Here is a 67952-nt window from a genome sequence, read left to right on the forward strand (position 1 = left end):
ACACACACTACACACAACCACACACACTACACATAACCACACACACTACACACAACCACACACTACACACACTACACACAACCACATACACACTACACACAACCACACACGCTACATACACACCACACACACTACACACACAACCACACACACATACACACACTACACACAACCACACACACTACACATAACCACACACACAGTACACACAACCACACACACTACACACACTACACACGACCACATACACACAACCACACACGCTACACACAACCACACACACACACTACACACAACCACACACACACCACACACAACCACACACACCACACACACATACCACACCTCTCCCTCTCTCTCTCTCTCTCTCTCTCTCTCTCTCTCTCTCTCTCTCCTCTCTGCTCACTCACTACCACCAGGGGGCCCCCGAGGGCTCCTGGAACCGTGGCTGAGAGAACCCTGTTGAAAACCGCCCTCTCCCCGTAGGACTCGCGCTCCCAGGCGGGGAGGGCCGTGGGGAGCCAGGGCGCTGGACAGGGCGGAGGGCCTGCTTCCAGCTGCGCCTGACGGGCTGTTTCTAGCTGTTTCTAGGCCGGGTCTGAGGGGGAGGCGGGTGCCACAGCCTCGGGCAGCGCTCAGGGGGCTCCCTGCCTGCCTGCCTGTCTCTCCCCTTCCCCCAAGGCAGAGCTGCAGAGGCTGCGTGTCCCGGCCCCAGGAGGCCTCGGGGGACCCCTCTCCATGGGGCCAGCCCGCAGACACCCCCCTTCCGCTGCTGGGACCTCTGTCAGTTACCCGGCCCCTCGCCAGTGTCCGTGGTTTCTCGGGGTCACCGACACCCCACTCCTTTCAGGGTGTTGGCAGGGCCGGGGATGAGGGTGACTGCCCGCAGCCTGAAATGAGAAGCAACAGGCGGCGGCAGAAACATCCTGCAGGGCCGCCCTCTGTCCCCGCCGCCGCTGGCTGGGCCCCGGGGGGGGGGGGGGGGGGCGGGCCGGGGGCTCATGCGGTGAAAGCGGTAGTGCCCAGGGTGGCCGGCAGGTCCTGGCACTGAGGCCCTGCTGGGGCCGGGCTCGGCCCACCAGCAGGGATGGTGGCCCTGGCACCCTGCCGTCCTGCGGGGCAGGGGGCGGCCCGGGTGCTCAGCCCCCCACCCCCTCCAGGTACTTCTATTCGCGGCGGGTCACCGTGTCCCTGTCCACCGTGAAGTGCTTCCACCAGCTGGCCTCTGCCTTCGGGGCCCAGCAGCTGCAGGCCTACTGTGCGGGCCTCTTCGCCTTCCTGCTGCCCCAGGACCTGTCCTTCCAGACGACCCTGGACCTCCACGCCTACGCCCTGGCCACGCGGGACCCCGCGCTGGAGGAGCTGTGCGTGCAGTTCCTGGCCTGGAACTTCGAGGCCCTGACGGCGGCCGAGGCCTGGCCGCGCGTCCCCACCGCCCTGCTCCGCGCCCTGCTCTCCCGGAGCGAGCTGGCCGTGCCCAGCGAGCTGGCCCTGCTGACGGCCCTGGACGCCTGGAGCCGGGAGAAGGGGGCCGCCCCCGGGGACGTGGAGGGCCTGGTGCGGGAGGTCCGCTTCCCCATGATCCCGCCCGAGGACCTCTTCCAGCTGCAGAGCAGCCTGAGCCTGTACCGGAGCCACCGGGCCCTGTTCCAGGAGCGGACCCTGCAGGCCCTGGAGTTCCACACGGTGCCCCTGCCGCTGCTGGCCCAGCTCCGCGGCCTGAACCTCAGCCAGGACGCCTACCAGCCCCGGCTCTACACCTCGCCCACCTGGAGCGGGGCCGTGGCCAAGAGCTCCCGAGCCTCCTCCCGCCGCCCTTATGACTCGTACCGCTACGGCTATGACCCTTACGGCCGCTACCCCACGTCTGCGCCCACCGGGTCCTTCCAGACGCCGCCACACCCCAGCTTCCTCTTCTGGACCAGCCGCGTCTCCTGGACCCTCGCCTACCTGCCCACGGTCCAGTCCTGCTGGAACTACGGGTTCTCGTGCTCCTCCGACGAGGTGCCCCTCCTGGGCCTCTCCAAGTCCGGCTTCTCCGACCCCACCATCGGCTACGAGAACAAAGCCCTGATGCTCTGCGGGGGCCGCTTCGTGGCCGACGTCACGAGCTTCGAGGGCGGAAAGGCCGAGATCCCCAGCGCCCTGGACGCCAACAGCTCCAGAAGGGCCTCCTTCTTCCCCTGCCCCGCAGGGTCCTTCAGCAGCTTCCGGGGGGTCATCCGCCCCTTCTACCTGACCAACTCCTCGGGGGTGGACTAGCCAGGGGCTGCCCTCCCCCCAGGGGCGCCTCCCCCCCGCCCGGTGGGCGCTGAGCCCAGCTCTTCCTCTCTCCGCAAGCAGCCACCTCCCACCCCGGCCTCCAGATGTCCCCCTGCTCCCACTGATCTCTCTGAGCTGAAAGAAAGCGCCGGAAGGTTCCAGCGGGGGCTCACCCCAGCCGAGAATCCCTAGTCCCTGCTGCCCGCTGGTCGGGAAGCGGGGCGACGTGGGCCTCATGGCCACCGGGCCTGGCACGCCGCCTTCCCGCTCAGTCCCGTCTCGGATGATTAAAGTTGAAGGGTGGTGCGGGCCCTCGTTCACGCAGCAGAGGTGTGGAGTGCCTTCTGCCTCAGACGCCGGGTGTGCTGGCCCTGGGCTGGTGGGCGACTGGGTGGTCGCATGTAAACACACACCGACCGGGTGTTTAAAACCGGGGTCCTGGAGACCGTGGGGCCACGCTGGGGGCTCCGGTGGGGGCCACCTGGCTGGTTCCATGGAGAAAGGAAGCCTGGGGAGCAGGGCGTGTCCCCGGTGGGCGGGACAGCAGGTCCAGGAACCTTTCCCCGTTAACCCGTGTGCACGGGGATGAGGGACACAGACACGCCAGCATCGTGGGGAAGAGCGGAAACTCAGGACGAGGCAGCTACCCGTCGACCGGGACGGGGCTGGGGCTGGAGGGGGGGGAGAAGGGTCGGGGGACTGGGCCACAAATAAGAGACCCGCGATGGGGACGTCCGGGAGGAAGGGGGAGCAAGAAGGTACTGGGCAAAGGCAGGAGGGCCAGGCCTGGAGGTCCAGTTAGGATGGCGGCACTGGGTCCGAGAGCAGGGGCAGGGGCTCTAATCTCTGCCGCACCCCCCCCCCCCCCCGCCCGCGGTTCGGGATGCAGGCCCGGACACAGGGTCCAGGCGGGAGCATCTGGCTGGCGAGCCCAGGCCCCGGGCGGCCGCACTTGGCCGGGGCCTCAGGGAACAGCATCTGGACTGTTTTGGCCTCGGGAAGGGAGGCGGCTCAGGGCTCGCCCAATGGGAGGGAGGTTCAGGCACTGGCAGCCAGGACGGCAACCCTGCCCCCCCCCACACACTCCTTCCCCACGGCCTTGCAGAAACAAAAGCAGAGCCACAGTCCCTGCCCTGCCCCTGCCCCCCTCTCCCGTGCAGCTTCACCTGCCCCAGGGAGCCGCCCAGGCTGCAGCCCCTGCCCCCCCAGCTCTGGCCCCTTAGCCACCAGCATGGCCATTCCTTGGCTGTTTTCCTCGTCCTGGTGGTGGTTGTCCACCCTCACCCCAGGGTATGTTTCCATTGAGTTTTTGAGCGAGGGAACGGGAAAGCGGTGTGTGTCGGGGTGCGGGGGGACGGGAAAGAGGGGAGGCGGGGGAGAAACACCGATGTGAGAGAGGCACAGCGATTGGTTGCCTCCCACGCCTGCTCTGACCAGGCCGGGAATCGAACCCGAAACCCTTCAGTGAATGGGGTGACGCTCTAACCACTGAGCCACCAGCCAGGGCTGCTGTCACAAATGGCCACCGACGGGGGGGGGGGGGGGGGGGCGCTGGAAACAGCACGGACTGATCCTCTCCGGGGCCGGCAGTCAGAACCCGAGGTACCGCTGCCCGCCCGGCCACCACCGGTCCACGGGCCCCTGGGCCCCGTCCCGGCTCGGGCTCTGGCCAGGCTCCGTGGGGAAGCCTGCTGCGGGGAGTTTAGCAAAACAACACCCCGGTTTTACCAGTGAGGGAGCCCCCGGATGCTCTGGGGCAGTTAAAGGCAGGGTGACCCTCCAGCTGGCAAACTGCCGGTCGCTCCAGCTGTGGGCAGAGCGCAGCCAGTGTCCCGGGGAGCGAGCCTGCCACCCGGCCGGTGCCCTGACCAGGAATCGAACCGTGACCTCCCGGTTCACAGGGCAGCGCTCAAGCCCTGAGCCTTTTCTTATTACCGGTACATGGCGGTCTCCGAGCGCCCCCCCTTTCTGGGCGGGTCAGCTCTGTGCTGGCCTCCGGGCTGCGACTGCATCTGGGGTGAGAGAGCGGGCTGGGCAGGACTGCTCCCCAAGTGGGGAGGTTGTCTCAGGCGTGGAGATGAGGAGGGGCGGCCTCTCTCCCAGAACCTGGCCTGCGGGCAGGGAGCCTGGGCAGGGGGGCGGGCAGGCCATCCCGCCGGGGGTGCGTGTGGTGCAGGAGCCGCTGCACCGTTAGACCAGCCTCGCGCCTTCCTGGGAAGCCAGCGCAGGAGGCCCCGCGTCAGGCACGCAGACCCCGCCCCGTGTGGACGGGCAGCGCTGCCTTGGCAACACAAGGACTAGGGGCGGCGACGGCCACGGGGCTGCTGTGGCCTTCACACCGCTGGGGTGGGGACCCAGCTCCCAGCGGAAGCTCCGGGGGGCCCCTCCCTCCCACCCGCTCCCCCACCTTATCCCCTGCTCCCCGCTTGCCTGGAGCGACCTCCCGCCCCCGCTCCCCCGCCCCCCCGCCCCCCAGGCCTGAGACACACCAGGGGACCTCCGAGCTGTCTCTGGGCTCGACCCCTGTCTCTGCTGTGTGACCTCAGGCAGAAGGCTTCACCTCTCTGAGCCTCAGCCTGGCCTCTGTGAAGCGGGTGCTGATGACACTCCCTTGGCATGGCGTCCCCCCAGAAGTAGGTCTTGCCCTGAGCTTGCTCGGGGAAGGGGGTGAACGCCCCATCTGAGGGGGAAGAGGAGGCCAGCTCCCCCCCAACAGTCTGGGTGGCCCAGACGCCGGGGCCCCAGGGAGTCGTTGGCCTTGGCCCTGGCTGTCCTGATCCTGGCACCTGCTCCACACAAGGACCCCCGGGAAGAGTCCAGAGGGAGCGGGTCCCTGAGGCCCAGGCGGGGGGAAAACCGGCTGGGCCCCTTTAAGGCTGGGCGCTGGCCGAGGAGGGAAATGCAGAGCGAGCCTTTGTGAACCTCTGGGGGCGGCTAACAGCTACCAGCTGTGGGCGGGCGGGGGGGGGGGGGGTGGAGGCGGGGGGGGGGGGGCTCGCGAGGCTGGAGGCTGGAGCGGGCCAGGCGGGGACCAGCCCGCAACAACGGGCAGAAGCAGGGAGAGCCCTGGGTTCAAGGGCGGTGGGGCCGCCGTGCGGAGCCAGCACGCAGGCGGGAAGCCCCACTTCCCCAGGCCCTTTTCTGAATCCGGGGACCGTTACCCCTGGTCCCAGCCCACAGTGAGGACCAGGGAGGGGAAGGTTCCGTCCTGTCCTATCCGTCCCCTGGGAGCGGGGAGCGGGGAGCGGGGAGCGGCGGGGCGGGGAGTGAAAGTGACTCCCAATCACTGGCTCTCTCGCCGGCTCCGTCCAGCTGGGCTGGAGTCCGGCACCTCTTTTGGTCACGTGTCATACGTGCCAAGCACAGCGCCGGGCACTGTCCCCAGCAGGGCCCTCCTCAGACCCGCTACCTGGACCCCCACCTTCTCTTGCCTGGAGGTTCCGCTGCAACCCCTGTGGGCCCGTCCACCCTAGCCCCCTCCAGGCCGGGCCCCCGCAGCCGTGCAGCCGTCCCATAAAGTACCCGACCAGCCCAGGGGATGGAGCGTCAGCCTGGGGACTCCAGGGTCCCGGGTCAAGGGCACGTGCCTCGGCGGCAGGCTCGGACCCTTCAGTCTGCGGGCCGATGCTCTAACCCCACGGCCAGGGCCTGCCTTCAAAGCCCACACCACAGCCCGCACCACACGCTGCCCCCAGGGGTGGGGAGAAAGAAAGACGAGGAAGGCCCTCTTTCTGGGGGGGGGGGGGGTAGGGGGGAGCCCTTGGCAGGAACCCAGCAGGAGAGGGTCCGTGGGACTGTCGTGGGCAGCTGGCGGGGGGCGGGGGGCGCTGATGGAGGCGAGCCTGGGGGTTTCCACGCGACCAGCGTGTTCCGTGCAGTAACCCAGGCCCCTCCCGTGAAAGGCTCTGCGGCCTCTCGGCCTCTCCGGCTTCCTTTGTTCAAGGTTAACGTCTCTCAAGTCCAACGCCCCCCTCCCGCTCGCCCCGCCCCGGGGTTTGGCACACACAGCTTTGCTGAGCACGAGGAAAGGAAGCCTCAGGAAAATAAAGCGTGTGCCTTCTGAGGGTGCTCCCGGGAAGAGTGGGCCCCGCCTCTCTCGCCCTGAGCCTCCCCTCACCCAGGGCCGAGCCCCTGGCCCGTCCCTCAGAGCCAGGTGGCGGGAGCGCTGTCCGAGGCCGGGCCCAGGGCGGGGTCAGGCGCTCACCCGTCCTGAGAAACGCGTCCTGAGAAAAAGCAGCCGTCTCTCCTGAAAACTGGCTCGTGTTCTGGCATCGGGCCTCTGCTAGGTTTGCTTTTCGCTACAAATAAAACACCAGCCCCTCCCCGCTGTGGTTCGGGAGTTGAACATCGACCCATGAACCAGGAGGTCACGGTCCGATTCCTGGTCAGGGCACGTGACCAGGTTGCGGGCTCGATCCTCAGTGGGGGGGCGTGCAGGAGGCAGCCGATCCATGATTCTCTGTCATCATTGCTGTTTCTCCCTCTCCCTCTCCCTTCCTCTCTGAAATCAACAAACAACAACAATCAAACAAAAGAAACCACCAACTCGAGAGAATGGCTTAAACTTCTCACCCCAGGGACCCCAGGACCAGAGGCCCCCCCCCCCCCCCAGAGCATTTGCGTGGCGTCAGAAGGACTTTGGTTTCCGTACGCACTGACGCTGACGAGCGTGCTGTCTGGCACCTGCGCCCCGTCCTGGCGGCCGTAGAGCCTTCCTTTGAATTTTGCCTGTCCTTCGGTTCTGTTCCGGGTTCTGCTCCGGATTGCCTCCTCAGGAAGCAAAGGGGGTGGCTGGTCCCGATGCTCAGATGTTGAACAATCTCAACAGATAAGACTCCTGCTGCCTCGCCACCGTTCCCCTAAGATGGTCGCCCACTGCAGGTAAATGCAGACAAGCTGTCGGCAAGAAGTTCACAGCGTTATCCAACGAAGCAGTGACTGCGATGTCTATATCCTATCTAATAAAGCGGGAATATGCTGATTGATGCCCTGCACTCAAAGATGGCAGTGCCCACAGCCAATAAGGAGGGAATCTGCTAATTGACTGTCATGCCCTCAAAGATGGCAGCACCTACAGCCACAAGATGGTGGCTCTCAGTCCCCTTAGCCCCACCAGGGCGGCAGGTGCATGGCAAGGCGGGCCCAGCCGCTCTGTGCGCCGACCTCTGGGGTCCCCCAGTCTCCTCAGCCCCCCAGCCACCGAGGGCCGGCCCCAGGTGCAGGCAAGCCTCGGATGGTGGCTACCCAGCCGCCCAGGGCCGCCCGAGGCTCAGGTAACCAGGGCTGGCAGAGGCTTGTGCTGCCAGCACTGGCAGCAGCAGAGGTGTGATGGAGTGTCGCCTTCCCCTGATTGCCGGGTTGCCTACTGCCCCTGAGGGCTCCCGGACTGTGATGGGAGCAGGCTGGGCTGAGGGACAACCCCCTCCTGTGCATGAATTTTTATGCACCGGGCCTCTAGTATCTATATAAAAGGCCAATATGCTAAGTGTCCCTCCCACCGTCCGACCGGTCGCTATGACGCGCACTCACCACCAGGGGGCAGACGCTCAATGCAGGAGCTGCCGAGCTGCAGTGACTTGGCAGGGCGGTTCTCAGGTGACGCACCCCGAAACCAGAGAGGAGGGAGCCCGATTCCTTGTGGGGCCATGCGATTCCACCTTCGGCCATGGGTTATGTTGCTGGGGCACTGTCGGCCCCAAATCTGGTTTACTGCACATTTGCGTTTAGGGTTCCACACCCTGTACGACAGCAACTTTGCAGAGTGCCCTCTCACACTCTGGGACCCCTCAGGGGATGTCTGAGAGCCCGTTTTGGCCCGATCCCTGCAGGCCAGGCCGGGGGACCCTACCTGCCAGAGGGACCCCACTCACTCTGCAGACAACCAGGAGGTTTTCTCCAGGGCATGTCCGGCCATCTCGCCCAGTCCTGCCCCGCTGGCCACCTTCTAATGAATTTCCTTTCAATGTGCGCGAATCTGTGCACCGGGCCACTAGTATAAATATAATTGTCTTTGCAGAAGTGACCGGACAGGTTCTGTAAAGGCTGGGGTGTGTTTGGGATGGTCTGATCTAAAGTAGAAGCCAGACAAAGTGCAAGACTGAGATACAGTGGTGGGGGCCTGTGGGCGGGGAGGGGGGGGCCAGGAGGGGCACTGGGGAGGGGCTCCGGGTGCTGGTGATGTTTCTTGTCTCATCTGGATGGTGGTCATGCAGTGTGTGCCCTGTGCGGGGGTGTATCAAGCTGGACCCTTAAGATCTGTGTCCTTCTCTGTGTATATGTTGTGCTTGAATTTAAGAAAAAAAAAAGTCTTTCGGTATCTGCCTAGCAGGGGACCCATGATGCTCCTTTTTAAGAAAAAATAATAATTTTATTGATTTTAGAGAGGAAGGGAGAGGGAGAGATAGAAACATCAATGATGAGAATCATCGATCAGCTGCCTCCGGCACGCCCCCTACTGGGGATCAATCAAGCCCATATCCTGGGCATGTGCCCTGACTGGGAATCTAACCTCAACCTCCTGGTTCATGGGTCAACACCCAACTGCTGAGCCACCCTGGTCAGGGCCCATGGTGTTCCTTTTAAGGGGGCGGGTCGCAATAGGCACTCATCCCCGCAGCCGCATCCCTCCCCTCAGCCTCCTCCTGGCTACAGGATAGGCATGGGGTTCAGGCCTGGCCAATCAACGCCCTCAATCCTTCTGCCTGCAGTGATTGGCTCAAGGATGGGCTTAGGATCCAAGCGTGGCCAATCAGAGCCTTTCTCGAGTATTTTGCCATAGTAACGGCTGAGGACACCTGCTTCCTCTGTGGGGCTGGGAGCTCTAAGGACCATCGAGCCTGGAGCTGCCGTGGGCAACTGGGCCCTGCCTCCTGGGGGACAGCCCGCATCGGAATGGCCTGCAGATGTTCAAGCCGTGTGGCAGAGGAGTTAATGACACGCAAAGATGCTCGCGATGCCTTCTTGGCTTAAAACAACAGAAGCAGCTACACAACCGTGCATCTAGTATTTCGTGTGTGTGTGTGTGTGTGTGTGTGTGTGAGTGTGTGTGAGTGTGTGAGTGTGTGTGTGTGTGTGTGTGTGAGTGTGTGTGAGTGTGTGTGTGGTTGAAGAAATGGATGACAGATGCCCATATATTAACACGGTTCTCTCTGTCTGAGTATTGGTTACATTTCTCCCTTTTTGTTTACCTGAACTTTCAGAACTCCACCTGGGTTTCCGCCGTCTTACCGGTTTGGGTTGTTTTCTTGTCTGTGTGTTTTGAGCTGAGCTCATGCAGCCCCCGGAGAAGCCATTTCCAGCGCGTTCCCCCCGGGGTGTAGCCGTCTTGGCCCGAGGCGTCTCCTTTGCCTTTCCGGAGCGCAGCGTTTCCATCGACCCCACGACCTGCCCCGGTCTCCGGCCAGTCCACCCTTGACCGCTCTGCTCACTGGGTCCCCTCTCGGCCGCCGCCGGGACCTGCCGTCCCCGCTGAGCCCGGTGATGTCATCCCGACTGTCTTCCAGGCGCCTGGAGAAAGGGGGGCTCCCTCCCCCGCTCATCCTGCTGGGCCTCGTGCTTTCCTGCTCAGCTCGCAAGAAACCTGCAAAAAATATTTTCTCTGGCAGCCGATGAGAGAGTCGCAGCCCCAGACATGCCTTCCAGGCGACGTCCGAGCCTGGAGTGGCCACCGCCGCCCGCCGCTGCCAGGAGACGCGGTCACGGACAAGGCGAGGGTTCGGACCACATCGTCTTGAATAGGGTTCTTTCTCCCATTGGGGTTGGAGGGATCACAGGCCTGGGAGATGGGGTCCCACGGGGCACCCTCCTGGCGGACCAAATCTCTCCGAAGCCGCTGGCATGTGGCCACCGTGCCGAGGGGCGTGGCAGGCCCTCCAGAGGCCCAGACCCCGGCTCCCTCCTCCCATGGCTGAAAGGTCTAGCAAGCTGGCAGTAGAGGGCCCACCGCACCCCCCACTCCACATGCCTCCTTGTGGGGGACACTCCCTGCAGAGGGGTGTCCATTCCCACGCCCCTCTGAGCAGGCCTGTCCGCCCCACCCCAGGCCCTGACTACACACAGCCTTGGGGCCGAGTGAGGGTGGTCAGCTGCTCCCTGCACCCGCAGGCCGTGACCCTGAGAAGGAGGCCTGGGTGAGGGTTTGCGCGGAAAGGGCGGGCGCGGGTGGAGCAGGGCTGCGCCCAGGAATGCAGAGAAAGCCGGGGCGAGGGAGGCGGAAAGGGAGAGGAGGTGCTGAGATGGGACACGGGGAGGGCGAGGAGCAGGGAGGAATTGCCCGAGGGCCTCCCGCATTCCTGGTGTCCAGCGCGACCTTTTGTGCGTAAGTGACCCACATTCCCCGAATCCTTTGAATAACAGTCTCATCGGACGTCCATCCCTAACCCAGATCCAGATGGGGGTCACCAAGGGCACCGACCTGTCCCCAGGCGGCAGGCCCGCCTCCCCCTGCCTCTGCTCACCCCCTTCCCGCTTCCCGCTGCTGGGAGGTTCTCTTTGCTGCTCCTTCTCAGGGGCCTTGACTGACTGAAGGAAGTGCTTCCCTGGACTGGCCATCTCCCCAACGCTGGCGCCCACGGCTGTGGTCAGGGCAGAGGGGCCTTGGAGACCCCAAGCAAAGGTCCCTGGCGGCCGTGGCTCCGGGCGGCCGTGGCTCCGGGCACCGGGGAGGGGACGTGCGGGGTGGCGTGTGCTGGTGGGAAAGGCAGCAGGTGGAGAGCTGGCAGATTCGGGTTTGGATCCTGGCTCGGGACCCAATAGCACCCAGGGCCTGCGTGTGCGACGCGCCCTCCCACCGGGTCCTCTGGACAGCGCTACGAGAGGGACCCATTTTCCAGAGGGGACACAGGGACGGGAGAGGCTAAGCAATCACGCCCTTTGCCCACGGCGGTGGTGGGGCGGAGTGGCGGGGGGAAGGCCTCCCTCTGAGAGCCGGTTGAGCCTGAAGGGAAGAAGCAAGTCTGAGGCTCCGGTCAACCTCGTAAAACCAAATGCGCACCCTCCCATGCCGGCCGGGAAGACCAGAAGGTTAACCTCCCGGGAAGCTGTTCTCTCACTTGACTTGGGAACCGCGTCTGCTCCCCAAGAACCCACCAGGGGCGGGTGCTGCGGAGACAAGGCCGGGCGCGTGGCTCGCTCCCGAGGCTGCGTGGGTGCGGGGCCAGCCCACCCTCTTCTCCCCTGTGAGTGTCTGGCGTTTTCGTAACAAAAAGTTGCTTTTTACCCAGCCGGCCGGCGTGGCTCAGTGGGTCAGCATCCACCGAGGAACCAGGAGGTCACAGCTTGAGTCCCCGTGAGGGCCCAGGCCCGGGTTTCCGGCTCAGTTCCCAGGGTGGGGCGTGCAGGAGGCAGCCGATCCATGATTCTCTCTCATCATGGATGCTTCTCTCCCTCTCCCTCTCCCTCCCTCTCTGACATCAATGTGAAAACAAACTTTTTTAAGTTGCTTTTCATGTCGCAAGTGGGAACACGACCAGAGTCGAGAAGCAGCCGGCAGCACATCAAGGTGCAGACAGTGAGCAACGGGGCCCCTGTGGGCCGCCGCTGGCCGCTGACCGCTGGCCGCTGACCGAGGCCCCCTCCCCGTGACTCCCCTGAGGTCCGAGAACCCTCGGCTCCGGGTAACAGTGCCTCTCGGGGACACGTGTTTCCAATCACTCTCCCCGGCGCTGAGTCACCAGCAGCAGCTGCCGGTCCCCGTCCCCGGCACTCACCTCAGACCGGCCCCCACCCCAAGGCCACGCTCAGCCCCCGCTGCCTCCGGCCCCCTCTGCGCGGCTGCCCCCACCAGCTCCAGGCCTCCTGCCTCCCGCCTCCCGCAGCGGCGCTGTGCTGGGTATTCTCGCCTCCAGGTCTCCTGTACCCCTTCCGCCTTCCAGGTGCCCAGCGCAGGCCCCGCAGGCACCGCATTGCCATGGACTCTGTTTGCACTGACGGGGCTGGCGCCGTGGGAGGAAGGACGGTCCACTTCCCCAGCACCCGCACCCGGGCCTGTGGCTGGTGCCCAATACCTACCTGTTGAATGAATGGATGGATGGATGGATGGATGGATGGATGAATGGATGGATGGATGGATGAATGGATGGATGGATGGATGAATGGATGGATGGATGGATGGATGGATGGATGAATGAATGAATGAGCTGTAACCTTAGGAAGTAGGGAGTCATGGGGAAGACGGGCAGGAGATAGTAACCTGTGGGAGAGGAAGTCCAGGCGGGGCTACAGAGGGGGTTGCCATCTCTCCCTCCTTAGGGCGCCCTGCTCTCCACCAGCCTGGCTGGGCATCTCCTGGGACAGAAGCCACCCATGACCCACCTCCGGCAGGCGGCCTGGGCAAGCGAGGAGGGGTTTCCGCCTTAGCCAGGCTCCGTGGGGGAGGAGGGCTGGAAAGGGGTCTGTGTGCTGCGGGGCCTAGGGGCGCAGGGAATGCCTGCCACACTCGAGGACTCACGGGGAACCCCCGAGCTTCCCCCAGACGGACCCCACGGGGAGCCCTGGGGGGACCCACAGCGCCTGAATGACTGTAGGAAGTCCAGCGTGGCTCGAAGCTGGAGACCGGGCCGCCCAGACCTGGGGCCTTCCCCGCGGGCATCTGGGGGACACCTGTGAGGGGAAGCGGAGCAGGGGAAGCCGGAGAGGCAGCCAGCCTTGCTCCCGGGCCGAGGAGCGTCAGGGCGGGACCAGGGACCCCAGGGGAGAGGAGACAGGCAGCAAAATGGGGCAGGACTGCTGCTCACACATCCCAGGGGCTGGGCAGGCCTGCGAGAGGAGACGGCCCCCGGAGAGCCAGCACTGCAGGGGGGCCTCTTGCCTGAGGGCTGGGCACTGTCTCCGCGGAGGAGAGGCTGGAGTGCCAGAGAGAGCGTCCACGAGCCAGACCCAAACTCCGGCACCAGCTGGGAGCGCGGTCAGGGCCCGATGACTCACTGTCCCAGCACCCGGCCTGTCCTTGCCGTTCTCACGGCTCGCCTGCCTTCAGATCTCTTTGTTGGCGTCGCCTGGCATCTCTGGCTCAAGGAGGAACGAGGGTCTGAAAGGCCCTCTGTCCCAGGCCCTCTCCCCCCGACCCCCTGCACGGGCCGTCTAGGGGCTGGGACCTGTTCTGTATGCTCCCACGCTGGCCACAGCGCTGGGCCGGGGCGGGGGGGGGGGGGGGAGTGCGCCAGGGGAGGCGAGGCGGGTTGGCATCTGAGCGGGCAGGAACCTGGACGGGGGCTGCTGACCCAGGGCGGACCTCATGGGTACCCAGAGCCCCCAGGGGAGAGAGAACTGGGAGAGAGATGAAGGTGGCGGTGGGGGCGGGGGTGAGAAGACCAGGTGGAAACAGAGCAAGAAAACTAGGCCTGGGGAGAGGGTAGGAGAGAGGCGGCTCTCGGGCACAGCCCTAATCACAGCCTGGAAGGGAGGTTTACTGCTGTGCTCAGCAGGGGACCCGCCACACCAGCCCCGTGCCTTTGGAATGGGCGATGACATCATGGCCACGGGCCTGTCACTCCCGGCACCGAAGGAAGGGGAGGGTGGTGGGCAGGCGGACGGGCCTCCTGCCTCTCGGCTCCCAGGGACAGGAAGCCCACACCACAGACACTCGGCCCCAATCACCCAGTGAGCTGGCAGCGGCTCCCCAGGTGCCCGCCCCCTGCCCCAGCCAGCCCTGGTCCCCAGAATTCTAGCCCTGGTCCCCAGAACGCCAGCCCTGGTCCCCAGAACGCCAGCCCCGGTCCCCAGAACGCCAGCCCTGGTCCCCAGAATTCTAGCCCTGGTCCCCAGAACGCCAGCCCTGGTCCCCAGAATTCTAGCCCTGGTCCCCAGAACGCCAGCCCTGGTCCCCAGAACGCCAGCCCTGGTCCCCAGAACGCCAGCCCCCTGCCCCAGCCAGCCCTGGTCCCCAGAACGCCAGCCCTGGTCCCCAGAACTCCAGCCCTGGTCCCCAGAACGCCAGCCCTGGTCCCCAGAACGCCGGCCCTGGTCCCCAGAATTCCGGCCCTGGTCCCCAGAACGCCAGCCCCCTGCCCCAGCCAGCCCTGGTCCCCAGAACGCCGGCTCAGGCTGCTCGGGATGGGGGAGGCCCGGGTTCCCACCTCGCTCCCCGGCCCTGCGCCCCGACCCGCCCTGGGAGGAAGCACATGACCACGTGCCCGGGGCCCAGAGGAAGTACCCGGGGAGCCCTGCTTCTCCGCTTCCTTTGTTTCCACGGGAGTGAGTCTGAGAGAGGGTCTGGGGAGCGTGGCGATGTCGGGGACAGACAGGTGGGCGAGGGAGGGGGGAGAGGAGGGCAGAGGTCAGGTGTGGGCCCTCCCACCCCCTGGGCCCTCCCACACCCTCGGATGGACCCTCCGTGTCAAGGGGAGGGGAGCGCTGGCTCAGAGCTTCCCCGCACACAGCCGCCTCCCTGGAGGAGGTGTTGGCTGCTCTCAGCCGGGCTGTCGGCTCAGGTGTGGCCATCTCTTCAGGCCAAGGACTTCCTGGGCTCTCTGTTGACCCCCAGGACGGCCTGTGTCCCCCCTTCTCACGGATTCGCTCTAGTCTGGGTCAGGACAGCACGGTGGTGTTGGGGGGGGGGTGCCTGGACCTGCTCCGCAGCTTAGGGAGAGGGGGTGACTCTCCAGACAGGCTTGCAAGTGGAGGCCCTGGCTCAAGGCCGCCTTTGCCCAGCGGGGAGCCTGCCAGGCGGGAGGGGGCAGGGAGGGGACAGGTGCTCAGGCCGAGACAAGGAGACAGGCCAGGCCCCACCTCCTTAGCCTTGTCCTCCCTCCGGGACAGCCTGAAACAACACAGCCCGGGAGGGTGAGCCAGAGCCTGCAGGTGGGGCTCATTTGAAAGTCAGTGCCCCAGGCCGGCGTGGGCCGAGTTGGTGGCAAGTGCTCTGCCCGGAGCTGTCTGTTTCACTCCTGTCCAAGGAGCAGGACGCGACCTCTGACCTCTGTTCTGTCACCTCCTTCCGCACCACCTGGAGCCACTCCTCTGACTTGTTGGTGAATGCCTTTTAGAAAGCTCTGTCTTATTTTTTTATTTTAAATATGTTTTTTATTGATGTTGGAGAGGAAGGGAGAGGAAACCGAAACCACAAACACTCAGCCTCAATAACCCCGTGAGCTGGGCAGCGGCTCCCCAGGTGCCCGCCCCCTGCCCCAGCCAGCCCTGGTCCCCAGAACGCCGGCCCTGGTCCGCAGAACGCCGGCCCTGGTCCGCAGAACGCCAGCGCAGGCTGCTCTGGATAGAGAGAGAAACATCAATGATGAGAGAGAATCATCGATGGGCTGCCTCCTGAACGCCCCCCTACTGGGGACTGAGCCCGCGACCCCGGGCATGTGCCCTTGACCGGAATCAAACCTGGGCCCCTTCAGTCCGCAGGCCGCCGCTCTATCCACTGGGCCACACGTAGGATCCATGCATACGTTTAATTTCCCCATAAATGAAATCAGATGAGTGCTGTTTACCCAGGGACACTTTAAACAAAAACAACCGTTTTAGCATTCCTGGCCTGCCTTCTCTCCCTGAGAGCCGGTGGGGACGGAGGGGCGTGCCCGGGTGTGTCGGGACACACACTGGTCTGCTGGGGGCCTTGTTGACGTCCCTGCATTTTGCTTTTCTCACGACCCAAGATCTTTATCACTCAGGGCTTGTCCACCAGAATGCATTTGCCTCCCCTGCCACCTACCCCGCCCCCCCCCCCAACATTGAGCAACATCTGGACAGATGCCGGGGCGGGGTGCTCTCGGCATCTGGAGGGGGGAGGCCAGGGATGTTGCTCAACACCCCGCCGAGCCCAGGATGCCCCCCACCAGCGAGAGAGCTGGTGCGGGGTGAGCAGGGCCAGGGCTGAGAAGTCAGGCCTGGCTGGAGAGGATTCAACACAAAATTAATGAAATGGGACGAAAATCGAAATGCGCTTCCGAGTGTCACCGCTGGCCACGAAGCCGCTATGTGGGCCGTGCAGGGGCCGTGGCCACCTTGGTGCTGTAGGCGGCGCGGGCAGTCCTCACTTCCTCTGGCCGCCTTCAGGGTGTTCTGTGGAAGCCGCCCTGCCGGGGTTGCGGGGACAGGTGTCTGCCCGGTGGCACTGCCTGCCCGCGTGGCTGCGAGGCTGATGCCCAGCGTTGACGGGGCCCGTGTCCGCCCTGAAGCCACCGCCAGTTCCTCTCTGAGGACCACACATCACAAACCACAGACCCCTGGGCTCAGCCAGGCACCTGGACACTGCTGCCCCAGGGCGCCCCCCGCCCCCCCGGCTGCACTCACACCTGCCCGAGACATGCCCACTCTCTCAGGCCCAGCTTCCTGGGTACATGGGGCCAGTTGTTTTTTTAAAATATATTCTTATTGGTTTCAGAGTGGAAGGGAGAGGGAGAGAGAGAAACATCAATGATGAGAGAGAATCATGGATCGGCTGCCTCCTGCATGCCCCACACGGGGGATCCAGCCCCCAACCCGAGCGTGTGCCCTGACCGGGAATCGAACCCTGACCTCCTGGTTCCTAGGTCCAATGACGCTCAGCCCCTGAGCCACACCAGCTGGGCCGTGGGCCAGTTTTCAAGAGCGTGCACCGGACAGCACCTGGCTCTCGGGAACCTGCCCGAAGGAGTCGCGGGGCCTCGGCGCCCCTCCCTGTCTCTAGGGAGAGGACACTCCAGGCTCAGGAGCTTCTCCAGACACGGGGAGGTGAGTCCCCCGGAAAGAGGCACTCCCAGGGCCCCTCCTTCCCGTGCTCCTGGCACAGCCTGGCTGGCAGGGCTTACTGCCCAGGCCCTGAGCTCATCCTGACTCTGTTTACCCGAGGAGGGCGGGAGGGCGTGCTGCTTCCTCCTGGCCCTGCACAGTGGTGACTCCGCCAAGCCCAGCCCAAGACGGCAGACAGGGTGGGACACGGCAGTCTGCTGTGCTCTGCTGGGAAAGTCTCTTGGGGGGGCGGGGAGCGGGGCAAGGTGGGTGCTCCTGGTGGGAAGTGGTGACTCCTGGAGTGTGGTCTGAGGGTCCTAGAAGCACCCTCAGAGCAGGCCTGACAGGCACTGCCCCCTCCTTTCTAACCCACAGGGAGCCACAGGTACAGGCGAGGTCCAGCCGGTGTGATCAGGATGCGCACGGGGTGGGTCCCCGCCCAGCTCTCCTGCTGGCCCACGGCAATATTAAGGGAGAGGAGGCCGGGTAGGAGAGAAGGTGACCACCAGCTTCCCGCTCCGGGTCCCCTGCCTCCTTCTTCCCCTCTTGCTGGGATGGGAGGCGGCCAGACCAGGTCCTCCCTCCCTCCCTCCCTCCGTGGAGCCCAGGTTCGAGCTGCAGCCCTTCCCTGGATTCCTCCTGCCGTGTTGCGCCCTCTTGGCACCGGAGCAGAGAGCAGGTGACACTATTTTGGATGAACAAAAGCCGAAAAAGTGACTCTGGGCTCGAAGGCTGCTAACAATATTGCTCTGCCAGCTCTCCTTCCTCCCAGTCGGCTGTGACCAGAAACAGGAGCAAGGGCCTTCCACCCAGCGGGGCCGTTTCTCACCCCCAGCCCGCACCGCGCAGGCAGCGGGCAAGGCTCCTCTAGCTGCGCCTTTTCCTCCCTCCTCCTCCCCAGCCGGGCCAGGCGTCCTGCTCCCCGCGCCGCGCCCCCCCGCCCCAGCAGCAAGCGGGAGGTCCCCGGTGCAGCTGCCCCGCCCGCCCAGGGGCTCAGGACAGGCTCAGGGACAGGCAGACAGGGTCTCGGGGTCACACTTCATCATACTTCACATGCCGCCCACACCCTGAGGATCCCCGCCCTTTCTGGAACCCCGAACTGTTTTGGGAAAAGTGCTTCAGCTCCCACATTCGTGGGATAAGGGAGGGATCGGTGAGCGCAGCCCAGCAAATGCCTTCGTCCAATCCCACTGCCTCCTGCGCTCCTGGGCCCACCCCCCTGGTTCTTGTTGGCTGGTCAAAAATATGGCCAGTTTATATAAAATCCTGTTTTGTTCATACTAACCACTCCCCCAACCTTTCCAACTCACAATTCTAAGGCCTCCATTTGAGAAAGGGATCCCCAGTAAGTTTCAGTAGGCTCCCCCCCCCCGCATGGGCGGGGCCGCAGGAAATGACCTCTGCCCTAAGCACATACCCTTTTTGCTCAATCCCTGGCCAGAATCTAAGGGTCTCGGGGTGGCAGGGAACATACACCTCCCATACCGAGCTGGAGTGGAAGGGGAAGGGGAAGGGGTGGTGGGTGGGCTCCCTGAAGCCCCGCGGAGTGGGCTGTCGGTCCCAAGTGCTGAGTCAGGGCCCACTGGGCGCTGTTCCGCACGCATCACTCCCCGCCCCAACCTCTGGCGATTGGGGAGGCTGTGGGGCGCGGCCCGGGGCGGGGCGGGTGGGGGGCAGAAGCCAGGTGCGCAGCGGCGAGCCCCCGCGCAGGGCACAACAAAAGCGGGGTTTGGGGGAGGGCCGGGAGGCGCGGGAGGCGGGGGGGCGGGGCCTCGGGGTTCCTCGAACCCCATTGGCCGGCGGCGCGCTCTGAGCACTATAAAGCCGGCCCGGCCGATCCCGCGGCGCACACGGCCCCGGGAGGCAGACGAGGATCCGGGACTCAGGCTGCGCCGCGCACCTCGCCGCCCCCCATCCTTTCTTCTCCGCTCGTCAGCCGCTCCCCCGCCGTCCCCGCGCCCCCCCCCCCCCGCCCCGTGACACAGACCGGAGAAAGTTTGTGCGGGCGAGTGCGGTCCGGGTGTGGAGGGCGCGCCCAGGAGCGCAGCTAGACCGCGCGCCCCAGTCCGCCCAGAAGGAAGCGCCCCGAACCCAGGCGGCGGCGGCCGAGCCCCTCGCCCGCGCCCCCGGCCCGCGCCCCCGCCCGCCATGGGCGCCGCGGCCCGCAGCCTGCCGCTCGCGCTCGGCCTCCTGCTGGTGGGGACGGTGCTCCGCCGGGCCGACGCCTGCAGCTGCTCCCCGGTGCACCCGCAACAGGCGTTTTGCAATGCAGATGTAGGTAAGGACGGCGACCGCCCCGGCCCCGTGGGCCCCCCGTGGGGCGCGCGGGACCCCCCGAGGGTTCGCGGGCACCCCGCCTGCCCGCCTGCCCGCCTGCGTCTTGAGGAGGGACCCAGCGCCCGCCCCCCGGCCCCCAGCGCCTGCTCCAGCCCTGCAAGTTGACGCCAGAATCGCACTTTCTTCCCTGCCTCCACTCCCTCCCTCTCCCTCCGCCGCCGAGATGCTTCCCAACCTCAAAATTCCACCGAAATTCCGCTGCAGCTCCAGCCCCAGAAAGGGGAGCCAGGGCCGGGCTGGGTTTTGGCAGGCGGAGGGGCCCGGGATGCCAGCGCGGGGGCGGGGAGAGTGGGGGACACAGTGTGTGCGAGACACAGCGTGTGCGCGTGGAGGGGAGCCCTGGCCTGGGGTGGCTGGAGGGCTGGGGATCCAGGAAGAAACTTTCACGTCTGAGATGGCTCCTCTGGGCTGGGGGCTGGGTGGGGAAGGCTTTCTGTCTAGGTCTCTCCCACCACCCCCAAAATGTGCGTGGGGGGGGGGGGCGATGGATCCTTCTCTCCCCTGGGCAGGCTCCTGGGCTCAGGCGGGCTGCTCAGGACCGCCTGCGGAGCCCAGCGCCAGCTCCTTTCTCCGCGCCCTGCCCAGGCAGCATTGCACCCAGGGCTGGACAGGAAGGAGGGTCCTTAAGTGGCTGGCTGCTGGGGACCACTTTTTGGGACATCCACAAAAGCTGGAGACTTAGTGACTTGAGAGGCGGGGGCAGCTGGGGGAGGGGTAATACCCTCAGGACTCCTTGCCCTTCAGAGGTGGGTGCAAGCAAGGGAGGAGCCCAGTCATTTGTTCTGGCCAGCGAGGGGCACGGCATTGGGTGGAACCAGCGGGGACCCTGAGGGACCCTGAGGGACAATGAGGCCTCCAGCCGGGCCTGCAGGCCTCACAGCCCCGGTGGAGGTCAGCCAGGCCGTCCTGGGCCCCACAGGTGGCCCTGCAGCTCCCGCCCGCTCTCCACAGGTGTATCCCCCGCTTCTCCTCTCAGCCACAGCATCCCGCTCCAGGCCAGAGGGGGTGACGCTGGGCTGCCCTCAGCTGCTCAGACCCCACGCTGGCTTTTCTGGGTGTCTCCTGTTGTCAGCCGTGCCCCCCTGGACTACCCACCCCACCATGGCTCCCTGCTGCACCCCAGTTGGCTCTTGAAGCTTCTCTGCTGCCTCGCCTGGGAGGTCTTCAGGCGCTCCCACCTGCGGGCATCTCGGGGCTCGGGAGTAGTTTGATTTGCGAGCAGTCCGTCTGTCTGGAGTTCAGCTGATTTGAGGGGGAGCCAGGATCAGCCTTCCCACGGGGTGTCCCCTCGGAGTCAAGGCCTGTCCAGGCCCCTTGACTGAGAGAGAAACCATGTTTCTGAGCTTAGGGTCCTGGGGCAGAGTCAGGCTGAGGCGGGGCTCCTGGGCTCCTGGGTTCGGCTTGTGGCAGCGGAGTGGGAGGGATTGGGCCTCGGGACCACTGAGCTTCACCAGCCCTTGGTGCTTGCCCCGTGGGGCTGGGGCTGGGGCTGTTTCTGCTGGGGGTTTGGATCAAGGGCGGCCAGGGGCCAGGGTCTGGGAGCTGCAGGACGTCCCGGCTCTCCTTCTCGCTGTGTGTCTCACTCTCCTCAGCCGGACCTCCTGGCGCTTGTGTCCAAATCATCGCATCAGAATCAGCCTGCAGCTAAAACTCTCAGCTCCATCCCAGTGCCCGGGCCTGAGGCCTGCAGATGCTGGAGCTGAACGGCAGAGCCCCGGGTGTTAGGTTCCTGGGCCGGGAGCGGGGTGGGGGACAGCACGCTGAGACCAGCAGGAATGGCTTCTCCAAGTTTAGGTCTGAAATCAAGGCTGGGCAGGGCTGGTACCTTCCGGCTCCGAGGGAGGACGGGTCTCAGGCTTTCTCCGCTCCCGGGGCGCCACCACCTCCTTGGCCATTCTGGGACTGCCCTCCCCTGGCGTCCCTGGGTGTGTGTGTGCCCACGCTTCCCCCTTCCTTTAAGGGCACCCGTCACTGCACCAGGGCCACCCACACCCAGCATGACCTCATCTTCACTCGATCACATCTGCAAAGACCCTGTTTCCAAATAAGGCCGCCGCCACAGGTCTGCTCGGACGTGAGTTGTACAGGGATGCAATCTGAGCCTGGCTGCCGGGCCGTGTTCCACACCCAGCCCCTCTGTGCTCAGGCGGCTCGGGGTACAGAGCCGGGGCATCCCCACGCGGGTCCCGGGCGGCCAGGAGTAACCTCCCAAGTGGCCTTTCCAGTCACTTCTCCTTTAAGGGGGCACAGGTTCTCCACGTCCTCCGACCCCCGACTCTGGTTGAGAGCACAACTGCCTGGGGTTGAGCGTCGTCCTAGGAACCAGGAGGCCGCGGTTCGATTCTCAGGGCACAGGTCCGGGTTGTGGGCTGGATCCCCAGTGGGGGGCGTGCAGGAGGCCGCCGATCCATGATTCTCTCTTACGACTGATGTTCCTATCTCCCTCTCCCTTCCTCTCTGAAATCAGTAAAAACATTAAAAATAAATGAAGGTCACTCGGGCCTGGGTCCCCAGACCTCAGCTTTTGTCGTTGTAAAAGCAGCACAGGGGATACTGTGGCCCTGGGGTGTGGGGGAGGGTGTGGCCTGTGTGCCTGGGGGTGCCGAAGGCCGACCTTGAGTGCAGCGTGCTGGCCTCATGGTGGCTTGGTATCTGCAAGCGGCCATGGCTTAAGTCACAGGCTTGTCTGCCGGAGGCTCTGTGGAAGGTTCTTCTCCCCCCCCCCCCCCGCCCCATTCTGGCCGCTGGGAGGCTGGGGACTCAGATCTTCAAAGAGCTTGTTATGAGGTTGTGAGGTACAGGGTGAAAGAGGGGGTGAGAGGCGCTCGGGGCTCCCAGGAGCCCCTGCTCCCTGTGCGGGTGTGTGGCTGGTGTGCGTCCCTCCATCTAACGGAGTCCCCCACCCGCCACGGCAAACCCCGGGACCCGGAGGACCGCGGCGCAGCGAGCCCACGTGACCCCACCCTCGGAGGGGCCGGGTGCCCTGGGGCCGGGCCAGCCTCTGGACCCAGAGCATAAAGTCTCCCCTCGGGCCTGAAGAGCGATGCCCAAGGCCACACGCCGGCTGCCTGAGCCAGCTTCATGCCCGCACGGATGGGGCCCGTGGCCACCCCGGAAAACACAGGCACGCAGAAGTGGCTCTGTGGTCCCCCCTACACGACCCGTGGTCAGGAAGAGCCAGGCTGATGGGTTGCCTTTGCATTGAGTGAGGCCTTGAGGGCACGGGGCCGGGCAGAACGGATCTGGGTTTGGTGCCTCCTGGGTTAGATCTCGGGCTGCGTCTCAACCAGCAGCTGGAGGAGCCGGCTCCGCTGCCCGGGGAGTGTGGGAGCAGCAGGCACTGCCCCTGCCCTCAGGAGGGGAGCGCCAGACACCCGTGCCAGTGAGGACGAGGGTCGGTGGGCAGGAGCCCCACAGGCCCCTCCCCCCATAGGGCCCGGTGTAAAGTCGGCCAGGTTCCGTGTGCTTCGGAAAATAACGGAGTCCCTGAGCCACGGTGACATGCATTCCCGGGAGCTGCAGGCTCAGGGTTGGGATGGGAGGTGGGGAGAGGGTGGGGAGGGGCCGGGCTGGGGGACAGAGCTCCTAGGCTGGTTGCACACAGCCTGCCTGTGAGGATGTGTTCTCCAGGGAGGGACAGGGAGTGAGCTGCTGGCAGCTCCTGGGGTTGGGAGACCAGGAGAGGGGAGAGCTGGGGGGGTGGGGGGAGGCATGGAGGCGGCACAGCGGGCATGGCAGGCTGGAGGGGAGCTCTCCTGGCGCCACGGCTCCCTCCCTGTCCGTGATCTGAGGACACGGAGCCAGCCTGGGACCCGCTCCTGCCCCTGGAATGGGCAGTCCAGTCCTGGCCAGTGATCCGTGAGCTGCAGGTGGGCTGGGTCACCTGTCTCTGTTCCACCGTCCGGCTGGGTTGTCGGACAGATAACACTGGTGCGGATCTTGGGTGAGGTTTGAGCACAGGGAGAACAGGGGTGTCGGTGACTCCCAGGCTTATGGGAGAGGGGCCCACAGCCACCCCAGTCCTGAGGCAGACCCACTGATCTGTCCCCGAGGGGCTGTGGGTGGGCGTGTGCTCTTCACCCAGCCCTGGGGGCCAGCATGGTTAGCACACAGGTCGGGGAGCTGGGAGAGCCACAAGCCGAGTCCTGGTGCCTCCAAGAGGGAGGCCGAGACGAAGCTGGAGGGGGGATGGAGGGAGGCGGGGGAGGAGCGGCGAGGAGAGATGGTGCTGGCAGGAAGGACAGCGACCACAGGTGTCACAGTTCAGTGCCAAGTGCTTGGAACCGCATCCCGCACATTCCTGGTGTCAACTCGGCGAATTCTCCGTTCTTATCCCCATTTTACAGATGACCAGACTGAGGCCCAGCTAGTTGGTAACTTGCTCAGGGTCACACCATGAGCAAATAGAGTGAGAGGACCGTTTTAAAGCGAGAGGGGGTGTTCACAGAGCGAGGAGCCTGGTCCACGTTGGCTTGGCTGGGGGTGGGCGGGGGGCCTCCGGGGAGCGGATGGGTGAGGGCTGGCCTTGTGTGTGAGGCACTCCCGACCCTTGGCGATGAGCTGAATACACGGAGCTCTATCCTGACAGCAGAGCATCAAGCCGTCGTCTTACACAGCGTGGGGGGGTCTGTGCTCATGTTCGAGGGTATCGGCTCCGGCTGAGGGTTTCACGTGTTCGACGTCGTCTCTCCTGGACTGCGTCACGGGCACAACCGTGTGTGCACACTTTCAGCAAAAGTCAGCAGGCGCCCAGCCAGGCCAGGCACCAGCACCGGCCACTCCCCGACCTCTGCTGCCTCCTGGTCCCCTTCACCTAGGGAGGACCCCGTCCTGGTGTGGATGGGGACAACCCTCCCCCCCCCCCGGGCTTGCTTTGTGCACGCATTTCGGTGGGGACAGAGGAAGGCGGGCGCGTGTCCATCGACTTTCTAGGCAGCGGGAGAGACTGGGAGGTTGGTTTCTTTCTGCTGCTCTGCTTTTTCTTTCTTTTTTAAAATATATTTTATTGATTTTTTTACAGAGAGGAAGGGAGAGGGAGAGTTAGAAACATCGATGAGAGAGAGACATCCATCAGCTGCCTCCTGCACACCCCCTACTGGGGAGGTGCCCGCAACCAAGGTACATGCCCTTGACTGGAATCGAACCTGGGACCCTTCAGTCCGCAGGCCGACGCTCTATCACTGAGCCAAACCGGTCAGGGCTGCTCTGCTTTTTCTAAGTTCTCTGCGATGCACGTTAGCAGGGAATGATTTAAGGCCTCGGGATGGGCGCGGAGAGCCGGGTGGAGGCGCCCTTCGGGATGAGAGGCCAGGCTTTTTATCAGCTGTGTTGGGGGGTCGCACCCGCTGTGCAGGACCCGTTTCCGTGTCCAGTTCTGTGGTTTTGGGTGCGGTCACGGGTGCAGCCGGTACCACTGCTGATTTTGCAACATGCAGAGGACGGGCCTCGGGCTGGGTCTGTCCGTCGTGTCTGAGATGAGGCTCAGGAGGTGGGTTTCTGCCTGGGCCTGGGCCGCCGCTGTCCTTCCCAGTTCCTCACCAGGGCAGGCACGTGATGGCCGTGGGCCTCCTGACCTTGGCCGGCCCTCAGGGTTTGGCAGACTGCCCGCCTCGCCGCCGCCGCCGTTGTAAACAAGGTCCTGCTGGGAGGCTGCAGCCGCCGCTCGGCTCCCGCTGCAGAGTTCAGATGCAGCATGGACTGCAGAGCCCCAGAGCCCCGGAGCCCCCAGAACCCCCAAGAGCCTCCCAGAGCCCCCCAGAGCCCCCAGAACCTCCCAGAGCCCCCGAGCCCCCAGAGTCCCCCAGAGCCCCCAGAACCCCCAAGCCCCCAGAACCCCCCAGAGCCCTCCAGAGCCCCCCAGAGCCCCAGAGACCCCGAGCCCCCCAGAGCCCCCACAACCCCCCAGAACCCCCGAGCCCCCCAGAGCCCCCCAGAACCCCCAAGCCCCCAGAACCCCCCAGAGCCCCCAGAGCCCTCCAGAGCCCCCCAGAGACCCCGAGCCCCCCAGAGCCCCCACAACCCCCCAGAGCTCCCACAACCCCCCAGAGCCCCCACAACCCCCCAGAGTCCCCCAGAACCCCCCAGAGCCCCCCAGAACCCCCCAGAGCCCCCAGAACCCCCCAGAGCCCCCGAGCCGAATCTTGTTGCTCTCTGGTCCTTTAGGAAAACTTGCCCCTGGGCTGAGTCCCAAGGATGACCCCCCAAGCATCAGCTTCCTGGGCAGCTCGCCTCACCCCTGCTTACCCGCTCCCCGCTTTCCAGAGCAGGACCACCCAGGGAGAAATGATACCTGTGGGCACCCTTCTCCACACGGACCCCAAAGGTGCAGCGACTCTGCCCACATCTTCTGGGCTCCGGAGCCTGAGAGCACCGTGGCTGAGGGCTCTCCTGGCAGCCCCGCCAGGCCCGTGGGCGCTGCACCGGCTCGCGAGGCCCCTCGAGGCTCAGTCGGAGGCCGTGAGAAAGCCCGTTCCCAGCTGAGCGTTAACCGAGGGCCGGAGGAGGAAGTGGCCGGACACGGCCATCCACCAGGAGCCACCTGGGAAGGAGGAAGGGTCCAGAAGGCCATCGAGGCCCCAATGAGCTATAGGTTGTGACTGCCATGTTGTCCCTCCCCCAGAATGTGTCCCTTGCTGGAGGGTGGCCTCACCAGACGGTGCTGGGGCCAGAGGGACCGGCGTTCTCCGGGCAAGGAGCAGGCACAGACTCGGTGTCTCTCAGGCCAGGAAGAGGGACCCAGACACTGGGTGGGGGTGGACGTAGGTTGAGACCTCCCTGGGGGGATGCCTTCTGCTCCATGGGGGGGTCAGGGGCCACGTGACCTTGCCACGACCCCTTCCAGCCCCAGACGGAGGCTCTGTTCCAGGGTCAGCTCCTCTGAGATGCCACGCCCTCGATGCCCACCCGCAGCCCAGTTCCTGCTGTTGACTCTCAAGGAAGCTGGCCTTGAGATGGGTTTGCTCTGCCTTCTTGGGGCCCACAGGCTGCTCCCCCAATTACGTTTCTTTTTTTTTTTTTAATTTTAATTTTTATTTTTTTTCTTTTTTTTAAAATATATATTTTATTGATATTTCACAGAGAGGAAGGGAGAGGGATAGAGAGCTAGAAACATCGATGAGAGAGAAACATCGATCAGCTGCCTCCTGCACACCTCCCACTGAGGATGTGCCCGCAACCAAGGTACATGCCCTTGACCGGAATCGAACCCGGGACCTTTCAGTCTGCAGGCCGACGCTCTATCCACTGAGCCAAACCCGTTTTGGCCCCCAATTACGTTTCTTAATGGTCAGCTTGATGGAGGGTGCCCCTGGCCCGAGACACAAGGTCAGGCGTGGTCCTTCTCTTGTGTGGGAGGGTGGGCGACACGGGGGGTGGCCGGTCCAATCCCGTCCTCCGCCTCCCGTTGGCTCCCCATCCCCGTCCCCGAGCTGAGTGGGGACAGATGCTCTCCCTACGGGAGAAGGGGTGGCGAGCTCTGACCTTGAAATGCGACAGCTCCGAGGAGTGCCACCCCAATGAGGCGCGCCGTCCCGCTGCTCAGCTGTTGGAGCCAAATCCTTGGGACTGGTGGACCCGCAACAGGTGTCCTGAGGGGGCTGGCCCTCTGGCTGGCTTGTCCCTGTCCCTGACTTCACCCCTGCTCTGATGTCACAGCACAGCAGCTCTGCCGTTGCCATGGCAGCGGCCCGCCCCAGTTCACCAGCTGGGCGGACGAGGGCTGCCAGAGGAGGTGGGAGCTGCCATTCCAGCCAGCCTGGGTCCATGCAGACCAGCCCGGGCTGAGGTCCCCGTGGTGTGCAGCCCCGCGCTGCTGTGGGGACGGGTTCTCTGTGCCCAGCTGTTCGGTGAGGCTCCGGACAGGCCCTTGGGATGTGGCTGGCCAGGGCCTCCGGGCCTCCTGTTCAGAGGCAGCGGGTTTGCCAGTCCCTGCACCCGCGGGCTCTCCGCACGCACCTCGATGGGGAAGGATGGAGGGACTGGGGTTGGGGATGAGGGTGGCTAGTGGGGAGCGTGGAGGCTGAGGCCATCCTGCAGCACGGCAGCTGTCGATAGTGGGGACCCCTGACCCAGGCGGGGGGGCCTGGAGTCTGTAAGGTCAGAGGGACACTGATGATTGACAGGAAGAGATTAGGCAGGAAGCCGCCAGTGGGTTCGGCCGTACGCGGCCCACCTGGTAGCGCGGTGTCTCCCGTAGCGTGGGGACCCTGCGCCTCGTGTGTGTCTCTGGGAAGCTGGTCCAGGAGATAAGGTGACGTGGTGAGTCCAGGCTTGTCCCCCGAGGCTGGCTGCCCGGCCTCCTAGGACTGCCCCAGAGTCCTGTCTGTGGTCAGGAGGTGGCTAGACAGTCCCAAGCCCCCCCCGCCCCGCCCCCCGGGATGTGGTGGGAAACCTGCTGAGGCCCTGGCGAGGACTCCTGTTCTGCCGTGACCACCCCGCCCAGCACCCAGCCGGCTCGAGGGACCGCCCGCCACCCCAGAACGTAGCCGAGAGCCGGAAAGTGGCCGGAAGCGGAGGCTCTGGGCTGCATGCTGGGGGTCCCAGAGCGTGTTTTTAGAGGCTGGAATTCCGAGAAAAGTTTTTAAATGTTTCTGATGTCTGTTTTATCTGGGCTTGGATGCCTCCAGCGATGGGTGTCTCACTACCTACCAACGCCGCCCAATGATTTCAGCACAACCCCGTAGAAAGCACTTCCTTCCACCCAGCCAATCCCTGCCTCTCTGATGTGCTCTCGGTGGGCTCGCTCGGTCATCTGGAGGCACGCACAGTAAGTACCCTCCCCCCTCCTCCTCAGACAGCTCGCCGGGCATGGGGGTACGTACGAGCGCTGGATGGCGCTATTATTACTCCCGTTTTACAGATGAGCAAACTGAGGCACCCAGAGTTCAGAAGCTCACCTTGGTCACACCGTTAGCTGATACGCTTCCCCATCCCGGTGTGCCGTTCCGGACTTGATCATCACCGGCAGGCCCCTCTTACGACGTTTCTTGCTTCCTTAGGGCTTTTCTTCCTACGACAGCTTTCTGGTTTGCTTTTACGTTCTCGTCCTGAACGCCGAGGCTGCAGCCCCTCCTCCCGGCCTCACCTCTGCCTTTTCGGACGCCTGTCTGGGAAGACACAGCTCTCCGTTTCCCGGGTTCTTCTCCTCGTGTAGTAACGTCGAAGTTCTGGTCTAGTGTGTATTTCTGATCAGGTTAATTCCTAAGCGTGCCAGGAGGTATATTCTGATCTTGAAACGTCCCCCTCCCCCCCATGACGTTGTATAATCGGGTGTTGCCAGATACCGGCACCTCTTACCTGTTGAAAGTTCTCTGGACATGCGTCCAATGTCAGCCCCTTGGGGGCAGGTCCGTCCTTCTTCTTTACGTCTCGGCGGTGCTTGATATTTACTGAGCCGCCCGGTGGGCCAGGCGTAGTGCTGAGGGCTTCCTGGTGCCGAGGGCTTCCTGGACCGTGCTATCTCCCGTGGGGTGGGATGCAGGGGTGGGGGGGGGTGCGGGGGGTGATCCTCAGGTGTTGGTACACCTCCTCCACGGGCCCCTCTCACCTGGAGTGGACCGACCATCCGGGGAAGCCTGAACAGTGCAGACTGGGCAGCACCAGGCCATGACCCGCCTTGTCCTAGCCCAGCCGTGGGCAAACTACGGCCCGTGGGCCAAATCCGGCCCCTTCGGCTGTTCTATCCGGCCCGCGGAGCCGAAAGAGCGGAGGGTTCTCTTGCTCTCCCCTCCGCTCCTTTACTTTGAATTTATGTTAGTTCACACAAACACTCCATCCATGCTTTTGTCCCGGCCCTCCGGTCCAGTTTAAGAACCCATGGTGGCCCTCGAGTCAAAAAGTTTGCCCGCCCCTGTCCTAGGCATTCCTGTCCACGCACGTAGAGACCACACAGCCTCTCGGTGGCCACGCGTCTCTGCCGACGCCCGGCTCAGCAGCTCCAGCCCCCGGGCCTCCGTGCTTCCGCAGACCTCCACCCCTCACCCCGGCACGGTGGCCCCGGGCCCACCTGTGAGTGCCGTGTGCCCCCGTTACCTGGTCTTGTGCGAGCCGGCAGGTGCACGGCCTGTTAGCAACCTGAGCCGGAGGCTCGCGTCCCAGCACCACGTGGGCTGGCTTCCAGCTCCCGGGGAAATGGTGTGCTGTGGGCGCCCGCCTCCGGGATGGGTGACATCCGATTCCACGCACACGGGCTTGGCTGGGCGAGGAGCCATCAGTGCCCCAGACGGTTCACGCTTATAGTTGTTGTTTTTAAAGCTTAAAAAAAATTTTTTTTTTCAGAGAGAGGAAGGGAGAGGGAGAGAAGGATAGAAACATCAGTGATGAGAGAATCACTGATCGGCGGCCTCTTGCACGCCCTCGACTGGGGATGGAGCCCGCCACCTGGGCATGTGCCCTGACCAGGAATTGAACCATGACCTCCTGGTTCATGGGTTGACGCTCAACCACGGAGCCACACCGGCCGGGCCGTCACTCACGGTTTTAACAAGCTCCTTCGTGTGGGTGCCGGTTAGGGCGGTCGGGAGCCGTCAGACAGGCCGACAGAAAGCCACCGCCAGGGAGGACACAGGAAGCTGTCAGAAGTCGACTTAAAAACCCCAAATTATATCCTGGGGTCACGTGGCTTAGAGAGACTATCCCATGTGGATCCCCTCCCCCACCAATACACCTTAAAAGCCGTTGGCTGTTCCCCATATTACAACCCTAAAGATACCCCCGAGTTTCCCCGAAGTTCCACTCCCTCGTGTCCTCCGTGCTCCCCGATGCAGAGGGATGAAGTCTGCTGGGAAGCAGCTTTAATTACACCAAGTGCGCTCTCTCTGGCTGCCTGGGCGAACGGGAGCCTTTTCAGAGCTATTTTTATGTGTTTCAAAGGAAAAAGACGCTGACCCGCGTCACCCCGGCTCTGAGCTTGTGGGCCGAGGCCAGAGCAGCTTCCCTGTGGGGGACGCGGTGGCGGCGGTGGGGGAAGGAGGAGGTGGGGGAAGGAGGAGCGGGACCTGGGCTGGGCACGTGGGGGTGGGGGTGGGGGCTGTTGGAGGAAGAGGAACCGGGTGAGTGCAGTTCTGGCTCTGGACATGGGTGTGGGCATGCGAATGGCAAGGCGCCTGGCAGTGAGCCCAGCCGGGAAGGGGTGTGCAACCGTGACCTGCTGGGCCGTCCCCAAGCCCGCAGGCAGGGGTGGCCCGCGCGGGAGATGGTTAACCGAGCGCGTTCCTGGGCGCCCCCCGCGGAGGCTGCCGTAGGGTCAGGCTGGGCTGGGGCCCGGGATCTGCATTTCAGCTAGCAGCTCTGGTGGTACTGGTGCAGTGGCCGCTGTTGGAGACTTGCTGGTGTTGTCGGTGCTGACGTCACGCTGTGGCTGTGGCGGGTCAGGTGTGGGTGTGGGGGGCCTGATTGGCAGGTTCTTGGAGGGGCTCAGCGGCTGCGGGGGGAGCCGGCGAGGAGGGACAGATCCAGACACGGGTGCAGTGTAGACGCCATGTCCATGGCTTCGCTCTAAGTGTTGTGCTCGGACCAGCGGCTTCACCCAGGGAGCTCCGAGGACACGGCATCTCGCCGCGCCCAGGCCTGCTGCGCCGGAGCCAGAGCCGGGTTCTCGGGAGGCTCGGGAAACACTGTGCCGGATCTTGCCTTTCCGGGTGCAGGCAAGACACTTGAAGGGGAGGGTGGTCTGTTGTACGCACACAGGTAAATGCACCAGGCCCCTCGTTGCGCCTGTCGGTCACGGGAGGTCAGAGGTCAGGGGAGGACAAATCCTGGCTGCCAGCTCTGGCCTTCATCCTCACCAGCACTTCCGGGCTGTTTGTTTTTTTTTGTGTGTGTGTTTTTTTTTAAATAATCTATTTTTATTGCTTTCAGAGAGGAAGGGGGCGGGGGAGAGAGAGGTAGAGAAACATCAATGATGAGAGAGAATCACTGATCGGCTGCCTCCTGCACGCCCCGCTACTGGGGATCTGGCCCGCAACTCAGGCACCCACCCTTGACCGGGAATCGAACCATGACCTTCTGGTTCATAGGTGGGCGCTCAACCACTGAGCCACGCCGGCCGCACTCAGCTGTGGTTTGCATGGCAGCCATGGCAGAGGGCTGAAGCCACGTCTCACTGTGGCTCCACATAGCCCTTCCCTCGTGATGGCTGGCCTCGAGTATCCTTGCCTGGCTTGTGGGCCGCGCACCTGTCTTCTTTGCTGAAGGTCTGTTTCTTTTCTTTTTTTTTTCTTTTTTAAAGGGACTCTGTAATCCATCTAAGGGAAAGTCACAGAGTGATCTCTTTTCTTTTCTTTTTTTTTTTTTTTTAATATATTTTATTGATTTTTTACAGAGAGGAAAGGAGAGGGATAGAGAGCTAGAAACATCGATGAGAGAGAAACATCGATCAGCTGCCTCCTGCACACCCCCCACCGGGGATGTGCCCGCAACCAAGGTACATGCCCTTGACCGGAATCGAACCTGGGACCCTTCAGTCCGCAGGCCGACGCTCTATCCACTGAGCCAAACCGGTTTCGGCTTTTTTTTTTCTTTAAGTATATTTAATTGATTTTTTACAGAGAGGAAGGGAGAGGGATAGAGAGTTAGAAACATCGATGAGAGAGAAACATCGATCAGCTGCCTCCTGCACACCCCCTACTGGGGATGTGCCCGCAACCAAGGTATGTGCCCTTGACCGGAATCGAACCCGGGACCCTTCAGTCCGCAGGCTGATGCTCTATCCACTGAGCCACACCGGTTTCGGCTGAAGGTCTGTGTCGATCTTGGCCCGTGGTGAACGGCTGGCTTGTGCTCCGAGTGAGCGGTAGCCGAGTGTGCGGCCCGGAGGCAGGTCTCCGGCTGGATGTGTGATTTGTGGCCTTTCCTCCCAGCCTGCCGCGTGTTGTCGCTGGTCAGGGACGGCTTTCCAAACGCGAAGGTTTTTAAAGTCGGTGGGTGCCCGGCTGCTCGGCTTCCCGCGCCCCTGGCGCTGCCGGTGTGGCACCTGAGAAGCCGTGGCCTGACCCGGGCCGTGAAGGGGCACTTCGGTTGCCTTCTGAGCATCTGCCGTTTGGGACCTCACGGAAGGCCTCGGACCCGCTTTGGGTTTGCTGTTGGGTGAGGGGTGTGGTTCTGCCTCTGGTGACATAAGCATCTGGAATCCTCTTTCTCACACGTGGATGGCCAGCGGTGCCAGCAGCATTTTGGGGGGGGAACTACGATCCCCTGCGCCCCCCCCCCCCCGTTCGGTTGCCTTGGCGCCTTTGTCAAAACCCTAGTCGCTGTGTTCGGGGAGCCCGCTTCCTCTCCCTCCCCTCTCTCATCGTGGTGGCGGGAAGCCTGGTAGAGTCGGACACGAGCCGCTATTCTCAGTGGTCAGACTTACCGAAAGCTGGCAGCAGGCGACCAGCCGAGGCGGGTCACAGTCACGGATTGACCCGAGCGGCAGAGGGCCTGTCTCTGCTGCCGGCCAGCTGTGTGATCCAGGTCCAGGTTCTTCACCGCTCGCTGCCTCAGTTTCCCCACCTGTGAACCCAGGGTGATGGTAGCTCCTCTCCTCGGAGGTTACCTACAGAAGTGCCCGGAGCGCGCTGCACCGTCACCATGGCGGCTCCGTGGTTGAGCCGGGGCCCCTGGGGGCCTCCCGGGTTCTGCTCCACGGCTCACACCCCCCCACACACACACACACACAGACCAAGTGAGGCCCCAGGGAGCCCCTCCTTAGCCCGCAGGCTGGCTGACCTCAGCGGCCGGGGCCGACGCGCGTGACTCCATGCTCTCGGGTGAACGCACCCCCTCCCCTGGGCGGGCCTGAGCCCATGTCCCTTCTTGCTGCCCGAGAGTCCTCCTCGGAGAATTCCTCGCGGAAAGAGTTGGGAGTCATGACAACAGACGTAACTCCAGCCTAGTCTCCTCTCTGAATGGTTCGCATCAGATTCTAGTACCAAAGGTGCACGCACGCAGACTCACCTGCACGCACACACGTGCACACGCATGCCTCCCCCCCACGCCTCCCCCTGCCCAGGCCTCCCCCCCCGCCGACACACACACACACACCTGCACGGGTCTCCCCAGCTCCCTGCACACACACACACCCTGAGTAGCAAGCTCCTCCTCCTCCACTCCATTTCCTTTATTTTTTTTTGTAAAGAATCTTTATTGATTTCAGAGAGGGAGAGGGAGAGAGACAGGAACATCAACGATGAGAGAGAGTCATGGATCAGCTGCCTCCTGCACCACCCCAATTGGGGATGGAGCCCGCAACCCGGACATGCACCCTGACTGGGAATCGAACCGTGACCTCCTGGTTCATAGGTCGACGCTCAACCACGGAGCCACGCCGGCCGGGCCCTCCCTCCATTTATGAGTAGCTCTCCCTCCCGAGGGCCCGCCCTTTGCACCGTCCCACCCCGGCCGGAGGCCTCACATGTCAGGGTGGGACAGGGCTCCCGCCCCTGGCGCTGTGGACAATCAGACAATCGGATCACTCTTGGTCGTGATCCCAGTGCCTGGGGGCCGCCCTGGGCACGCGGGAAGTTTGGCAGCATCCCTGGCCTCACCCACGAGATGCCCAGGGGCTGCCTCCCGCTGCGCCAGAAATGGCTCCAGACACTGACACGTGTTCCCGTTGAATAAGGTGCCCTTCGGGATCGTGTTAACATGTGCAGGACAGACATGGGGAGGCCGAGAGCAGTCCCCGCGGGGCGGGTGTGGGGGGAGAGAGTGTCAGGGACTCATCGGCGTCTGTCCCCTCACTCCGAGCCCCTGTGCCTTGTCCCCAGGGCCTTGCTCGCTCTCCGGGCAGTGGCGAGCACCCTCCCGCCCTCGCGGGCCTGACGTGGAACAGCCGTGGCATCTGTGGCTCCTCGGCCCCCGGCTCCCACCGGTGTCTCTCCGATACCATGGCCTCCAAGATCTCCCACGTGAAACGGGGAGCAGAGAGAGCCGCTCGCCAGAGTCCCCACCCCGACGACCAAGCCTTGCTTTTGAGGCAGAAACACAAGTTGCTACAAGTCCGAGAGAGAGGTCAGCTGGCCGTGCCGAGGAGGCCGGACCTGGGGCCGTGGAAGAGCCCGCAGCCTCAGCACTGGGCCGAGGGGCTGAGGCCGGGCTGGCAGGAGGCCCCCCACCAGCGCGCCCGAGGCCTGGACCGGCTGCACATAGCGCATCTGCTCGGTGTAGGCGGCGGATGGCCCACGGGGCCTAGGCCTGACCTGCAGGGGCCGGCTCGGCGAGGAGCCACCGGGCGGCCGAGGGCCCGGGAGAAGCAGAGAGCGGCCGCCAGAGGAGAGAAGCGTCAGCAGGAAGACCTGGTCCGACTGCAGCCCCGGCCGCTGAAGTCCCGGAGGACCGTGGTGGGCGCGGAGAAGAAGGGGGCCGGCAAGGTCGTGGGCCTGCCCCGTCTTGCCCCGGGCCCCCCCGAGAAGAATAAAGGGAAGCGGGGGCCTTCGAGGAAGACGGGCGGTGGCCACCGTCCTGACCCTCGGGTGCGAGGAGACCTGGACGTGGGGACGCTCTGGGCTGCTGCGGGCGGGGTCGTGCTCCTGGGGGACCGGGAGGAAGACGGCGCCCCGGGCGGGAGGAGGTCGCCGGCGAGGCTGGCTCGTCTGGCTCCGGGCCCCAAGAACGACTGTCTGGGCCAGTACCCCCAGGGCCAGCTGGACAGTCTGGAGCCGCTGTGGCCCGTCGGCGTGACCTGTGGGAGGGGAGCCTCGCCCCCGGCGTCCCCACGCCCGCGCCGGGAGGGGAGCAGGTGGAAGAGGGAGCTGGAGTCCGTCTTCAGAGAGCTGTTCAGCACCAACCGGAAGCTGAAGACGCACCTGAACCGGTACCTGGAGTCCAGGCCGGGGACGGACACGTGCCCCAGCGAGGAGCAGGGCTTCCCTGAGGCGTGCGGGTGCCGAGGGGAGCCCCGCCGGGAGAGGCGGGCGGGAGACGCGCTCATGGAGCTGGCCCCGGGTCCAGCCGAGGCCGACGCCCGCCCCGCGGCGCCCAGCGCCAACCTGAAGGAGCTGCTGCGCAAGCTCAAGGACCGGCAGTACCGGAGGATGGTGGAGCCCCTGTTTTCGGACGAGGGGGACCCGGCCTCCCACACCGAGGAGGAGGGCCCACTCTGGCGCAGCAGCATGCGATCCGGGCACGAGCCGCCCAGGCCCGACACGCTCTCGCCGCAGCTGCACCCGCAGCTGCACCCGCAAGCACAGCTGGGCAGAGCCGGCGCGAAGCAGAACCCGGAGCAGAGATGGCGACCGCAGCAGCTGGTGGAGGTGCTCGAGGTCCCGCAGCTGAGCTGGGAAGCCCTGGGCCTGCCCCTGGCGGAGCGAGGAGAGGAGACGGAGACGACGGAGACGGAGACGGAGGCGGGGGCCCCGACGAGCGCTCACCCCGCTCACATCACGGCGCTCGCCGCGGGGCCCCCCTCTCCGCACCCGGAGGCGGCACGGGGGTGTGAGCGCAGCGCCGCCGCCCCGCCCGCCGCGTCCCCGCCGGCCGCCAGCAGCGAGGAGGAGGACGACGATGACAGTGGGCACAGTCAGATGATCCGTGACCTTCAAGAGCAGATTTTAGAGCAAAGCAAGTCGCACAAGCAGTTTCTCGAGCGAGCCAGGAGGCGCTTGCAAGAGTTTCAGAGCGTATGTTAGCGCGCCCGCCGGGTGAATACAGCACTGACCTCCGTGCGGACCGAGCGGGGAGACGGACCTGTGTTGGCGTCACCGGCCCGTGACCCGGTCCCGTGTCCTGCCTTTAGAGCCGAGTCCCAGCCGGGAGGGCTCCTCAGCAGGGAAGCAGGGGCCGTGTGGGGTGGGGGCGGCCCGGTGCGCAGAGGCGTGTCCCGGAGCCGCGAGCTCAGGCGAGGAGTTCAGGTGAAGTCAGCACGTCAGATGTTTTAGGCCAGTGGTCGGCAAACGGCGGCTCGCCGCTTTGTTGACCAATGAGTTTGCGGACCGCTGGGATAGGGGCTTCATCACAAGGAACAACCACAGCCTGTAATTATTGGAATCGAGAGTCTAGGCCAGGGGTGGGCAAACTCATTAGTCGTGAGCCGCGGTTTGCCGACCACTGTTTTAGGCCCATAAACACTGGACCGGCGGGGGCCCCCAGGTCAGACAGGCACAGTTTCAAAAAGGCATTTGACGCTCAGCCCCCCAGAGAGGCATTCGCGGAGAGATTTAACCGGAACCTCTCTTCGTCGTTCGCACCAACGAGACCAACATCATCTGCTAGGATGTGACGTGGTAGCGTTCCTTTTGGTTAATCCTCACCCGAGGGTATTTCTTCATTGGTTTTTAGAGAGAGTGGAAGGGAGGGGGCGAGGAGGAGAGAGAGAGGCATCGATATGAGAGACACACATCGATTGGTTGCCTCCCACACGCCCCCGACCTGGGCCGGGGATGGAGCCTGCAACGGAGGTGTGTGCTCTGGACCGGAATGGACCCCCGCCCCGCCCCCGGGATCCTTCGGTCCGTGGGCTGATGCTCTATCCACTGAGCCACACCTGCTAGGGCTCTTGGTGACATTCTTGTAGAGAATATTAATAAGTTGGAGGAAGGAGAGAGAGGGAGGAAGAGGAGGAAGGGAAGAGAGGGAGGAAAAGGGGGAGAGACGGAAGGAGGAAGGAGAGGAAGAGGAGGAGACAGAGGAAGGGAAATGGGTCCCAGCCACTTACCCTAGTGGGGAACCTGGGTGTCTGGTCAGTTCCTACCGTCCCCCCCTCCCCTCGCTTTACCTCTGACTCGGCCGCCATGGAAACCCCACACTGGGACACGGGGTAGGGTTCCGTCTGTCATTGCACCCTTAGGGACGGGGACAGAGGGGGACAGACGTTTTCTGCGAAGACCCCGAGAGAAGCTAGGTTAGGCGCTCAGGCTCCACACACCACGTGGACGGCGCCCCGTGGACAGCAGCCGTGAGTGGGCCTGGCTGAGTTCCACTGAGACCTTGTTTACAGAAACAGGTGGCGGCTGGACTTGGCTGGGAGACACCGTCAGCTGACCCCAGACTAGCCTATCAGGAGAGTGCCCGACGCCCTCCCCCCCTGCCCCCCCAGGACCTCAGATACACCCGGCTGGGTCCTGCATCCTCACCCAGGACATGCTTGCATTGTTGTCTATGAGCGGCCTCCTTATCTTGGGTAGACTCTGTAGACAAAACCGTGAAGAGTCCTGAGCTCCTGTGCACACCCCGTGAAACCCCGTGCACACCCCGTGAAACCCCGTGCACACCCCGTGAAACCCTGTGAGACCCCGTGAAACCCCGTGCAAACCCCGTGCACACCCCGTGAAACCCCGTGCACATCCCGTGAGACCCCGTGCACACCCCGTGAGACCCCGTGCACACCCCGTGAGACCCCGTGCACACCCCGTGAGACCCCGTGCACATCCCGTGAAACCCCGTGAGACCCCGTGCACACCCCGTGAAACCCCGTGCACACCCTGTGAAACCCTGTGCACACCCCGTGAAACCCGTGAAACCCCGTGCACACCCCGTGAAACCCCGTGCACACCCCGTGAAACCCCGTGCACATCCCGTGAAACCCTGTGAGACCCCGTGAAACCCTGTGCACACCCCGTGAAACCCCGTGAGACCCCGTGCACACCCCGTGAGACCCCGTGCACACCCCGTGAGACCCCGTGCACATCTCGTGAAACCCTGTGAGACCCCATGCACACCCCGTGAAACCCCGTGCACACCCCGTGAAACCCTGTGACACCCCATGAAACCCCGTGAGACCCTGTGAAACCCCGTGAACACCCCGTGAAACCCCGTGCACACCCCGTGAAACCCCGTGAACACCCCGTGAAACCCCGTGCACACCCCGTGAAACCCCGTGCACACCCTGTGAAACCCCGTGCACACCGAGACCTGGGCTGTTGGCTACAAAGCGGCTCCTGCCTGTGACTTCCTCTTCCTGCTGCTGCCCCGGGTGCAGCCTGCTTCCCCGGCGGGGCTCCCTCATCCCACCAGTGGACATGGACACGCGCGCGCGCACACACACACACACACACACGCACGGAGCACGGAGCTGTTGAGTTTTACTTGTGTTTGAGCTTTATAAAAAGGAGGTGATGTCATGTGTCCGGGGACTCGGGACAATCACTTCATCCATGTCACCCGGGGGTGTCCGTTACCCACTTGGCTGCAGCCTCCTGTCCCCACGTGACGCCTGAGCCTTCTTCCCAGGGTCTCAGCTTCTCCTCCAAAGAGACCTGCACCCCTAATGCATGTGGGTCTGGGGCTGGGCTCCGGAGCGCAGGGGAGGTTTGACACCACGCTGGGTCACGGGCGGGGAAGGTCCCGGTGCTCCTTTTCTTCCATGTCCACCTTTTTTCTTCTTTTTCCTTTGGAAAATGTGGGCTGGACCTTACCCTGCTTTTCCTTGTTAAACGGAGGGGCAGGCACTGCCCAGCCACTGGGATGCACGGGGGGTGCACACACTGGCGTCCCGGCACTCGGGTCCCGGTGGAGGGGACGAGGTGGCGAGGACGCGTGCGGTGACCGGTGGCCGTGGTGGGGGGCACCGGCAGGTCTGGTGACTGACCGGGGGGGTGTCCCCGGGGAACCCACGCCTCACCTCCCTGAGGAGAATCACGAGCCCCCAAACTGGCCCCCTTGGGTGGGGCAGCCAGCCTCCCGGGAGGTGGTGTGGGTTTTCGTGTTCAATCGATAGCGTGGGTGAGGCTCCGCCCAGCAGCTCACGTTCCATCCTGCGGGCGCCACGGTCTGCCCGCGGCTTTTCCCCTTGACGTGGAGGGAGTGTGGGCTCCCGGCGGGCTCTGCCTGCACCGGGTTCCGGAATGGCGTGGGGCGGGCTGCAGACTGGCCCAGCCTGTGGCCAGGAGGGCTGTTGGGGGGTGGCCTGTGGGGCAGGGTGCTGGCTTTGGGCTGATGCTCAGCCTCCTGTGTTACAAGACCACCACCACCTGTGGCTCCCGACTGCCCCGGGGGATGGCCCAGGGTGCCGTGGGATCCCCTGGGGTTCAGGGTGCTGTGGGGTCACCGGGTTTAAGCCGAGGCCACAGGGACCCAAACATTGAGTCACGAGGTCTCCTGAGGCGGCCTGAAAGCCACAGGCTGGGGAGTGGACGAGCCTGCCTGGGAGTGGGTTATTTTTGTTCCCCATTTCAAAGGTCGTATTTGTGGTCCCTGCATGGTAGGTGAGAGAGCGCCCCTTCGGAGCTAAAAGTAGGTGTGGGGGGCGGGCAGCCGAGACAGGGTGCAGGCTGACTCATCTCTGCCCGGCAGTCCCACCCACACGGTCCCCTGGCAGAAGGACAAGGCACCTGCCCTCCCACCCGTCCCACAGAAGGCGTCGTCGGGTTTGGCTGTGACCCCGAATTCCGGGTGCTGCTCTGCGGGTCCTCCTCCCTGTCCCCTGCCACCGCCCAGCCAGGGGTCCTGCCATAGTGTGTGATAGCGTCCGGACCAGAGAAATGTAATAAAGGGAAGATAAGATGTTCAAAGCTGGGGGCCTGGGGGTCTCCGACCTCCGAGAGGCCGCCAGGGAGCGGGAGAGGCCTCCAGGTGCAGGCGTCACCCTGCCTCTGCGCACGTCACGCCCCGATGTGCACCTTGCAGGACAAGGGGGTGTCTGGCCGGCCCTGCCCCTGGCTGGAGACGGGGGTAGGGAGTGAGGCGCTGCTGGATTGTCGGGCACCCCACACACTCCAGGTCTGAGGCTTATCTGCACGGCTGAACGACAAGGGCCAGAGTGACCAGGGGTGGGCAAACTTTTTGACTCGAGGGCCACCATGGGTTCTTAAACTGGACCGGAGGGCCAGAACAAAAGCATGGATGGAGTGTTTGTGTGAACTAATATAAATTCAAAGTAAAGGAGCGGAGGGGAGAGCAAGAGAACCGGATAGAACAGCCGGATCCGGCCCGCGGGCCGTAGTTTGCCCACGGCTGGGCCAGACAAAGCCATGGGGCGCGAGCCGCCCAGCGCCGGCCGTTTCCTGCAGGGTGGACGCTGGGACTCGGCCTCGACATCCCCGTGTCTGTCTCCTGCCTGAGAAACGCGGCGGGCGAGGTCAGACCCCGCACCCCGGGCCTCAGGGCCACGCGCACCGTGCGTGCGTGCGTGCGTGCCGACAGGGCTACGCCTCGGGCCCGGTCCTCGACGGCTCGCTGCTGCGAACGAGGCAGCTTGGAGAGGGGCAGAGCTGCCGCGGGCACAGCCACCCGGGGCAGCGTGGGCAGGACCCTGGTCTGCTGCCCCTTCGCTCCAAGCCGTCCGCCCTGCCTCTCCGAGCCCTTCCCAGCCTGGGGGTGGAGGGGGTGGAGGGAAGGCAGGGCCGTCCCTCATCGCCTGTCCAGGCCCCCCCGCCACTGCCCCGGCTGCAGGCTCGGGGCTTGCCGGGCCGAGCTGGGCTGGGCTTGGCGGAGAGTGGGGACGGCAGCCCCCACAAAGCCGCTCTGTTCTCGGCAAACCCTCCCAGGGCGGGTGCATTTTTTTCCCATGATTCAGCAGCACGTGAATGGAAGGGCCGAGCCCAAGGCTGCGGGCATGTGACCAAGAGGCCTGTGGCATGAGGTCCCGCTGGGCCCCCAGGGAGGAGGGCGGAGGGTGCCGGGCTGGGGTCGGGGTTGTGCCAGGGCCCTGGGGGGGATGGGGCGGGCGGGCACGGGATGTGGACCGTTCCCTCCGGCTCCAAAGGTCGGGGTTGGGGAGCACATGGACAGGAAACAGAGATGGGAGAGCTGGTCTCCATGGAGACAGGCATCCAGTGGACAGCTGCTCACGTGTGTGCAGGGATCCTGAACAGCACTGGGCAGGCCTGGCAGGCCCCTGAGGACCAGGCTCACGGGCAGCGTGGCCCGCGGCTGGGGCTGCACCCAGGCGCCCTCCCTGGCCCACCCCTCCCGCCACTCCTCTGCTCTGAGCAGTTCCCGTTCCAGGCATTCCTGACCCTGACCTGGGTCACACCGGCCAAGTCTGCCCTCGCCCTGGACAGGCACGGCCCTGCTGCAGAGCTGGGGACAGTGGCCGGTTCCTGGGGACAGGAGGCTGCAGGGCGCTGAGGGGGGTGTGGCCTCTCGCAGCCGCTGCAGGGACCTCGGTTCCCCCCAGCACAGGGCTGTTTCTAATTACTAAGTGACAGCCCCTTTTTCTTCATTTCCCTAAAAGGAGTGGACTTGGAGGCCTGCTCCCCCACTGACCGAGAGGGGCCCGGCGTGGAGGCCAGGGGAGGCCGCTGAGAGCTCGGGGAAGCCCTCCCGTGCCCCCCGCCCACTGCGGGTACCTGGGACGGCGGGGGCTGCGTGGACAGTGGGGCGACAGGGGCCAATGGGGCCGGTGGGGCTGGACCCTCCCTCGGACTCTGGGCACCGAGCCAGCGCTGATGTCATGCATTCCTTGTGACATCTCCGGGCTGCTCAACCGCACCCTGTTCCTCGTGCAGTTCAGGGGCGTGGCCTCAGCCCGGAGTCCGCGTGGGTCTGCAGTCTGTGCGTGCACGGTCCCCTTTCCAGGTCACCGGCCCCTCCGGCCCGAGGGCAGCCCGCCTGCTCACGCAGCAGACGCAGGCCCCCTGGGAAGGTGCACAATGTCTCCGCTGTGCCCCCCCCCCCCCCCCCCGTGTCCCCGGAGGTGAGCCAGGTACAGGCCAGCAGCTCGGGGTCCTCTGTCATTGAGGGGCAGGGACCCTCCCAGGTGGCAGCACGGAGCTGGGTGCAGGCGTCGGGAGGACCGGTGCTCTGTGGTTGGAGGGTGGGATGTGTAAGCTCGGTGCCCTGCTCTGGGGAGCGTAGGCAGACCCATGGAACCTTCCAGCCCCCCCAGGACCCAGCAGAGCGGGGCCCACCTGGGGAGCCCAGACCCCCCGCCCCCCACCCAGCCTGGAGGGCATGGGGACTGGGTTCCGAACGTCTGGGAGAAAATCGTTTCTAAATGCCTCTGAAATGATTGGCACGTCATTCTACCCGGAGGCACAGGAGTGGCCCAAGTGGCGGACGAGGACAGGGCGTTACACCACCTGCCCCAGGAAATGTGCAATGCTCTGCGGGCACGGCCGTGGCCACACGCGGTGGCTCCCGCTCTCAGACCAAGGCCCAGCGCGCTGGCCAGCGGTCACTCCGGTCGCCGCAGCGGGACGACCCGTCCTCCCACCCTCCCTCTCTTGATTGCGGCCAGTAGGGTCTTTGGCAAATGTGCTGGCCAGGCCCCCAGGCCCCCCTCCCACAGTGAGTGGCACTGGGAGCGAGGGCCCCTCAGGGCGGGGGGGACAGCTGGGCATTTCCCAGAGGCTGTGAGCAAAACCCAAGAGCACCCTGTCCTGTCCCTCTGGAGGCCTCGGGGGGGGAGCGCGGGGGGGGGGCCGGACCTGCCCTCTGCTGGCCCTGAGCCACCCTGCCCGTCTGAGTCAGGGCCCGGCCTCTGACCTTGCAGGAGACGGATGTTTTTCCGAGTCCTGGGATTCTCGCACCTCATCTGGGCAAACCCGTGACTTCCCCTCCGCCAGGGCTCTGCCTCCGGGCCTGGCGGCTGGGGTTGGGAGCGCCGAGGACCTGGGCCCAGGCCATGGCGCCTGCACGTCACGTGTTAATGCCCAGAGGCCTCCCAGTCCTCGGGGTTGGGAGCCGAGCGGAGCCGGCAGAGCAGCCCCGGTGGAAAGGCCCTGCAGGCTGTACTCACACGGGGGCACACGGGCTCTTCCGAGAGCAGCGGGGCCCGTGGCGGGGTGACAAAGATGACTCAACACGCGTGACCTCAGTGCACTTCTCAGAGGTGGTTCTCTCGGTTTGGGCCCCCCAGAGAGAGTGCACACGGCCTGTTCGGGGCGCAGCGGGGCTCAGAGGCGTTGGCAGGGGTGGGAGGGGACATGAATCTCGGCCTGAGGACCCCGAGGTTTCCCGCAAGCCCCCTCGCTGTCCCCTGCCCCTCGAGACGGCGGCGGGGCAGCCTAGCCTGTGCTGGTCTCTCCCCGGGGTGGTGGCGGTCGATCGCACGTCTGTGAGTCTGTGATCTTAACTTTCCGCCCACCCGTTCTTCTCCGCCCGAGTCTGGCGGCCACCGGTGTTGTTTTCGCAGGCTCCTCGCAGGAGGAAGTGACATCATTCCTGCGGTGTCCGCGGCCCGGGGTGGGGGCGGGGATCTGCGGTGGCGTGTGCTTTGAATTAAGCGGGACGGCTGTGCATTCCAGTAGCCGACATCTGGCGGTGAATTCGTCAGCCCGTGTGTCACCCTGTATCCTAAACCCAGATGTTGGGTGGATGGCCGGCGGGAAAGGAGAAAGAAGAAGCAAAATCTGAGCGGCCCGGGGGGAGGCTGTCATTTTGGGGAGCAGAGCAGAACAGGACTCTTGACCAAGACTCTCCCTCCTCCTGCTCCCTCTGCTTCCTGCGGGGGGAGGGCGGGGCGGCCAGTGGGGCAGAGCAGCCCACTGCGGGGCCAATATCAGGCCCAGCACACAGTAGGTGTTCAGTAAACACGAGGCCAGGCCTGGGGTTTAATTTTTTAATATATTTTTGTTGATTTCGGAGAGGAAGAGGGAGATAGAAACATCAGTGATGAGAGAGAATCATTGACCGGCTGCCTCCTGCACGCCCCACACGGATCCAGCCCGCAACCCGGCCGTGTGCCCTGACCGGGAATTGAACCCTGACCTCCTGGTTCATAGGTCGACGCTCAACCCCTGAGCCACACTGGCTGGAGTCCTCATTGATGTTTCTCTCTCTCTCTCTCCCCCTCTCCCCGCTTCTCTTAAATCAGTAAAAATAAATATGTAAAGGGAGAGGCAGAGAAGGCTCGCTCTAGGGAGACCGTCCCCAAAGCCCCGGCAAACACCTTCCGGACACGGAGGGCGGGCACACCTGTCCTGCAGGTGCCAGGGATCGACCTCTGGGCTCAGCACTTGGGGTGGCAGAGCACACGCAAAGCTTTGGAAGTGGACCCGTCCCAGCCCCATGAGGCAGCGGAAGTAGCCGCTGGCTGGCACCGGATTGCAAAGCGTTTCCTGTTTTAGATGCGGGCAGCCGAGGGGGATGCGTGAGCCGGAAGGGCTGTGACTACAAAGACCCCTGGTGCTGGGTGGGAGGAGACGCTGGGGCGATGGCTGCTACCCGGGAACAAGCCCTCGGTGGCGGCCCGGGCGGCGTCTCCTAGCCGCGGCCTCTTGGGCTGGGGCTGGCCTGGGCTTGGTCCGTCGTGGCTCAGCTCCAACAGAAGAAAGAATGGGGTTTGGGCCTGGGCCGGGCGCTGGCCCTGGTGGGGGGCTCCGGCACCAGGCTGAGATGTAGAGAGCACTTGGGGGTCCTGGCCTCCTGTTCTGGGGAAAAGCTGGCCTGGCCAGCGGGTCCGAGTCCACCTCGGGGGAGGGTGGAGGTGGGGGTGGGGGTGGAGCCCAGCGCTCTGCTCCTCGTTCCTTCTTCCCCTCCCCTCCCCTCCCGACAGCATGAACGCGGCCCTTACCCCGAGCGACCTGCACAGCCCCGTGTCACAGGGCAAAGCTTTGAAAGCCATGGGGACGGTGGGTGGCACCAGCTGACACGCCGGGAAATGGAAAGAGGGCGCGCTCTGCCCCAGGGGCTGGTGAACCCGGGTCCCCGAGTTGTCGGGTTACGGGTCCCCGAGTTGTCGGGTTACGGGGTGCTGCAGAGTCCTGGCTTAATTGCCTCGCTGCTGCCCCTTCTGGTGCCGACCGTCTGCTCACGTCTTTGTCCTTGTGCTTCGCAGTGATCAGGGCCAAGGTGGTGAGTGAGAAGGAGGTGGGCTCCGGCGACGACGTCTACGGCAACCCCATCAAGAGGATCCAGTACGAGATCAAGCAGATCAAGGTGAGGACGGGGGGCGGGGGTGCATGCCGGGGGCAGGAGGGGCAGGAGGGGCGGTGGGTGGTGAGGGCGAGGGCAAGGGGCTGCAGAGGTGTAGCCAGAGTGAGGCCAGGGCCCCACAGGCCGGAGACCACGCGGAAGTGCGTCCACCCCAGCTTCCTCCACCCCTCCCACCCCCGTCGGGAGGTGCCGCTGGGCCCTGCATGCAGGCCAGCTGTCCAAGGAGCGCAGTCTGGGCGTCTTCAAGCACCTGGCTGTATGATGCCCTTTGACCCGGAAATGCCCGGGGAGCTGATTGGACACGCTGTGGCCCCGCCCCTGGGTTATTTCGGAATCGGGTTCTCTCCATTTCGATGGGTGTGGTCCTGGAGCCCGCGTGCCGCCCCCTTTCCATGCACCCAGCTTCCGTGGGGCTGCACCCCTAAAACCGGGGTGGGAGCCAGCATTCTCAGTCCCACTCCTGTCCCCACCTGTGGCCACCCCCGGAGGGGCGGAGGGCGCTCCTGGTGTGGCTTTCTCGCGTCCTGCTGGGGGGGCCTCTCCGCTTGGTTCCCGTCCCAGAGCCTGAAGCGTGCGGGGCGGGGAGGGGGTCCTCTGTGCCAGTCACAGTCACTGGATTCGCGCAAGCCCCCGCAGAGATTCCGAAATGACCCCGCTGGTGGCGAGTGGGCACAGGTGTGTCCGAGGCGGGGCCCTCCAGGTGCCATTAGCCCGGCCCGTGGACAGCGGCCACACTGAGCGAGGAGTGACCCCGAAGAGTCGCCTTGCAGTGGGAATGGTGGTCTGCTGTCCGGCCCACTGGCACGTGCTGGCGGTGCACGGGCCGGGGTGGTGGGACGCCCCGCAGTTCTGGGCGGGAGTGGGGTTCGCGGCTGCGAGGCCACTCGGCTGACCTGGGCCCCTCCTCGTCTTCCCAGATGTTCAAGGGACCGGACAGGGACATCGAGTTCATCTACACGGCCCCCTCCTCCGCCATCTGCGGGGTCTCGCTGGACGTCGGAGGCAAGAAGGAGTATCTCATTGCAGGTGCGTGCCCTGCGTGGACACGGGCGAGGGGAGGGCGGGGAAGCAGCGGGTGGAGCAGGGCCTCCGGGCTGTGCATGACCTCAGGGCCGCCTTCCCTTTTCTCTCTTTTATTTATTTACTAGAGGCCCGGTGCACGAAATTCATGCAAGGGGCTCAGTCCTCCCAGCTGTGGCTGCTTGCCTCGGCCCTCGCAGCCCCGACTTCATCCGGAAGGTCATTCGGCCACCCGGTCTAATTAGCATATTACCCTTTTATTATTATAGGTTGATTTTAGAGAGAGAAAGAAAGCGGGGGTGGGGGGGGAGAGAGAGAGATTGCTTTGTTGTCCCACTTATGTATGCATTCATTGGTCGCTTCTTGTATGTGCCCTGACCTGGAATCGAACCCCAAACCTTGGTGTTTGGGGTGCCTTTTCCCGGGGAGAATTCCTGGTGCATGGTCCCCTCCCGCCCTCCCCCGTGGCATCCCCATCCCCCCTCCTTACACAGTGGAGCCTGGGACCTGATGGGAGGAACCACAGTACCCAGGAGGGGGTGGGAGGTCGGGTGGAGACAAAGGGGCGAGAACTTTGCCAGTGAGATTGCTGGGGCCCTCCGGGCTGGGCCGAGGGACAGGAGCGGGGGGAGAGGGGAAACCTCGTTTGACGTCTGCTGGTATGATTGTGCACCCACATCTCCGTGGTTCATTGTGGGCAAAGCCACGGCACATACATGAACCGTCATCGCCGTTTCTAAGCGAAGGTCCCCGAGGGAGGGGGAGGGCTGTGGCCTGTCCGGGGTCCCTCCGTCCCTCCCACCGGCGCCCACGCCCAGCACCTGCCCGTGGTTTCTTTCTGCTACCTTGATTTTTGTTTGTTTTTTTGTTTTTTTGTTTTTTAATATATTCCATTGATATTCTACAGAGAGGAAGGGAGAGGGATAGAGAACCAGAAACATCGATGAGAGAGAAACATCCATCAGCTGCCTCCTGCACACCTCCCACTGGGGATGTGCCCGCAACCAAGGTACATGCCCTTGACCGGAATCGAACCCAGGACCCTCCAGTCCGCAGGCCGACGCTCTATCCACTGAGCCACACCGGTTTCGGCTCTTTCTGCTACCTTGAGACTTCGGCTCCTCTCCTCGGACGATGGGAGGTTCCCCCCTTGTGTGGGCACTTCCGAACGTCCTCGCTGCTTTAACAGCCTCTGCTGTCTGTCGGCGGTTTTATGGCGCTGTCATTCACACACCGTTCAGTTCACCCAGAGACAGCGTGTGACTCAGGGGTTTTGGTACGGACGGGGGTGCGCAGCCACCACCCTAGTCCAGGAGTGTGGTATCCCCGCTCCAGCCTCCCCAAACCCCCCTTCTCCACCCACCTCCGTGGAGCCGCTTCTGACTTCAGATTCCCCTGCTCCAGACTTCGGTGCGATGGGACCACGTGCCCCGTGGTCCTTCGCGCCTGGCTCCCATCCCTCAGCACCATGCGTGTTGTAGCAGTGTCAGTCTTCACGCCTTTCCGTGGCCCGGTAATGCCCCATTGCACGGATCCACCCCATGCTGCCTCCCCATTCATCCTTCCGCGGACACGGGGGTTGTTCCCACGCTGGGGTTACCGTGAGCGGTGTTGCCAGAACAGCCGCGCACGCGTTTTTTTTGCGTGGACGTGTGTTTTCATCGCTCCGGGGTGGATACCAGCAGTGGAATCGCAAGACATATGGCGACTCTGTTGAATCATTCGAGGAACCGCCAGACGGCTCTCCGAGGCAGCCGGTGGCACCGGCTTCCCTTCCCGTGCCTGCTATTTTTATAGGGAAAGTGCCATCCAACGGAGACAGGGGGGTGGGGACACAATCGGGATGCAACGATCGATCGGAGACCCGACGGCTGCCCCAGTGGCAGGGAGGCGGCGAAGCGGCTGGCGCACCCGGCACAGGTGCGGGCGTCCCCCGCGGCCTCAGGGGCCCGCTCGGCCTGTGCCCGGAACAGCCGGGGCAATCTCATCGTCGCTTATGTCTCCTTTTCCTACTTCCCTGTAGAGGCTGTCTTTTGCAAATTACGACAGCGATTATTTTTATGATCAGACCAATGCGATCCGGAGAGACGAGAAAGGAGACAAACATCTCCCGGGGTGCAGGGAACGTGCTGCCGTGGCCAACCAGCGGCCGCTGGTTGGCGGCGCCCTCTCCTTGTGCTGCACCCCGAGGGCCCACATGATGAAGTGAGGGCCACGTGCCGCGGGTGCAGGCCCGATCCCCGCCTGGCCGGGGCGTGGGCAGGAGGCAGCGTCGACGTGTCTCTCTCACATGGATGTTTCTCTCTGTCACTCCCCCTGCCTTCCACTGTCTCTGAAAATTAATGGAGCCCTGGCCAGGGTGGCGCAGTTGGTTGAACATTGTCCCATGCCCGAGAGGTCGCCAGTTCAATTCCTGGTCCAGGGCACATGCCCGGGTGGCAGGCTCAATCCCCAGGAGGCAGCTGATGGATGTTTCTCTCTCCCTTGCTCCCTCCCTCTCTCTCTAACACATCAATAACAACATTTAAAGAAATGAAAATGAATGGGAAAATATCCTTGGTGAGGAGTAACAAAAAATAGAAATAAAATGAGAGCCTGAGAGGGACACACCGCCCTCTAGGGGCTGTCTGCCCAAACTGCAGGGCTGCAGGCGCTGGGGAAGGAGGCAGGGCTGGGGTCCTGCCCGCTGGCTCCCAGGGGCGTAGTGACCATGGTCTCACTTCGGCAGGCTGCACACCTCCCTGGTCTACAAACCTGTGTGCCCTTTGCCAACCCGACCTCTTCCCCGGGCTCAGTGGCCGCTCCGGGTGAAACCGGCGTTGACTTTCTAAAGCAGAGATCCTAAAACCTTTCTCTCCTGGAGCCAGGACGGGCTCCCCAGACATCCCGGGGTGCAGCAAGCCACTACGCGGGCGCTGGCTGCCGCCCTGGGAGTGACCACATGGCCGGGGGCAGCCCGCCCCTTTCGGGGCTGGTGACTCACCTTCCCGTGTCAAGTTGGACACGCATGTTTGGGGACTCTCAGAGAATCGGCCCTGTGATTTTATCCCACAGTCCTCTCGAGCCCCACAGGGAAAAATAAACATGCAGTCCTCAGCTACGAATCTTAATGCATTCCTGTGTTTCTGGACCCAAGAGAGACTTCGCTTTCCTCCAAGGCAGACACACGTCGAATGTTGTAGCAGATGCTCGAGCCAGGCATGCCCACACAAGTCTTATTTTATTTTATTTTTTATTATACATATATATTTTATATATCTTATTGATTTTTTTTACAGAGAGGGATAGAGAGTTAGAAACATCGATGAGAGGGAAGCATGGATCAGCTGCCTCCTGCACACCCCCTACTGGGGATGTGCCCACAACCAAGGTACATGCCCTTGACCGGAATCGAACCTGGGCCCCTTCAGTCCGCAGGCCGACGCTCTATCCACTGAGCCAAACCGGTTAGGGCTATTTTTTTTTTTTTTTCTTACAGAGAGGAAGGGAGAGGGATAGAGAGTTAGAAACATCGATGAGAGAGAAACATCCATCGGCTGCCTCCTGCACACCCCCCACTGGGGATGTGCCCACAACCAAGGTACATGCCCTTGACCGGAATCGAACCTGGGACCCTTCAGTCCGCAGGCCGATGCTGTGTCCACTGAGCCAAACCGGTTAGGGCTTTTATTTTTTTTAAAATATGTTTTTATTGATTTCAGAGAGGAACGGAGGAGAGAGAGAGAAACATCAGTGATGAGAGAGAATCAACGATGGGCTGCCTCCAGCACGCCCCACCCTGGGGAGCGAGCCCGCAACCTGGGCATGTGCCCTGAGTGGGAAACGAACTGTGACCTCCTGGTTCATAGGCCACTCAACCCCTGAGCCACGCCGGCCGGGCCCAATCGGATCTTAGTTATCTATTCCGAAAGGGGTCTCCTTTTCATGCTCTGAGATGCTGCTCCACGTACACACGACCTCCAAGCTCCTGCGGGCCCAGCCACGAGGGCTGCTGAAAGGATGCCATTTGCATTTCGTGCCCTCGCCGGCCTTTGCCTGCTGCTGCTAAAGCTCGAGTCAGTGGTGAAAAGGATTAAGACACCGCCTTTCACCTTACGTGTGTGACGTGGTCAGGGAGCAAGAAGCAAAAGAAAGGCAAGGGCCCTGACCGGTGTGGCTCAGTGGATAGAGTGTCGGCCTGTGGACTGAAGGGTTCCTGGGTTCGATTCCGGTCAAGGGCATATACCTCGGTTGCGGGCACATCCCCAGTGGGAGGTGTGCAAGAGGCAGCTGATGGATGTTTCTCTCTCATCGATGTTTCTAACTCTCTCTCCCTCTCCCTTCCTCTCTGTAAAAAATCAATAAAATATATTTAAAAAAACAAAAAAAGAAAGGCGAGGAACAGAGACAGTGGACATTGATGCCAGTCGAGGCTGCAGTAGCCACGCGCTGGGCATGGCGGGCGAGCCGGAAGGGTGGGCTCAGCCTGCCAGGGATGATGAAGGAGCGAGCGGGCTGGGCGGGGAGGCGCGTGTGCACCCGTGCGGTGAAAGGCCACAGAAACCAGTGAAAGGGCCGAGGTGCTGGCCTCCAGCCAACGACGCTCCTGCCTTGATGTACTGAGCGCACAGAGAGTGGATGCAGGCCGGAAAAATCTCTCTCTTTTTTTGAAGTGTCGGAGGCCACCTGCACACTTCTCCTGTTTAGTGCTCAGGGTTCAGAATAAGAGCTGGTCACCCTGCTGCTGCTGCTGCTGCTTTTTTTTAATCCTCACTCGATATTTTTTCCCATTGATTTTGGGAGAGAGTGGAAGAGAGAGGGAAAGACAGAGAGAAACATCGATGTGAGAGAAACACATCCATGGGTTGCCTCCTGCACCAGCCCTGACCAACGGCCCGGGCCGGGAGGAGCCTGCAACCGAGGTACGTGCCCTTGACCGGAATCGAACCCGAACCCTTAGGTCTGAAGGCCGATGCTCTATCCACGGAGCCACACCAGCTAGGGCACAACTCTGCCCTTAACCCATGGCGTTGTTAGAACTACACTCCCCCGTGCCGGGCCCGCGCCCGCTGCTGGAGGGGGGCAGGAGGGAGCCGGCGGCGTGCCCTGTGCTGAGCTCGGCGGCCCCTTCTCTCCCCAGGAAAGGCCGATGGGAACGGCAAGATGCACATCACCCTCTGTGACTTCATTGTGCCCTGGGACACCCTGAGCACCACCCAGAAGAAGAGCCTGAACCACAGGTACCAGATGGGCTGTGAGTGCAAGGTAAGCCGCCGCCGCCTCCAGGTGGACGCCAGGGTTTCACCCCTGGCTTTCCCGGGCCTCTCCGTGCACAGGACCCTGACTTAGCACAGGACTTTGGGAGGTGTGGCCTCCCTGCGGGTGAGGCTGTCGGTGGGGACAGAGGCCCTGAGGCGTGCCTCTGCCGAGCGAGGGGCACCTGGCCATGTTACCGTAGCTTCTGGGAGTGAGCAGTTTTGGGGGAGAATATGGTCCCCTGGGAATTTTCTGCAAGGAGAAGTGTCAGTACTCGTTCCGTGATGGGCCCCTGGGGTTACAGTTTTGCTAGCGTTCCGGCCACGTTCACGCGTGGGCCCTTGTGAATGTGGGGTCTCTGTGTCCATTGCACCAGACACCCCAGCCCCCCTTCTTACAAAGTGGCCAGAGGTGGTGCTGTACAGCGAGAGCATCACTAACACTCTTTTTAAATATTTTTAAAAATACATTTTTATTGGTTTCAGAGAGGAAGGGAGAGGGAGAGAGAAAGAAACATCAACGATGAGAGAGAATCATGGATCGGCTGCCTCCTGCACGCCTCCTACTGGGGACTGAGCAAGCAACCAGGGCCTGCGCCCTCGATCGGAATCAAACCCGGGACCCTTCAGTCTGTAGGCTGACGCTCTATCCACTGAGCCAGACCGGCTAGGGTGCATCACTAACGCTCTTGCAGTTGCAAAAGTTGAGCCATCTTCAGAGGCTCCGGCCCCTGAAGGAAGCCCCGTGGGGCACCAGGAGCCCCTGAGTCACCCCAGTCCTGAGGGGCCGGGCCCAGCACGAACCCGTCCCCCGGGAGGCTGCCGGGAGTGGCCGTGGGCTGGCTGCGTGTAGCCCTCCTGCCCGTCCTCGTCCTGGTAGCTGGCCTCCTGCCCAGCCCTTAGCGCCTTCGGGGCGAGGGTTCCGACCCACACACAGTCCACGTGTGCTGAGCGCTCTGAGCCCAACACAAAGCCAAAGCCAAGGGCGTCCTTTCCTCTCCGAGGCCTTGAAGGTCTCACCCTCTGGACTCGCTTCCTCAGCCCATGTGCTGTTTGCCGATCCCCTCGGAGCCCACGTGCTTGAGAGCGGGGTACCGCCCCCCTTTCGTTCCCCTCCCACCCATCTTCAGAAATTCAGACCCTTCGTTGTTGTTGTTTTTAATATATTTTTACTGATTTCAGAGAGGAAGGGGAAGGGGGAGAGAGAGAGAGAAAAACATCCATGATGAGAGAGAATCATGGATTGGCTGCCGCCTGCCTCCCCCTCCTGGGGATCAAGGCCACAACTGGGGCCTGTGCCCTGACTGGGAATCGAACCCTGGCCTCCTGGCTCATAGGTCAAGGTCAACGCTCAACCCCTGCGCCCTTTGTTGTTGCTGTTACTCGCCTACTCCCGGGAGGGCGGGGCTAAGGTAGAGCTGCTTTGCTGGGTTCAGAGAAGGTAGACCAGCCGGCCCAGCTCGGAGGCTGCCTGCAGTGGCGGGGGGCTGCAGGGGGGTGCACGACCCGCCGGCTTCATCTCCCCCTGGGCGCCGCCTGCCGCTGTGTGGACCGCCTGGCACTCAGGAAAGGCTGCTGACGGCCGCCTTCACTCCGGCCCCAGCCCCCTGCTGCCCTGGGCCGTCACTCATTCCACCAGCTGCCCTGGGCCGCCTTCGCCAGGCACGTTGCTGGGTCCTGGAGCCGCCCCCGCGGCCCGGGTCCTGACGGAGTCCTCCTCCCTGCCCCCCCCCCCCCCCAGATTACGCGCTGCCCCATGATCCCCTGCTACATCTCCTCCGTGGACGAGTGCCTGTGGATGGACTGGGTCACGGAGAAGAGCATCAACGGGCACCAGGCCAAGTTCTTCGCCTGCATCAAGAGGAACGACGGCTCCTGCGCCTGGTACCGCGGGACGGCGCCCCCCAAGCAGGAGTTTCTCGACATCCAGGACCCGTAGAGGCCGCGGTCTCCTCGGCCAACTGAGAAGCCTCCGAGGGCGTAGACTGGTCCAGCTCCGGCATCCCTTCCTGGAAATAGCATGAATAAAAGCGTCATCCAAGTGGGTCTAAATTAGTGTCATTATCCCCCGTGTAGCCCCCTATGGACGGCCGTGGTCCTGGAGCGAGAGGTGGGTCCCACCCTGCACCCCCAGCCTGGGCTCGGTGCGGCCCGGCGTTCATCCTGGCTGCGGGCAGGGGTGGGACCCAGCTTCCTCCCAAGCCCAGCCTCCATCCTGGCTGTGGGCAGGGGTGGGACCCGGCTTCCTCCCAGGCCTAGCCTGGCGCTGTCACAGGCGCTGAGCAGGCAGCACCTAGGGGTCCCCCTCCCCGGCCTGGTCAGGGCAGAGCCTGGATGTGTGCGTTTTGCAGAAACTTGAGGGTCTTCGCGAGACTGTGTAGCAGGTCTACCAGCTGCCTCCCTCCCGACAGGGGCGTGCCCCTCGTTTCTTGCCGCTTCCACACCTCTGGCCGTGGGGTGTCATCCCCACCCCTTGCAAGTGCCCCCCCCCGCCCCAGGCCCCCCGAGCTGACCTCTGACCTCGGGCTCCCACACCAGCGACTCCTGCATCCTGGGAGCAGCTTGGTCTGGAAGGAGCCCCGATTACTCTTCGCAGAATTCCAGGGAGACCTCCCCCTCCCCGGGCTGGGGCAATGTGAGAGCGACAAAGCCATGGCCTGGCCCTGCACTCCTCCTCCAGCCCTGAGGGGGCGTGAGATGCTCTGCCCTGGGGACAGAGGTGGGGGGGGGGGGGCACTTGGCTGCTCTTGGCTTGTTCTTGAGCTTCTGAGGTCCCTCAAGCCTCCTCCCCCGCCTCCCGGCACCCGTGTCTAGATGGAGTTGCACGGATTGGCTTTGCGGGGCGTTGCGTGGGGCCAGTGGCCGGAGCTCCTGTGTCACTTCCTGGGGACAGGGAAAGCGGGGTCCCCCGCCTGCGGAGGTTTAGTAGGCCCCCTCCGAGACGGCCGTGCCGGCGCTGTGCCTGGATTTCTTTGGGGAAGCCCGCTACGTGTCTGAGGAAGTCCCGAGGGAGGCGGCAGGCGGCTTCGGGGAAACTCCTTCCTTCCTGGGCCTCCGGGGCCTGTGGCCGGCTTTGAGAGAGGCCTCATTTCCCTAAAGATGAGCTCTCACATCGCGGGCAAATCGAGGCGCAGGCGCACCGACCTCTGCTGACATCCCTTATGTTACCAAGATGTCTCCATTAGGAAACCTCATTCAGAGGGAACTAGGGGACCTGTTTGTCCCCTAAAAATGGTTTTCTGATGCCGACACAGTGGGGGTGACCACGGGCAGAACTCTATTCATCCGGATAAAGAGAATCCTTTTGCTCCTGCTTGTTTTGTAAAGACACCCTGTTCTCAGTTTACCGGGCACAGAGGCAAACACACCCCATACAAGCACAGGTGCACGTGTGCACACACCACGAAGCAGGTCTGCTGGCCTGCGAGCAGTCACCATCTTCCAAGCCCGCTCTGTTCTGCGGTGACCCCTGTGCCCCGATAAGACCCCCGTCTTCCCGTGGCTGCCCGGGACCTGGTCACCATAGGCTTGGATGTCTTCCCTTTCTGGGACAGACGGCAAGATCCAGGCATGGCCCGCCCCGAGGGCGCGCTCGTGCTGTGCCGTGGTGAGGTCTGTCGGGACGGACCAGCCCCTGTGATGGCCGTGTAGACCAGGGCGCCACCCGCCAGTCGGTAGAACGCCCGCCCGCCCGCCCGCTTCCCGCCTGGTGTCCCGTGTGTGACGCTGACTCCCGTTCCCGCTGACTCGGCGTTTCGGTTTGTCTCTGACCGCGGTGTGACCGTTCCTGTGCTGTGTTTTTATTACCCCCGGGAGGTGGTGGGCGTGCGCTTGTGTGGTGTTTTTTTTTTAAGTTTCCGCGTTGTGGAAGCATTTGGCCCGGAGTGGTGAGCGAGGCGTGGCCCTAGCCCGGGCCGGCGGCTCCCTGGACGCGCATCCTGACTTCTCTGAGTATCGTTGCTACTTCCGCCTCCCATCTCTCCTCTGGTTCAAATTATTACCAAGAAAAGGATCGAAAGGCCTTCATATTGAATCCATGCACGTTGGCCGGTTAGCCGTGCCCGGCAGGAAAACACCAAAAACTCGAAAGGAAGTGGCTGGCGGCGGCCCACTGACAGCACGGTGCAGGTGCCCGCACGGCGGTACATCGCCGCGGCACGTGCGGGCCAGGGCTCGCCGCTCGGCCGTTCATTTACGTCACGCTCTCCCCTCCGCGGTCTTCATGCGAGCGGCTCACGCTGTTTAAAATAAAGTTTACATTGTAGTTCTTCTCCAGCCGTGGCTTGATGACAATGTCGGACTCGCTGCCGTAATTTAACGCTTTGTGGATTCTGTTGGGTTTCTCTGTGTGTGTTTTAAGAAACTTGCGGGGGGCAATGTGTGTTTGCTGGGATCGGAGCTTCCTGTGCTGGGAAACATGACAGCCGTGGCAAGGGGACAGGCAGCCTGCGCCTGTCTCCGATGCTTTGTATCATTCCTGAGTGAGCGCTCGGTCCATGGACAATAAACAGTATTATCGAAGAGAACGTGCTCCCTGCGTGTGGCTGTGTCTGATGTTCAGAGCTGGGCAGACACCCTGGAGCCGGGCTGACACCCCCGGAGCCGGGAAGACACCCCGGAGCCGGGAAGACACCCCGGAGCCGGGCAGACACCCCGGAGCCGGGCTGACACCCCGGAGCAGGGCTGACACCCCCGAGCCGGGCAGACACCCCATAGCCGGGCTGACACCCCAGAGCAGGGCTGACACCCGGGAGTTGGGCAGACACCCCATAGCTGGGCAGACACCCCGGACAGGATTTCCTTAAATTGGCAAATAATAGGAGCGGAGGAAGGGGCCCCTTCATTCACTGAGCACAGGCCTTTCTGTTCACACACACACACTCGCAGAGCTGTCACGGAGCATTAATGCCATCCATTTCGTGTCACCGACGGCAGAAATAGTTCAGATGGTGGTGGTTTTCTCTACGGTGACATACGTGGGGGACATGGTGCATAGCAGCATCTGGGAAAAATAGGACCAAAACTCAGCGTCCTGCGTGCCCTGACTCGGCACCGGTGCCCAGCCTGGCCCGGGGTCCCGGCTCCTCTCCTCCTGTGTGCAGGTCACACGTGGCTTCCTATGAACACTTCCCGTGATGGGAACTCTCACGTAACAGACAGAAACGAGAGCACGGCTTTCCGTGCTCAGGTTCCGACCATGAGCCAAGTCTCCTTGATCTTTGCAAATCATTTGGAAGCAGACTGCAGACCCACATATGGGGGGCCAGATTGTCAGGGAGCCTACCAGACACTATTATTTCCCCTCAGTTTTGCTCATTCTGCGACAGAACAGTGACTGGGCCAACGGAGGACAGCCTGGCTCTCGGGTCAGAGCACGCAGCAGACCGGGGGGGGGGGGGGGGGGGCGCGGTGGGGCAGGGGGCTGAGAGCGGGGGAAAGGGAGAGAAGAGCCGCCAGGACTGGTCCAAGTACTTTAAAAGTTGGCTGGCCCTGTCTTTTCCCTCCTAATTCCTAACGGATATGTTTACCTTTTTTTAAAAATCCAACCGAAACAGTGGGCCTCCAGACACGTGCTTGGCTGGAGCCAGCTTTATTGCGGGCAGTTTGCTGTCACCATGAGTTGAAGTTCATGACCAGGCCCACCTCCAGCCTGGGGTCCGGGCTTGGAGCCGCCCACAGCGCACCCGCACCTGGCCCGCGCAGGCGCCCTGCCCATCCTGCCGTGCAGCGGGGGGCGGTGCTTTGACCTGGTGAATCATTCAGCTGTCATCGCAGATTTCTCCTCCAGGAACCCAGCCGATGGTGGGGGGCAGCTCCAACTGCCGTCGCCTGGAGAGGGCGCGTGTGAGGAGGCTCTGAGGATGGGATCGAAGATGGGGTGCAGAGAGAGAGCTGCCCGTGTGACCCTGAAATGAACGCTGGATCTTTCACTTTTAGGCCATGTCTTGCTTTGCCCCTTCCAGCGGGGTCCAGGGTGGGGGGAGGAGCAGGAGCAATATTCCAACCAGGGGAGCTGGTTGGGCCCCCCCACCCCCCGGCCCCGGGGTTGTGATGGGGTGCTGGTCAGGCGGGTGCCCTCCCCCCAGCACGTGGCACCCTCCAGGCTCCCAGAAGGAAGCAGGTGTTCAGCTCAACAAACAGTGAGACTTGTGAGCGGCGAATGGGGGAGCCCTTCCGCAATCCAGGTTCCCAGACACCACCAGCCTCTGAGCAGGCTCGGGCCCGCGAGGGTGACTCTTGCAGGCACAAGCGCTGTCCATTCCTTTCATGGTCTGTCCCCCAGCTCAGGAGACCCCACCCCCAAACTCCTGTGGACGACTGCTTAGGAAATCACCCAGTACTCCAGCAGTTCCAGTCGTAGCTCATGCTGACAACGCCGGGACTTATGCTAAGGGTTCTACATAGGTTACCTCGTTAACATTTGCCAACTCTCATCTTTCTCATTTTAAAAAATAATTTTTAAATACACTTTTATTGATTTCAGAGAGGAAGGGAGGAGAGAGATACATAATGAGAATCATTGATTGGTTGCCTCCTGCACGCCCCCCACTGGGGATGGAGCCCACAACCCAGGTATGTGCCCTGATGGGAAATCGAACTGTGACCTCCTGGTTCGTAGGTTAATGCTCAACCCCTGAGCCACGCCAGCCGAGCGACTAGTCTTCCTTTTGGCTAGCATTTTTGGCTCAATAAAACCTTCCTTAAGAGTTTCAGCTCTGGAAGTTCCAAGTTCTAACAGAAGCAATTCCCTGAGAAGCCAGCGAGGGCCCACAGGAAGCCGTCAGCACCTCTGGGTGGCGGGGCCATGGCGGGAGGCTGCCCAGGGAGCCCGGGGCGTGCACACGTGGGAGGCTGGCGCTCTGGATGGAGCCAGAGCCCCAGCCAGAAACTCCACTCAAAACGGAGCAGAAGGGATGGCTCTGCTTCTCCTTCCTGCGCCCTCTGGTCTTGCAAGAGTCGCCAAGTGGCCAGGCTCCTCCCCCCGCCCCCCTACAACCAGTTCCCAGGGCAGCCTGGGAAGAGTGGAAAAGGGCGAGGATTTGGTGTGAGTGCCAACACAGCAGCCCAAGTGGGCAACAGGGCAGAAATGGAGAGGCCTGGGGCGGGGGGAGGGAGGGAGGCCGTTTCTGGGCACGGCGAGTGTGAGGTGCCCCTGGGACCTCCAGGGGAGTTGTCCAGGAGGCACTACCTGGACCCACGATTCCCAAGAGGGGGAGAGAGGGCTGCCCCTGCACAGCGGGACCCTGCCAGCCTACAGCCCTGCAGTGGCGGGAGCTATGGATGTGCTCACACGGTAAGTGCTCCCGTTACAGGAAACAAATTCATTTCCAACGCGGTTGCTTCGATTTAGGTCTGCAAGCTCCCCGTTCCCTCCAACATCTAGTTTTGATTCCAGCTGCCGAGGAGGGCGCGCTTGCCTTGTTCAGCTGACCTCTGAGGTCGAGCACCCTCGGAAGGGCTTTTATGGGAGTCACGTGAGCATACCTCCAGGTTCCACCCCGAAGGCCTCTGGAGGGAAGGTGAAGGGGGAGCACAGCTGGAGTGCCCCAGGCCCCTCCCAGCATCCAGGGCTCAGATTACATTCCCAAGCGGTGAGCAGGACTCGGGCTATTTCTTGGTCATCTCGGAAGAATTTCTGGGTGACCTGAAGGTGTGACCTTGGAGACCCTAACAAATACCTGGGTCCTCCCCAGGTGCTTGCTGGGAGCCCGCACACGCAAGCTTTTCCGTCTGTAAGACGGGAACTGTATCTTTTGGTAGGGTTGCCCTGAGGATTAAATCAGACAATGTTGGCCAAGTGGCCACCTCGGTATTTGGCACGTAGGAGCTCAGCAATGGAAGTAAATGTCGTTGGCTTTGTTATTGGAAGGGTTAAAGCTGGCAAACATCTTTATTTCCGACTAGAGGCCCAGTGCACGAAATTCATTCACGGGTAGCCCCCCTTCCCCCCCACCCCAAGTCGAGCTGTCGGTCTCGAGCTGTCAGTCCCTGTCTCCCTGTCGGTCCCCGGACCGGCCAGTCGAACTCCCGCCCGAGGGGACAATTTGCATATTAGCCTTTTATTAGATAGGGTAAGGAAACTGAGGCTCAGAGTTAGTTAAAGGAAGTGTCCAAAACCCCCTGCTAATCAGAGACAGAGTTGGAATCAAGTCTCCTCATTCCCCTACCCGTTGCCCCCGCCCTGCACCTGGCCCACACTTGTAATCACTCACATGTATTGTATCGGGCCTGGAACAGTGAGAACTGTTTTTGAATCGTTCTTGGGGCACAGCAGAGCAGGGACAAATCTCAATCTGAAGCTTAGTAGAGGATTCTCAGATAAGGAATAGGCTCCTAAGGTTTTGTTCCTTTTCATTTGCTTTAAAAAACAAACAACAACAACAACAAAAACACACACAGCAAAACCCACGTGTTAACTACAGGGCGAACTTTGTCCCAGTCACACCCATTCTCCCTCTCCATCCCATTCCCTGCCTTGGGCTGGAGGTGGGGCCTGAGAGGAGACAGCAGGTAGGGCTGTGTGCGCAGGCTCGGGTTTTGGGGAAAACCCTTTATTCGCTGGCACCCTTTGCCGAATGGGAGAATAGCACCAGAGGTCAGGCTAGGAACGGGTTTCTCCCCGGCCCCGAGGCCACTGAAGCTGCTTCAAGGGAAAGGGATGACAGACAGACAGACAGACAGACAGAAACAAATAAATAATGCAGCCTGGTGGTTGAGCGTGGACCCATGAACCAAGAGGTCTCAGGTTCAATTCCTTTGGGCTCCATCCCTAGCAGGGGGCGCCTACCTCGTGGAAGTTTCTCTCTCTTCATCCCTCTCCCTTCCTCTCCCAAAACATAAAACACATATTTTTTAATACTGCAAAAGTAGTGCATATTTGCAAACATCCCACCAAAGCCTTAACGTAGTCTTCACGGGATGATGCTTTTGGAGGAAGGGGGTCAGGGGGTTGCGCAGGGCTCGTCCCTCCCCTCCCCGCACCTTTCCTGGGCCGGCTGCCCGGACCGCGCCGGCCTCTGCCTGGGTCCCTGGAAGCCCTGAGGGTGAGACCCAGCCGCCACCTCGTTGCGTGCCAGCAGGTGGAAGGAGGCGCGGCCAGCACGCAGCGCCAGGTGTGCGCGCCGCCCGCGCTGGGGACCCGGAAGTGGGGCCCTCACGTGCTCTGCGGGAACTCGGTGAGCGCTGGCCAAGGGGGCGGGGCGCCTTCGCTCGGCGTGCTTGCGTCATTGCGTAGGCTGGCGGGGCCGCGGATGGGGAGGTGACGTTTCCGGTGCTTAGAGGGCTGTGGGCGGACTCTGGGAGCGCGGCCGAGGCCAGCCCCTCCTCTTAAAGCCGCCCGGGTATTTCCGCCTTCTACCGCACTGGGCGCGGGCCGCGGCGCCTTTAAGTGTCGCGGTGACACGTGTGTGAAGCGCCGAGGGCCCGGATGGTGAGTGTGCGGGGCCCGCGCCGAGCAGACGCCAGCGCCGGGGCTGCAGCAGCGGGCGGGCCGCGGGCCTGTAAGTTGCGGCCGAGTTTGGGCGGAGCGTGGGCCGGGGCAAGACTGCTGTCCGGTCGGGGCGGGAAAGGCCTCCGCCGGGCCTGCTGCGCGGGAAGCTGCGGCCCGACGCGGGCGCAACCGGGGGCCCTGCGGGGAAACGTGGGCGCGTGTCTGAGGGCCCACGGGGCGGGCTGGGGGTCTGCGGGGAAACGTGGGCGCGTGTCCGTGATGGCTCCGGGTCCACCGGGAGGGCTCGGGCTGCGTGGAAGGAGAAGGGCTCGGGGGCCCGCGTTGAGGCCCTGGCTTCAGGGTGCTGCCCCCGCGAACCCGACCGGAGGCGGAGCGGAGAGCAGCCCTGAGGAGCCGGGCGGGAGGAGCGACCTGTGTCCGCGCTGGGCCGCGTCGTCGCCCCCGGAGCATCCTTCCCGCGGGGCTGGCCTTGCTCCGGACGCTGTCAGGTCGGGAGGAGCGCGCTGCCCGGCAGCGGAGCGGGGTCGTGTTTGCTTCCTCTCAGTAGCGCCTTGGGACCCCCCCCCCCCCGCCCGCCCCGGAGAAGGTGGGTCCTTGCCGTCATGGATGTGGGGTTTCAAGTGCCGTTGCCTCGGTCGGTCCTGTCGGGTCTCCCCTGGGTCTGAGGAGCTAGCGTGGCACCCTGAGGCAGGACTTCCTGTGCGGGGTGCGGGGTGGGCCTCAAGGAGAGAGGCGCTCAGCTCGCTGGGGCCAAGCCGGGGGCCGGTGCTGGCTGGGCAGGGGAGCCCGGAGGCCCCCCTCGAAAGCGCCCCCGGGAGGCCCAGCGCTGCCCTCCCCGGCTCCTCCCGCAGGCACGTGGGTGACGCTGGGCCTTGGGGTGGCTTCGGGGGAGCGGAGAGCCTGTTTGAGGAGCCGTGTTGAGCGCTCTCCGAGGTAGAAAAACACCGGGAGGAGGGGTCCCCCCCCCCCCGGACGAGAATCGTGGCCTGGAGCGCGCATCCTTCCTGGTTCCCAAGCGTATTTGTCCAGCTGTGGGTCGAGGGGGATGCTGGTGATGCAGGACAGTGTTCTGTGGGTCCCGCACTTCCAGGGAAGTCATTTTTAGGGTACCGCTTCCTGTAGGGGGGGGAGGGGGCGGGACCGGGACCGGGACCGGAGACACAGAGGCTGGCCTTGCTGTCAGAACTGGAAAATTATGTTGGTTCAAAATGTCCCACTCCACGTGGGGGAGTAGGCTCTGGGGCAGGTGCTGTTTCGGGTCCTTATCTCCAATTAAGTTGGGTTCAGTCTCCCAAGCTCTGTCCATCCTGAGCTGCTCGGTTCCCACACATTCGCCCTTGGACCCGCGCTGGCCCAGGACCAGGGCTCACCTGTCCCCAGGGCTCACCTGTCCCCAGGGCTCACCTGTCCCCAGGGCTCACCTGTGCGGGGAGAGTTTTGACTGCAGCATGGACACTGTAGGGAGGTCTGTTCTGCTTTGGCGGGGAGGAGACAGCATGTGTCTGAAATTGGCTGTAAGGTCCTGTGAGGGCAGGGAGGGGTCATGATGGGATAGTGATGGTTGGCACTGCTTAGTAATAATGGTTGACACTGAATACGGGGGTGAGGGGACCCTGTGCTGTTCTCCCCACATGGTGTGTGTCTGAGCATTTTCCCACTAAAGGGCTTGAAAGCACCTCAGTGTTTTGTAATCATAGCGACTGTGGGTGGTAATTAAAGGGGGAAAATCCACACCAGGAAAAGCGAAAATTTGGCGATTCTTACTGCTCCTTCAAAAAAATTTTTTTTTTTTTTTTTTTTTTTTTTTTTAAATTTCGCTGGTTCATGCCGCGGGAAAGCCGGAGAGCATTCCCTGGTGATTCCCTCTTCCGAATGCGGCTTAGACGAGCTGGCAGGCGAATGTTGGAGGTTTTGTTCGCGAGTCTTGTCCCTGATGTGGAAGTTCACATAAGGCGTGTTTTCATCTCCTGCCCCGGGAACGGATTTGTAGCGAGTGACTCAGTCCCCCGCCCTTCCTAGGTCCACGCCGTGGATGTTTCTCCAGCCCCAGCGACTGTTCCCGGCAGGTGTCCGCCTCCCTGCCCCGCACTTGGAGGGGGCTGGTGCGACAGCGAGACACTGCCTCACGGATGCTGTTTGTCTCACAGGTTCTGATGCCGGTTCTGGACGTCAGGCTCGCAGCTCTGGTGGTTTAACGTGCCGAAAGCGAGGAGCACATGTGTTGGAGGGCCCAGGCTCACACGTCCCGGGTAAGCCGTGCGTCCCTGCCGCCTTTCATCCATTCCTGTGTGCGACCGTTCAGGGGTGAGGGCCCCAAGGATGCTTTTATTTCCTCAAAGAACGTGTACTTTCTTTCTTTCTTAAAGATACATTTTACAATTCTGTACTTGACAGACATTTTGACGGACAAACAGACTTGATCCATGTGTGAAATTAGATGCTTCATGGCCATAAACTTGAACATCTCCCATCAGAGCCTAGGTCTGGGGTGCTCCTGACTTAGTCGGTGCTGCTGTGGCGGGCAGGGACCCGAGGGGATTGCCATTGTTCTGATGGGAACCTGTTTTTCTAACGGGCTGGAATGGTGCTGAGCTTTGGCTGCGGGTGGGGAAGAGAAGCTGGCAGAGGTGTGGGCTTCCTGTCTGTCAGTTTCTGTGGCCGCCCCGCCAGCACCCTCCCTCTAGCCGGCGCTCAGTCCTCATCCAGTGCGTGCACACCCACTGGTGGTGCTGTTGTTAGCCCTGTTCTAGAAAGACGAGGGGACCTGGGAAGTCACAGTGCCTGTCCCTGGAGTTTCTAGCTAAGAGGACAGCGAGGCCTGCCCTTTCCGGAGCCCGGGCTGCCGCTGCCACTTTGCTTGCATTTGGGCACCTTGCGTTTCCCGTTCTAGTCCCGTCACCGTCCCTGTCCCCCCACCTTTATGCAGGTGACCTGTCCAGTAATGCAGTCACGGATGCAATTTCAGGGGTTACACGAGCCACGTTAAAAAGCAAGAAGCAGCCCGGCCGGCTGGCTCAGGGGCTGAGCGTTGACCTATGAACCAGGAGTCATGGTTTGATTCTCAGTCAGGGCACATGCCTGGTTGTGGGCTCGATCCCCAGAGTGGGACGTGCAGGAGGCAGCCGATCAATGATTCTCTCTCATCACTGATGTTTCTATCTCTCTCTCTCCCTTCCTCTCTGACATCAATAAAAATATATTTTAAAAAATAAGAAGAAAAAGCGGAAATTAAGCTTCATGGTCTATTTTATTTAACCAAATATATGTCAAATGTAATTTCAGCATATAGCAACCTAAAGGCTATAGGAGTGTTTTACATTCCCACACTAAGTCCTTGAAACCTGGCGTATGTCACACTCACTGCACAGTTTGAAGCTGCCTCCTTCCATGCGGTCGGTGGCCGCCTGTGGCTGTGGCTTCGATTTGGAGAGCGTGTGTCTGGGCAGACAGGCGCGCTCCTCGACTCGCCTCACTGACCCCCGTGTTACGCGGACGTGGGTGTAACCAGAGTGTCCAGCGAAAACTGGTGTTTCCCTGGTTCCGAGCACGTTAGGACCCCCCCTCCCCGCCCCCCGCGTGCCTTTGGATGGAACGTGCCCAAAGCCCCCAGTCCCTGGGAGAGAGGGGCCCCGGCCTGCTGGTGCCTCTGTGTCCAGCGCTCTCTGTGAGGCCCCTTGTCTCTGAGAGGAGCAGCGTGGACCCTCTGTGTCTGCGTGGTTCCGTGGGTCTCTGGTTTACGCTTCCTCCGTAGGGTTGGCAGCCGCTCCGAGGAGCTCTCCTGGTGGCTGGGGTCCATCGTGACAAAGAGGGGCTCTTCAGAGTCGGACTCTGTTCTGGGCACCTGGTTACCGGGGCCCTGTGTTCTCGCCCCGCAGTGACGCCATGCCCATCGTCGACAAGCTGAAGGAAGCCCTGAAGCCCGGTCGCAAAGACTCGGCTGATGACGGCGAGCTGGGGAGGTTGCTGGCCGCCTCTGCCAAGAAGGTCCTGCTGCAGAAGATCGAGTTCGAGCCGGCCCGCCGGAGCTTCTCCTACCAGCTGCAGTCCCTGCGGAGCAAATACGTGCTGCTGAACCCCAGGCCGGAGGGCGCCGCTCGCCCCCGTGGGGATGAGCCACCTGCCAGGAGACAGGGTACAGACGCCTGGCGGCGGGCAGAGGGCCTCGCTGGGTGGTCACCAAGTGGGTGGGCGAAGCGTTGACTGATTAGTAGGAACCAGAGCGGATTGGTCCGAGTTGTGAGTCTCTGTGGGGTCCGTGGGTCTTGGTTGCAGAAGGAGTGACCTGGGCTGGGCAGAAAGAGATCATGTCCTTAGATTTCCCAGGAATGCGTGTCTCACAAGCCTGGGCTTGGAAAGAAGCAGAGTAATGGGTGGGCTGCAGGGGGCCGGGCCCGGCTCCTCCGGCTCGTCATTCCCTGCATCTTGTCCTCTCGCCTGTGGGAGCCCTTGAATTCTAGGCCTACGCCCTCGGGAAGATCCTGGGGCGGCTAGGCGTCCCCCTGGGCTGTCTGGAGCTGCCAGTAAATGGGACATCAGTTACCCTTCGCTGCCGTGTTCGGGCAAGTGCCCGCTAAGTGCGCGGCAGTAGTTCCTGTCTGTGCCCGGAAGTGCATCACCCTCCTCTCCCTGTCCGTCCCAGGCTGCGAGCGTGGGTACGAGAGTGGAGGCGACGGGGTCCCCGCCCCGCAGAAGGTGCTCTTCCCCATGGAGCGGCTGTCTCTGAAGTGGGAGCGCGTCTACCGCGTGGGCGCCGGGCTCCACAACCTGGGCAACACGTGCTTCCTGAACTCCACCGTGCAGTGCCTGACCTACACGCCGCCGCTGGCCAACTACCTGCTGTCCCGGGAGCACGCGCGCAGCTGTGAGTGCCCGCGTGGGGGTGGGGTGGGCTCCGAGGCCCGGAACTCGCTGGGCTAATTAGACAGACCCGTGTGCTGGTGGCGCCACCGTGCAGCCTGGATCACACTTAGGGGTGACATTCATGACACCTAGTAACCGATAAAACCCAACTTCAGGGGTGCCCGCCGCAGGACCGCTCAAGAGGAGTAACGGTCTCCAAACTTCTCTGAGCGTATTTCCTATAAGGAAAAGGGCTTTTCAAAGATGTGTCCAATGACAGGGTGGGCAAAAGGAGGTTCCTAGTTGCTCGTATGGAAAATAGCACAACCTACACATATAAAAGCCTAAGTGACCCCCGACTGGCCACTAGCTATGATGTGCACTGACCACCAGGGGGCAGACGCTCAACGCAGGAGGGGAAACCACAGGCATGGAAACATGGAACAGACTGATGAATCTCCGAGGGGATGGGGGAGGCGGGAAGAAATCAACCAAAGATCTTAGATGCGTACTAGAGGCCTGGTGCATGCATTTGTGCACCGGTAGAGTCTCGGCCTGGCCTGCGGGGACTGCCCCGGGAGTGTACTCAGTTATTTCACACCTGTCACTATACCAGTGTTTTACCAGCTCTTAAAGAGACTACATCAGAATCTCGTGAAGAAAAACACCCACTGAGATGATTCAAGGTGAGCGTGATGAAACTGGTAAGAATGAGATTGTCCCAGGGCCGCACAAACTGTCCTAGAGAGCAGAGAGAGGACGCTCACCAGCTCCCTCCGGGAGGCGTCTACAGCGTGGATCGCCAAGTTAAACACGCGCAGCCTGAGGGAGAAGTGGCGGTCTCCTCTTCACGCAGGAGGGTCAGACCGCACAGAGCACAGCCAGCACCTCGGGCCCTGTGCGCACCCGGGAGCAGGTGTCCTGGCACCTCCGCCTCCCTGGCCCGCTGCGGAGCACGGCGCGGGGCTGCCCGCCGCTCTGCAGCCTGGTTCTTTCTGGGACCTCGGAGTGTTGCCGGCTTCTTAGAGCTCCCGCGCCTCACCTGCCGAGTCGGACCTCCGTGCCACATACAGCGTTGTATGTACGTGCGTCTTCGTTTTAAATAAGGAGGACTTTAAACATCCTGGGTTTCCATGTGGGCAAATGAAACGGGGTCCCCATGTCACAGAATACACACACACAGCTGAACACGTAGTGTCCAAGGTAAAGCGTAACGCTGCCATGACACGTGTGGGCGGTGCCTCTGTGGCCTTGCGGTGGGAGATGGCTTCACCGAGACTCAGTGCGGCTGTTCCGGGAAGCTGACAAATGGGCTGCATTAAAATGAAGAGCTTGTTCGTGAAGAACTGAGAAAGAAAAGCCCAGCGGGAGACGAAGCCTGGGACACAGGGTTGGTACCAGGAATAAATGAGGAATTGTAAGGTAACGGGAAAGGAAGGAAGAGACACGCAGGATGGCCAGGCACCTGGCAGAAGAGGATGCTCATGGCCAAGAGTGGGAGAGAAGCTCAGCCTGGCTCACCACCCGCTGAGCAGGGACAGGGACAGCGACGGACCTGCCGGCAGAACCGGAGCAGGGCACACTCCCCCTTGTGGGGGACCCAGTGCAGGAGGCTGACGTCATGGCAGAGCACACTCCCCCCTCTGGAGGACCCAGTGCAGGAGGCTGATGTCATGGCAGAGCACACTCCCCCCTCTGGAGGACCCAGTGCAGGAGGCTGACGTCATGGCAGAGCACACTCCCCCTCTGGAGGACCCAGTGCAGGGGGCTGACGTCATGGCAGAGCACACTCCCCCCTCTGGAGGACCCAGTGCAGGAGGCTGACGTCATGGCAGGGACAGTCCCCCCTTGGAGGATGAAGGTGCGGTGAAGATCGCTGAGGTCTTCATAATCCTGGTCTGAACGGCAGAACCCCAGCAGACCCTCGAATAACAACCTCTCAGTGTAACGAAGCCGTAGGCGCTTCAGTCTCCCTTACGTCAGTGGGCCTTGGTTTGCTATACGGCACTTTGCTTCAAGTGTCAGAACCTATTGGCCACGTTGAGGACTTGCCGTATTTTGGAAAACAGCCTTCCAGATCATCTGTGACCCACAGTTCTACAGAAAAGCCGATTCGTGTAAACCAGGAAGCCTGTGTATGTGTCTACGCAAGATACAGTCTGCAGCTCAAGGGCCCGTCTGCAGAAGGACACGTGGGTCAGGGCAGGCGTGCGGACCACAGCTCCGGGAGGGGTGAGGGAAACCTCCAGGAGGCTGCGCAGCACGGGTTCCTGTTCGTAAAGTTGAAAAACAATTTTATACTTAAGTACACATGTGTGATAAGACTTTGTTTTAAAAAACACAAGTGATTTTTAAAAATTGGTAAGCAATTGAAGATTAGTAAAGAGGGCAGAGGCAGGGAGAAGGGGGTGGGAAGAGCATTG

At 62.8% G+C, this 67952-nt stretch overlaps 4 protein-coding genes across 7 annotated transcripts in view; all 4 read left to right on the forward strand.

The window, feature by feature from the left end:
* The window catches only part of LGALS3BP (galectin 3 binding protein), a 7854-nt gene extending 5270 nt beyond the window's left edge, over positions 1 to 2584 (forward strand). The window contains exon 6 of the mRNA XM_080678654.1: positions 1161 to 2584. Coding sequence (XP_080534780.1) covers positions 1161 to 2262 — 1102 coding nt within the window. The 3' untranslated portion in view covers positions 2263 to 2584. The remainder of the gene's footprint in view (positions 1 to 1160) is intronic.
* Positions 2585 to 18760: 16176 nt separating this feature from the next.
* Positions 18761 to 55769, forward strand: TIMP2 (TIMP metallopeptidase inhibitor 2). The gene is made up of 5 exons (XM_080682454.1): positions 18761 to 19192; positions 44888 to 44988; positions 45903 to 46011; positions 51125 to 51249; positions 52981 to 55769. The coding sequence occupies exons 1-5, from the start codon at positions 19063 to 19065 to the stop codon at positions 53176 to 53178; spliced, it is 663 nt and encodes a 220-aa protein (XP_080538580.1). The 5' UTR covers positions 18761 to 19062; the 3' UTR covers positions 53179 to 55769.
* On the forward strand, positions 34119 to 35858 carry CEP295NL (CEP295 N-terminal like; the record flags this gene model as incomplete). Its single annotated transcript, XM_080679139.1, has 1 exon — positions 34119 to 35858. The coding sequence occupies one exon, from the start codon at positions 34119 to 34121 to the stop codon at positions 35856 to 35858; it is 1740 nt and encodes a 579-aa protein (XP_080535265.1).
* Positions 55770 to 60640: 4871 nt separating the features above from the next.
* The window catches only part of USP36 (ubiquitin specific peptidase 36), a 23746-nt gene continuing 16434 nt past the window's right edge, over positions 60641 to 67952 (forward strand). For 2 of the 4 annotated variants that reach the window (XM_080681989.1, XM_080681991.1), the window contains exons 1-4: positions 60661 to 60739; positions 62838 to 62939; positions 64566 to 64822; positions 65330 to 65551. In XM_080681989.1, the coding sequence (XP_080538115.1) occupies positions 64573 to 64822; positions 65330 to 65551 (472 nt within the window). In that variant the 5' untranslated portion in view covers positions 60661 to 60739; positions 62838 to 62939; positions 64566 to 64572. Of the gene's footprint in view, positions 60740 to 62837; positions 62940 to 64565; positions 64823 to 65329; positions 65552 to 67952 lie in introns of those variants that run through there. The other 2 variants (XM_080681990.1, XM_080681992.1) reach the window with 2 other exon arrangements.

Source organism: Plecotus auritus, assembly GCF_963455305.1.
Source record: "Plecotus auritus genome assembly, chromosome: 7".
NCBI classification, from domain to species: domain Eukaryota; kingdom Metazoa; phylum Chordata; class Mammalia; order Chiroptera; family Vespertilionidae; genus Plecotus; species Plecotus auritus.

Bases quoted from the DNA above. Each gene is read 5' to 3' on its own strand.
- TIMP2 (XM_080682454.1), top strand. From the start codon at position 19,063: ATGGGCGCCGCGGCCCGCAGCCTGCCGCTCGCGCTCGGCCTCCTGCTG. The intron at 44,989-45,902 runs GTGAGGACGGGG...TCGTCTTCCCAG, and splicing joins ACGAGATCAAGCAGATCAAG to ATGTTCAAGGGACCGGACAG. The intron at 46,012-51,124 runs GTGCGTGCCCTG...TTCTCTCCCCAG, and splicing joins GAAGGAGTATCTCATTGCAG to GAAAGGCCGATGGGAACGGC.